Genomic DNA, 50832 nt, shown 5'->3' on the forward strand with positions numbered 1-50832 from the left:
ACTGCCGCCACCACCACCATGACCAGCACTGAAAATAGTGACAACAATAAAATCAGCCTGACTGGGTTGTGGATGAAGTTCAGGACCTGATCAGCACTGGCAAAGTTCAGCGCTCTGATCATTCATTCTGGAACCAGGCCTGGGGAATCAAAGGAAGTGTGTTGTTGCATACAGCAAGTGATTAGATGCTAGGAGAGGAGAAGATACATTTATTGTATATTGTTCTTCCTTCCTTCAGCAGAGTGCCATCCCTTTGCAGCTTAAAGGAAGACCAGACAGGCTAGTTTTAGTCTTTTAGTCTTTTAGAGCCAGCGTGGTGTAGTGGTTAAGAGCGGTAGTCTTGTAATCTGGGGAACCGGGTTCTCGTCTCCGCTCCTCCACCTGCAGCTGCTGGGTGACCTTGGGCCAGTCACACTTCTGTGAAGTCTCTCAGCCCCACTCACCTCACAGAGTGTTTGTTGTGGGGGAGGAAGGGAAAGGAGAATGTTAGCCGCTTTGAGACTCCTTAAAGGGAGTGAAAGGCGGGATATCAAATCCAAACTCTTCTTCTTCTTCTTCTTCTAGTTTAAGTAATCAAGAATGCCTTCATGCTGTGACTTCCTCAAAGCATCTGGGTGGTCACAGCTGAAAACAGGTTTCTGGACAGACCTTCTTGTCTGATCCATCAAGGCTCTTCTTATGTATGTGGTTCTTTGATGATCTGGATCAGGGATGGGAAAATTGTAGCCCTCTAGAGGTTCCTGAGTGCCATCTCCCATCAGCCCCATGCCAGCATGGCCAATAATCAGGGAGCTGGGAGTCCATCAACATCTGGAAGGGCCAGAGCCTCTCTATCCCTGATCTAGATAGTAGGACAGGAGTGGGGAACCATTTTCAGTCTGAGGTCTGCATTCCCTTCTAGACAACTTTCTGAGGGCCACCTGCCAATGGTAGGTGGAGCCAGAGCAGCAAATGTACATTTTGCCTTTACGTTGTAGAATAGTTTCTCTACACATTTCACCTCCTACCCTGATCCTGAAGCAAGAGCCATTATCAATACTCAATAATTTGTTCTGCCCTAGCAAGAACACTCCGGTTTTAATGTAGGGCTAATGAAGGGTGTGGCCTGGGAAGAGTTCTGAGGGTCAGATTAAGGGACATAGAGAGCCATATTCAGCCACAGGCACAGAGGTCCCCAGCCATGTAGTAGGAGTTAGCTCTAGATGTAAGAGATATTAACTGCTAGTATAATATCACCTTGAGCAAACCACATATCAACAGCATTTGGCACTGGGGGTGTGGGGAATGACTTCAGGGAAGCCAATATATCCCCTTATCTGTGTACAAACAGAGACATACCTCTTCCTTCTCCTGACCTTTTGCGTGCTCAATGCAAAAGAGTAAAGAAGAAAGGGAGGTGCTGTAAATGATCAGTGGCAAATACCACAATTTTCTAGTGAAGCAAGTTAAGTAGTATACATTTCCCTCTCGACATTTCATGTAAGCCATTAAGTCTAGAATTTAAAACTGCAGCCCTGGCCCTACAAGCCACAAATCCTTGGCCTAACATAATAAGCTGCCTTATTATATAAGCTCAAACTATTTGTCAGTCTATCCCAGTGTTGTCTACTCTGACTGCCAGCAGCTGTCCAGGGTCTAAGGCAAAGGAAGGTCTTTCTTATCACTTGCTGTCTCCATATATATGTGTGTGGAAATTCTGGGTATTTAAACTGGAACCTTCTGTTTGCAAAATACCACTGGATTTTCACTTCTGTCTCTGGTCTAACTCACAGGGTTGTTGTATGAATAAAACAGGTGGGAGGGAATGCCACATACAGTTCCCTGAATTCACTGGACGAAGGCAAAGGTATTAATGTAATAATAACAAAGGCAATCTGTGGTTTGCTGTTACTGCAGAGAAATGTAGTGTGATTAGCTGTGCGTAACTTACGCACATGTGTCTTTTTTGAGATGCTCCTCAACCTCAGATGGGGTTCTATGTGTTGCCCAGGAAATGTGTCTGGAAAGGGATTTCCTTCCCCATACACACTGAAATATGGCTGGTTGTGTGTGTTTAGAGCACAGGATCAAGCACACTGAGTCTTGGTTTTGTGAGCATGTAGTGGACAGTATGTCTGTGTTTGAGCAAGCGCAGGCTGGAGAGTCATCTGTGATTACCGGTATATGCCTTTGAAAAGGGAAAGGAAGGGTTGTGGCCTGTGGCCTACAGGGAACAGATGTGGTTTGGATGTTTGCAAGCACTTGTTTGATTTTCTTGGGTGTAGGTTCCATGTGGGAGAAGAAACCCATACACACAGATGTATACATAAACTTTGCATGCCTGTAAACCAACCACCCTGGTTCAAAAACTGCCAAGAAAGTGACTTACATGTTGAGGAAAGCCAGGTTTCTTGGTTAATTCAGTCTAATGTGCCTTAGCAGTGTAACAACAGGGCATTAAGTAATGTCCAGAGCAAGGAGGAGAAGAAGAAGGGTTTGGATTTGATATCCCACTTTATCACTACCCGAAGGAGTCTCAAAGCGGCTAACATTCTCCTTTCCCTTCCTCCCCCACAACAAACACTCTGTGAGGTGAGTGGAGTTGAGAGACTTCAGAGAAATGTGACTGGCCCAAGGTCACCCAGCAGCTGTATCTGGAGGAGCGGGGAAGCGAACCCGGTTCACCACATTATGAGTCTACCACTCTTAATCACTACACCACACTGACTCTCAGCAAGTTTAAATACTGAGTACTCAGAATGATTTATTTAAAATATTTGTAGCATTGTAGTACACATGCCAACATATGAGTCACTTCAACCATTTAACAATAAAATATCAGGGGACCTGGACTGATTATAAAACACTAACATGTTCAGTGAGGTCTGCTCCTCAGTAAATGTGTTTGGGATGGCAGCCTGAAATATGGCAACCCTACATAATTTGTAATCTTCATCATTATCATCATTATTTCAGTGGCCATACTATTGCAATAGGAACAAAGGAAGCGGCCTTAAAGCGAACAAAACTATTTGGTCCCTCTAGGTTAGCACTGACCGGCAGCTCTTGAGGGTTTCATATAGAGACCTCTTTTTGTTCAATACCTGGAGATGCTGGGGATCAAACCTGAGTCCTTCTGCATGCAAAGCAGATGCTCTATCCCTGAGACACAGCCCTTCTCCGTGGTATTATTACCATGTTCATCAATCTGGATTAAAGAGCCACCACCCCCAGATTCACAGACCCAGTGGAACAAGGCAATGTGGCCAATAGTTAGAATTTTGTACCCAAAAGTGGGTGGAGATGTGGCAGAAAGGATCAAATTCCACCTCTGCCACTCGCTAAGCCTTGGACACCTTCTCCAGATGTTCAGCCAGTGATTCTCTGTCTCCCTGAGACATTGGCTTAAATGAGGCAGATGACCCATGGGATTTTAACACCCAGAACCAGTTAGCTGGCTTGCCTGAAAAACCTCGTGGTGGTCTCATAGCTGACCTCATCAGCTGCAGGAGTAGCAAGGAAGCCCTATAGTACCCTATGCTCCACTGGGGGCTTTGAAGCACTTCTGCCAGTCAGAGGAGATCATGGAGGTCTGGATGGATCAATGAAATTTGTTGGTTTCATAAGCTCCTATGGTGTGGACACCCTCAGATGGAAAGAGGTACAAGGGTATGAGATGGAGGAAGACAATATTGCTCCATGAAATGAACCTCCTCCGCTGTGTTTGCCACAATCCCTCCATACATGCCTGAGCATGGGAGAAAGAAAGGGGGGGGGAGGACATCCCCTCAATCCTCCCCCAATTGCAAAGGCCTCTTTTCCGGTTTGTATGCCGCTGCTCCCCATTCTACTTGGCATATAGAATCTGTGAAAAGGTGGAGAGACAAACAGTCTACATAGCAAAGGGCTTTTAAAAAGATAAGTCTCCGGAGCTCCAGGAGTCTCCTCCTGGACCATTACAGCTCACGTAGCAAGTGGTGGAAGTAGGTGGAAGTCCTACGCATCAGCTTCGCCCACTCCCGAAACCCAGAATTCTTAGAAAGAGATACTGATTTAAGGCAGCTGAATCCGGTGCTGGAATTGGAGGGGTGCAGAAAGACTCATCCCATTGGCTTTTTCTAATGTCGCCTCAACAGATAGGGCTTTTTTAGAATACAGGGCGCAGCATGCTTTGTGTGTGTGTGTGTGGGGGGGGTGTCATTATGCACTCTTCTTCTGCTTTCCCCTCAAGAGTTTGAGCACTCCGCCTCGTTTTTGGCCTCCTCCTTCCGACCGACCTCCCCTTGCCCGTCTCCGACGATTTCCTCTAAATACAAGGAGGAGGCGCGAATTTAAAGGCACACCTTTCCTCTCCTACTTCGTCGCTCAGCCCGTTTTTCACATTCTCCAGCCGTCTCTCCTAAACATCCGCGCACACACCCTCCACACACAACCAAGAGCAACGATACCACTTAAAAGCAGCAACACGCGACACTTCTCCAATCTTGTTTGTTGAAAGAAGCACCCCCTCTTCTTTAAGAAACGCGCCCGGGCGGCGTCTGCAAAGATGCACCGAACTTTCTCGCGACTGGAGAAAAAGATGAAAGGGCCACAGAACCTTCGAGTCCGGGCAGATCGAATTCGGAACTTTAGGAAAGGGCGTGAATGGGCGAGCCGAGAGGTCCGAGCTGGCAAGCCCGACTGATCCTCCTCTCTCAAATCCCGTTTTAAATTCCAGGAAAGAGTGGCGGTGCCTCCGATGATCGCAACCTTCTTTATTTCGGACGGAGCCTTTGAACCCTGATCTATCCCAGCCGCCGCATCTCCTTCCCTCTTTTGATGCACTCCCCCCCGCAGCCCTTTCGGGTTTCCTTCAAACCCCAAACAGCAAACAGGCACGGTTAGTTTTGGGTTTGTTTTTTTGTTTTGGTGGGGGAGCTGCCTCCTTGGGGCTCGGGGGTGGGGAGCCTGTCTGCCCAGACAGAGGCCAAGTCTCCCAGTGGCTTTCCAACTGATCCCGGAGGAAGGATGGCGACTTCTCTCTAAGCCCCACATGCCTGCGGAGGGATTGTTTGCTCCGGTTGCCCCTCAGGGCTCAATCAGGCAGAAAGGGTCAATACAGTGTATGTCCCACGCAAAAGGAGGAGGACAATAAAGCCACCCTCCGGGTCACAGGTCACTTCGTCACTGATTGAGATATTCGCAAATTTCTTTCCTTCCTCTTCCCCACCTCCCCCATCTCGCTTTCATTCTCCTCCTCCTCCTCCTTTCTCCTTCTTCGAGTTAGCGCCGAAAAGAAAGACCGAGAGAAAAAGAACAAGCAAGAGTTTTGCGGCGCCTTTAAGGACCAACAGATTTGCGACGGCATCGGCTTTCGCGATCCACAGCCCACTTCGTCATAAGATGCACGGTCAGAAAAGCTTCTCTCCCATAACAAACAAACGCGTGAGCCTCCAAGGGCCCGGAAAGAGACTCTTGGCTGCTCTTGCTGCAGGAGAACTCTAACAAGGTTAACCCCCTTGGATGCAGGGATCTTTGCCATATTCACACGTGCGCGCGCGCGCACTGAACCTTAAATTGGTGTCTGTTGCAGAAACATTGAAAGCTATTCCCGACAAACACACAAACGCAGACAGCCTTCTATTAAGGAGGGTTCAGTTCCTAACTGTGGGTTGCCCTTCATGCAACTGATAAAAGTGGATTTCAAAGCACAAAAACTTATGTCACAACAACACTGGACAGCCCACCAAACCTTTAGTTCAGTGCGTGCGTGCTAATATAATTTAACGCCCCGTCGTGTAAGGATGAGCGTCGATAGGCACATACATAAGGTTGTTAGACTACGTTGCTCATGGGGAAGGCAGTAATATCGGGTACAAACATTCAGAAGGATGTTATATTACCACACAGATGGAAAGATCAGAGACAGATAAAATAGACAGACGGACAGATAGATAAATAAATAATGGGTGGGGTAACTTTGTAACAGGGGTGGGTGCGTTTTAAGATTTGTAGTGATCAGGCACCCCCGATTTATTTTCCATCGTTAATTGCGCTCAAAATAATATTGCGTGTAAAATGACAAAGAAGGGTTATTGAAAGGGAAGACGATATTTTTTGTGGGGGGCAGAGATTGACTTTCTCTAAACTGGGGAAGGCTCCGGTCTCATCCTTGGCTTCCGCTCCCCATCCCAATTCTCTCTCGCTTCCTAACTGGAGACGTGGGGAGGGAGATATCATAAGACAGGTTTTTGTTTTTAAATGGAATGGGTATGAGTAGTCTGTTGCCGTAGCAAGAAGAGTGGCTTTGAATCCCCCTCTTGATGCGGAGAACCCCAAGGCCTTGGGAAGAGAGGAGGAGGATCGCCTGTTTATATAAATCACAGGCGAAAATCAGTAGCTTGGCTGTATGTGACGGTCGTTCTATATAGGAGCGGAAGGAAATCGCCTTTCCAGAATTGCGCTCAGAATTGTTGTGAATAGAGGTTCAAATATGGCAATAAACTCTTCTTCCCATAAATTGCTTACAAATCGCAGTGTCCCAACACCAGCTGTTTGCAACACCATCAATCATAATAAAAGAATAAAATTTCATTTATGGAACATTTTATTAGCCCATTACAAAATCCAATAGCCCACATTCCCAGAGGACAGTGGAACGTTTCCCCGAATGCCTCGATGGAACCAGCATTTCTTACTCAGGGGCATTAATGCGATGCCCCCTTCCATTCTCTAAGATGCAAATGCTACATTCAGCCTTTCCCACGTGCTACTTAACCCTCCGAATACCTGGAGTTAACCGATGTAAAAAACGGAAACATCAGTCCAAAAATATAAATAATTATTTAAAGCTCTTTTATTGGAAACACTGTCAATGACGGAAGTTGAAGTGATCTTCACGCAAACACTTCCATTTGCCTTTTTCTTTCTAAGGAGGCTCGCAGCCAAAATTATGTTCACATGTTTTGACACTGGTGCCATTGGTGGAACCTCAAAGCAATGGTACGTCTGAACCCGCACCTTAGCAAGCTTGGCATCTGAATTTGTGTGGGATGATGGTGGACCAGAATTGGGAAAGAGAAAGGAAGGGAGCCGAAGAGAGGGTCTGCAAGGATTTTTCAAACAACATCTCCCCCTCTTCGGCCCCCACAAATGGACGGAGGAGACTCTATACAGATTTGGCAAATTGTGTTGTCATTTTTCGTAGTGATTCTTGTTCTAGACGTATTCGGTGCTTTAGCAAATAAGATCGGGCTTCTCAACTGAGATGATCAAAAGGACAGCATGGATGCCCAAGCCATATATGCGAAGCTTATCTGTGACATGTTTGTCTGTTTGTCTGTCCTTTAACCCTCACAGCCGTACATCCTACTCTTCTCTTAAAAGAAGAGATGGAGAGATAGAATATAAAGACAGGAACTCATATATCAAATATAGGACAAATTTCCAGCGATTGCATGATAGTTGATCCGCTGGCGTCTACATACGTATTCTAGTAAGACTCTTGTGTCCTTTAAGCAACAATAGACAGCTTGAAACTTGTATGTGATAGAAATTGGCAAATATGGGTACCTGTGATCTATCTGCCACCTATTTTATTCCCTTCTTTCATAAAATGTCTGAAAGCGTCTTACAAACCCTTGACTATATCAGTTTAATGTGGACATCAAAGCGATCGAGTTTTGATTCTTTTCCTTGAGCATTTTGCTACGTGTCACATGGGTGTGCATATGTGGAGTGCAGATAGTCTAGTTGAATCCATAAATGGGACGTGGTGTTTGTTTGTTTGTTTGTTTGTTTGTTTGTTAAATAATCGTGTTTATGATCTTGGGGTGAAGGTGCCTGGATGACTCTTAAAAGTGAAAGGCTCTCTTTATCCGGAATAGATATCTTCAAGATAAGTAAATAATTCTTCCACGCTCCCATCCAACCAATATTTAAAACGTTGCCCAGGAGTCTAAATTAACCACCAAAGACCAAAAATAAAAAACCAAACACCTTTGCAAAGTTTCTCCTGTTGATTTCATTATTTCTCTCCAAGGACCAGCTATTCATTCAGCTCTGCCTTTTCATTTTTGCCTCGCTTCTGTAGGATATTGCCCCATAGCACTGGGCCTATAGGGCGTCTGATTCCCACGGATCACCCCCACGCCCCAATTTTAGATGTGCCATTAAATTCATTGCAGTAATCTGAGGGTTGACGCTCCAGACTGACACCCCAAATGCTAACCGAGCGGTTTCTTGCCCCCTTTCTGCGCTCCCAAACTCTTTCCTCGATTCTATTAGCACTTTGATATCTCACCCCACCTCCTTCCCCATCCCACTGCACCCCCTCTATTTTTTTCTTTGTCAGAGTTCAGACTTGTTTATCCCAGCTCAGATCTCTGAAGTTCAAATGTACACGTGATTCCTTTTGCTCTGACTGAGCGCTACAATGAAAACGTCTCGTTCGCTTTGTGGTTTGCATTTAATTACGCCGGAATCGCGTACATGTTTATGGCAGGCGAATAAACTACTTCCTCGAACGTTTATTAGCCGACGCCTTTTGGCCTGCGAGCTGATTAAAAACATTGGACACATTTTGGAGAGGTTATGATTGGTGCTTTGCAGTTATTCTACCCAACTTTTGCACTGGGGGTGGGACAGGGTTGTTAGTTTATTGGGAAAGCAGCCCGGGCCTTGGAGATGACGTCCTGGGCAGATCAATAACTGGGAATTTCACCTGTAAAGTCCCCCGAAGTGAAATTGCTAGAAGAACTCGGCTAGAAAGCGAATTTGAGAAGAACGAATATTCTCCCTACTCTTTTAAAAATGTTTTAAGATGTGTTCTAAGGGGAAATTAAATCAGCAGAAAGGTTTTAAATGATGAAAAATTTTACAATATTTCTTCTTCTTTTTTCTCGGAAAGTTATTAAATTATTAACATTCTTGCCTCTTTTTGGAGAGAGGGAGAGAGAGAGAGAGACCTCTGAGACCCTAAGGAAACGGGAGAAGCGGATCTCACTATTCATGCCACCTTCTGAATGTGTAATATATCAGTTTCTGGGATTAAACGGGAGAAATGGGAGAGAGGCAGAGGTCTCTCTTAAGGGGGTGGAAAAAATGGGATATCAAGTCTACTTCAGCCAAAGAAACGAGCTAGACTCTGGTTTCTGTTGTTTAAGAGTAAATAACTCACGGGCGCGCTGTCTTCTTATTTTTCTTCTTTTATTTTTTTCCACTTCTCCCCATCTTCTCAACACATTTTTAAAAGCGTGGTGGTGGTCTCTGTGTGCATTTTAAAAATCTTTATAAGGATGTCTAGGTCGTAGCAATCGGATCGTGTAACGCACACACAGACACAATACACAATACACAAACACATACACATACAAATGTCCTCTCCTCACTCCACGATGCAGTTGCGAAGATTGCACCCCTGAATAGATGCATGAAGAGATCTGAAAAGGGTGGTAAATACGTGGCCAGGTAACCAACCAATTCACAAAATACCTTAATAATTAACCAACTAATACTAAACAAGCATCTACGTAACTAATGGCGAAACATGATCCCGCCAGGTTAAACACGTATAACTCCCTGCGATCTTTAAAATGGGAAGCACGTGCTTAATTTCCCCACTGAAATCAGGACTTAAAGACGGATTTATTTTGGTTGGAGAGAGAGAGAGAGAGAGAGAGAGAGAGAGAGAGAGAGAGAAGGGGGGGCAGACAGACAGACAGATACTGAGGAGGAAAGTAGCACATACAATCGAGCACATTTGTAAAAGCAAACCACTTTGGGTTTTAATTGGTGAGGGGTGTGCAGAGAGAGAGAAAAACGAGGACAGATTTCATTTTACAGTCAACATCCAGAGTTTTGCTTTAGAAACCTATCTTGGTGCGTGTTACATAATACGCGCTGCTCTTTAAAAGAGGTTAGGGGGCGGGGTGGTGAAAACGCACTTTCTTCCCAAGCCTAGGTAAACTACTTCCAACCGCTCTTGTCTGCTCGTATATTATTTCCCCAGTCACATAGTCGCTGCCGAGGGGTGAAATGTATATATAAAAAGATTTATAGGTTAATTTATGTTGCCTAATCTACTTGTAGTGACTCCACTATGTCAAATCTGTCTCCTCCCCCTTCCCACCCACCCCACGCCTCCCCTCTCCTCTTCTTAAGCAATAAAATAGTTCGAAAGGACCGCGGTCCCTTGTTTAAAGCTACGATTTATTTCCGCCGTCTTTTGAAACACACCCTCTCCTTTCTTCTCAGGGAAACGTTTCTCCTCCCAAAAGAAATCACGATTTCTTTGCACTTCCTCCTCGCAGAATAAATCAAGATATTCGGCGAGGTCGCCTTTCTAGCGCGCACAAAGGTGTCTTTCGCTTTCCCCTCTGCAAAAGGACTAATTCGGATTTTCCTTCTCCTCCACCCCCCACCAATACCCCACCCTTCTCGGATATATTAGGGTAACCATAACGCAATGGAGAAAATAAATTCGAAATTTTAATCTGATTTTTACATCTTCCCTTGTAACTTGGTCATAGAAAATATAGGAATGGGGTTAACCCCCCCTTTTAAAAATAAAATAAAAGGACTATGCTTTTGAAGGTTCAGGGTGTATATATCTGAAGAAATGTATCTGTTAGATTCGCGTAAAGAAAAAAAGAAAGATTTGGGGCTTCAGTGCCCAAGCGAAAGTTGCTCTCGAAGCGGCCCGAAGTCCCAACTTGTTCTACATCACCCCAGCGAGCCAAAGACAATGGGCCACCAGGCCAACACGTGAGGCCTTTTGCCCTAGCAAAGGTCATTCGCCCCAGCGTGCCCCACGACGCGGCTTCACAGACATTCCCTAACCCAAGACTCCGTTGATGATCTAATTGAATTACGCCTCTTTTTTTTGTTATAGAGACAACAGAACACGTGCTGGAGGTAATTAATTATCTGATCGAGGGCCTCGCAAGGCAGGCCCCGGGATCAGGTAGAGCGACCGCTTGGGACAGTGTCAAGCTGGTGGTGACAAGGAGGATGAAAAACTAGAGGGCAGGGGGGAAAGTGGTTTTTAGAGAAGGACCCTCCTCTTTAAATAAAATAAAAAGTACGTGGGGTGGGGGGAGGAGTGCGCGCGCGTAGATCTGTGTGTTTGGTGAGCCAACTCGATTCCTTCCATGACCTTGAGGATCCACCGAGTCATCTCTGCCGAGCCAGACCCCCTTGTGTGGCCATAAGAGGCCCCCGTTTGCTTCGTGGGAAACCCCAAATTCTCCAGGATTCTGTGCGCCTTCGTAGTGCATCCCGTGGCCCAATTTTCCTCCAGCCCTGTCCACGCCCCCCCCCGGCAGTTCCCCTTCCCATACCAGACAAGCATCACGGAGGCCCAGAGAATGAAGAGGTCATTTTAGTCGTTTTTATAATGGATGAATAATAACAACAGCAACCTCTCTCACACACATTGCCCCGTTCGAGTGAAACTTCCAATAGGAAGGAGGCGAAACCCGAAAACTTTCCCTTCCCAAACAAACATCCCCTCCCAGGAAGAGAGAAAAACAAAGCCTTTCGCCACCGCCCCTTGCATTTTCAGTCTTCAGAAGCGAAGAAAGGATTGGTAATAAGTAGTTCGGTAGGTAGATAGGTAAGTTGGTCAGTAAAGTCATAAAGCAAATCGGCAGCGATTTCTGAAAGCAACAGACTCACCTTCCTGGGCTGCTCTGGAGGGAGGGGGGCTTTGGGGATTGGTAGGATGTGAACTCCAGTGACTAAGTTTTATAGGTGGGTGGGTGTATGTGTGTGTGTGTGTGTGTAGAAAAACAATATATATGTAGAAAAACAATCCCTCCTGTCTGAGTCTGTCTTCAGGTCGATCATTCTGTCTCCTTTTAGCCAGACCCCTAAAATAAAGAATGTGAAGTCTCCCCCCCCCCTTTCTGAGGGTTGGTGTTGGGTGTGTGTGTGGGGGGGGGGGAGGACGTGAAAAGGGGACTGTATTTTATAAAAGCGCTGTTTGAAGCACTCCCCCCTTCCCTTCTTCTTCTTCTTCTCCTTCTTCTCAACGCGCTTCTGAACTTGATCAGATTGTATGTTTCCTGCGGAGAGGCGGCGGCAAATCCTGTGAGGGGCCTTCAATGGAGAGACTTCGGGGCTCGGCGAATCTCAGGATATTACAATTACTGGCATCTCTCTTTCCGAGCCCTTTTCTTTCCACACTTGCTTCCCCCCCATCGTTCTTTGCAAATGCTTTCCAGAACGAGAAAATGAGTGGATTTATTGAGACTTGAAGGACGGTGGGACGCGAGCGGGGGGTTGGGAAAATGAAAGGGGTGAAGCTGGGCTGCCACAGAGGACCGTCATTTCCCAACATTAAAACGTTGCGTTGCAAATAAATTAACAGATAAATAAATAAATACCAAGCGTGCCTTTGATCCGCTAGCTTCAGGTTTCGGGATAACATTATACGTTCTCTGCTCGAAAGAAAAGATGTGTATATATTTGCCTTGGAGATCCATAAGCAGAGAACCAGGGACCCTAAACTACAGACACGTTGCCTTGTCTTTCATATGTTTCAACTCTTTCTCATCTCCCTCCTTCTTTCTTATGCTCCCCCTCACCCCCCCCCAAGATTTTGAAGTTTCTTCTTCCACTTCGAGCGGGAAGATGGGGTGGGGGTGGGTGGGGACGACTAATAGACTCAAATGATTCGTAGTAAAAATATAAACAAAATAAAAAAATCTATCTATATATACATTCTACACATGCAAACAGATTTTACTCCGAAGGTCGCTTTGGACATGTGCAATAAGGAAAAAGATAAACAAACGAAGGATTTTTGTCGTTTTAAAAACAATTTTTTCAAGCACCGTTTTTCTTGGGAGTGTGTGTGTGTGTGACTGTGTGTCCTTCCTTACGCCATCAACATCATCATTACTTTTTAAATCTGTTTCTTGCCGTTGCTCTGATTATGATCATCATTATTAAAATCATCTCAGGTTTAAAGAGTCCCCGCTTTGAACGCGGTGCCATCGGGGATAGACCCGCGTCCTTCCTCGTCGGTCTCGCTGCCATGCCTGCCCCGAGGCACGAAAATATGGGGAGTTCTGACGTCTTTGGAAGCATCTTGCCCTGTCTTTTAAGTTTTTCATCTCTGTAAGTTCAACTCTCCCCCCACCCCCACTCCGGTTTTCCTCCCCTCCTTTTCTTTAAAGACTTTTCTTGTTTTTATTTTATTTTTCAAGAGAAGTGTGTTGCTACAGTGCTTTCGAGGAATTGTTACAGAAAACAAACGGAAATGGTGAGGACTGAAGGGAAGCAAAGGGAGTCCTATAAGGGGCAAATGCGCGTGGTGGGGGCAATGCAGGGACAGCTTCAAAGGATTTGGAATTTTCTTCCTAAATATTAACGGCGCAGCGGTTGATGGAATCGGACTATACACGCAGAGCGTCATCCTTTCTCCCCCTCCCTTTCTGCTTTGGGCTGGGTAAGAATGATGCACAAGTAATTTGCCCCTAAACCCAGGACCATCATCTCCACCCCCAAGCCCTCTTCTCTGCTCCCCCGCAAAAGCCCCCCGTTGCATCTCCAGTAAACAAAACATTTGGGGGTTGGCGGACACCCTTTAACCTTACCTGCGCCTCACTAAACCCAGCCGGGCCAATCAGAGCGCAGGGCTTAAACGCAGCTGCCATATTCAATGTTAAACGCTGTCAATCAGGCGGGTTTGGTCCAATGGGCAGGCCAGCTGGGGGTCAGGTGACGGCTAGCCAGGCGGTTCCCCATTGGCTGGCAGGGAAGCTGCCTCTCGGAGTTGGGTATTCTCCCTCTCAGCGTCCCTCGCCCTTCCTCTCCCTCTCTTTTTTCTTTCTCCCCCCCTCTCCATATGTGTTAGGAAGGGAGGAGCGCCTGACTTTAGCCAGTGCAAGGACGTCGCTCAGTTGGAGTGGAGGGCGCCCTCCTGGAAGGCAGGAGGGGAAAGAGGCAGCGGGGATCCCCCCAGGGGTTGTGTGTGCGAGTCTGTGGGGGGGAACAGAGGGGGTGCCTCCGTTCGTAGCCCTTTAGGGCTAGTGGGTGGGGTTTGGGGGGACTGTTTTTTGGGGAGCGGGTGTTGTTCAGTTGTTGTTTTCTCTACCCCCCTCTCTTCTTCTATCCAACCCCCCACCCACTTATTTGTGAAAGGTTTGGAGCGCGTGTGAATGCGGCATTCGTGGGGCTGGCGCGCGAGCCCTCCTGCCTGTCTCTCCATTGTGTGGGGCTGAGCTAGTAGTGGGGAGGGGAGAGAGAGAAGGGGGAGATCGAAAGCTTTGGAGAGCTCGTGTTGTTGTTATTTGGAAGTTGGGGAGGGGGGCAGGAAAGGGGGCGAAAAGGAGACGCGGGAGGAGATCGCCGTCGTGGGGCCGCCTCGTCCTCTTCATCTTCCCCGCGGTTCCTCTTCCTTCTGCTTCTGCTGCTTCTCTCAAGGCGGACTATGACCATGTTGTTAGACGGCGGGCCTCAGTTCCCCGCGCTGGGAGTCGGGGGCTTCGGAGCGCCGTGCCACCACCCGCACGACATGGCGAACCGCGATGCCGCTGCCGCCGCCGCCGCTGCGGCCATGGGGCTCAACCACCCCTTCGGGGACTCGTCCTTTAAAATAAGCCCAGCGCCCCACGAGCTGGCGTCGGGACAAGGCTCTGCTTTCACGCCGCAAGCGTCGGGCTACCCGCACCATCACCATCACCGCCACCCTCCGCACCCGCCTCACCCTCACCACGCCGGCCAGGTGCCTTCCTCTTACGCCGCCGCAGCCGCCGCGGCCGCTTTCAACTCCACGCGGGACTTTCTCTTCCGCAACCGCGGGGGATCCGCGCTCGGGGATTCCCCCGCCGGCGGCGGCGGTGGCGGAGGAGGGGGATCCGCGGCGGCGGCTGCGGCTGCAGCTCAGCACGGCCTCTTCGGCGGCAATGCGCCCAGCGGGCTCCACGCTCCTCCGGGCATCCCGGACAGCCCTGGCGGCTACTTGCTGTTCCCGAGTTTGCACGATCAGAACCCCAGCCACACCTCCCCGACCGGGCACGTGGAGAACGGGCAGATGCACCTGGGCTTGCGGGGGGACTTTTTCGGGAGGCCGGAGACGTACCGAGGAGTCTCCAGCCCCCGCGCGGACCCTTATGGGGGCCCGGCTCAGTTCCACAACTACAGCCCCATGAATGTGAACATGGGGGGCATGAACGTGGCGGCCGCCGCCGCCGCGGCTCACCACCGTCACCACCACCACGGCGCGGGAGCCTTTTTCCGCTACATGCGGCAGCCCATCAAACAGGAGCTCTCCTGCAAATGGATCGAGGAGCTGTCGCAGCCTGCGGCTCCTCCGCATCAGCAACAGCAGCCTCACCAGCCGCCGCTGAGCCGACCCAAAAAGAGCTGCGACCGGACTTTCAGCACCATGCACGAACTGGTCACCCACGTCACCATGGAGCACGTCGGAGGCCCCGAGCAGAACAACCACATCTGCTACTGGGAGGAATGTCCCCGCGAGGGCAAGTCCTTCAAAGCGAAATACAAACTCGTCAACCACATCCGCGTGCACACCGGCGAGAAGCCCTTCCCGTGTCCCTTTCCCGGCTGCGGGAAGATCTTCGCCAGGTCGGAGAACCTCAAGATCCACAAGAGGACGCACACAGGTAAGGCGAGGCACACCCTTGGCACACCACCCTTGGACATGTATGTATGTATGCATGCATGTATGTATGTATGTATGTGTATATGTGTGTGTTTGTGTGTGTGTATATATATATATATATCCAACAATATATACCCACCAATACAGTTGTATGCATCTATCTATCCAACAATAATCCTGAGCAGAAGAGCAACAAAACTAAAATTCCAGATTCTTATTTTTAATATTTTTGGATTTGTTCTGGGTAGAGATTTTTTTTTTAAAAAAGCAGAGCGCGCCAAAAGGTTGCTCTGTATGGCTCTGGAGGTCCGAAGGATCAGGGCTTGGGGAAGGTGGGGTAGAAATAATCTGAAACTATATAAAACCAGTGGTATGCTTTTGCCTATTTGTGTTTAGGCGTTTAAAATACTCTTTTCACCCCTACGCGGTGAAAGTCAGTTTCACGGAGGTTCCTTGCCGATTTCAAACGAGAAGAGAAATAATTCCTGACTGGTTTTTTTTAAAAAACTTTCCTTTTACTTCTGAAGATGATATTTCCGAAGCTTTCTTTTCATCTGCAACTCTTTAGCCACCCCTGTACACGCCCCCCCCCCCGCATTCGTCCCTCTCATGGAGTTCTCTCCCTCTGGATGTAATGCGAGGGAAACAAAAATCATTGGAGCTGTTGTGTGTTGCTTTTTGCGAGAAAGAGAAAGAGAAAGAGACTGAGCCTCTCCTCAGACATCCTGTTGAGGAAACCATACAAATGCTAATGCAATCTAATTTTCGGTTACTTCCGCTCTCGCCCGCTCTCTTAATGCCTTGATTGGCACATCTTCTAATTAAATCACTGATACTTTTTGTCCAAAGCATTCTTTTTTTAAAAAAAAAAAAGCATGGAAAAAAGAGAAATAAACGGTTCTGTCCTCTACAAAAAAACTAGTGTAGAATTTGACGGAAACAGCAATCCAACACACATTATTGCCTTCTTGAGTACATCTTATAAAACTGTCTGGATCTCCACAATTTATCTTCAGGGGAGTTTTCTTCTCCGCAACCTGCCTGTGTACAAAGAGCGAGAGAGTTCAGGCAGAGGAGAAGCAGGGAGCCCAAAAGCTGCAAAGAAAAAGAAGAAAGTTTTGCTGTAGGCAGAAAAGGTGTGCTTATGTGTGATAAGAGAGAAAGGAAGTGGGGAGTTAGTGGGAAAAGCCCTAAACCGTTCTGTACCCCCATCCTACTACTGTATCTCTTCTTTACGAAACAAGTGGCCCGATCTCTGGTTATTTATTATTTTTTACTTGCAGGAGAGAAGCCCTTTAAGTGTGAGTTTGAAGGCTGTGACCGGCGTTTTGCAAACAGCAGCGACCGAAAGAAGCACATGCACGTCCACACATCAGACAAGCCATACATCTGCAAAGTCTGCGACAAGTCCTACACCCACCCCAGCTCCTTAAGGAAGCACATGAAGGTAAAGGATTCCTCCTGGGGACCTTGCTTTTGCCATGGCTCCCTTTATTTGGTGAGATCTGACCACCCTCTTCCCCTGCTCTCATGTGGTGTGTGGGCATATAGAGTGAAGGTTTACAGACACATCTATATTTTTGTTTCTGTTTCTATAGATATAAATAAAAGCCACGTGTGCGTGGTTTATAGTTATATATGCTTATCAAATTATCAATTATTTATTAATTTATTAATTTGTGTGTTTGAGAGCATCTGTAATATTCCTGAATGCATACCTATTTATATTATACATGTGTACAAAATACATAATATAGTTCTGTAGTTATTTATGTTTGCCCATCTGCTTATGTAATTGGAACTATATATGCACGTGCCTTCATGTGCATTTATATTATGTATGTAATTAATTACACATGTATCAATCTATATAGTTATACATGTATGTATATTTTATGCATAATCCTATGCCCATATGCTGATTTTGCGTGTCTGGACATATACACCCATGGAGTGTTTTTCTGTGTGTATAACCTTCCAGTTTGATACATTTCCATATTGAAAAAACCCCTGGCTATTCTGCTGGTGAAAAAGTAGAAGGCTCTTCCCTGGACTTTCAAGTAATAATTTTCTCAGTGAGATGGAAATAAAAGGAATTGCGCATGCTGTTTTTAAATTTTTATTTTTTATTTTGTAATTTTCAAAAGGCTTTGGCTTGGCCAGAGAGGGGGCCGTCTTGCACAAGGAGCAGTTTGTCTCAAGTGCCTGGTTTGTTCTCCCTTGTTAAATAACATTTCATCATGTATAGTTGCTAAGCTTCCAATCCTGGTTTATGAATGAGTAAATTTGGCCGCTGAGTTTGTGAGAGTGTGGGGGGTTGGAACGGAGTGCAGAGTCATCTGATATCCATCCACACATATTTAAAATATTAAGTGCATATACATATATAATCTGCTCCTGAAATATAAAATCTTTTTAAAAAATCACTTATGGCGAACAGTAGTGCTTGAAGCCACTAGGTATAAAACAGTGCTCTGATTTCCAGTATAGTGTGCTCATCTAATAATGTGCTAATAATGTTTCTGTTTTTATAGAAGGTGTTGTTTTTGGGGATTTCTTCCAGAATTTACCCTTTCCATCCCATATTTAATTATGGGATCAGCTTGGCAGGTTGGCCATATTTTCCACTTATCCAGTAATTTTCTAAAAATAAACAAATAGGTAGATAATGAATTGTGTGTGTGTGTGTGTGTGTGTGTGTGTGTGTGTGTGTGTGTGTGTGTACACACACACACTGATTGGTGGCTCACTGTAAATCAACTCTCCTGTCCACTGGCAAAAAAGAAGAGAGTTCCTTGCTCTTGGACTTGTAGCAATTGTCTCTGCCTTCTTTTTTCAGGTCCATGAGAGCCAAGGGTCGGAATCCTCTCCGGCGGCTAGTTCTGGCTACGAGTCCTCCACCCCGCCAGCCGTTGTGGCTGCCAGCAGCAAAGACTCCAGCAAACCACCACCAGCAGCTGTTCAGACCGCCAACCCCAGCCACAACCAAGAACTGCCCCCCAACTTTAATGAGTGGTATGTCTGATGAGGACAAATTCAACTCCTCTCCTCCCCCACAAAATCAACAACAACAACAAAACCCAGACTAACCAGACTGTACCAAAAGCATTCCTGTTGACATCAAAGGACACCGGATTCATCTTTGGCCTGTCATTGGAGTTTGCAGGACAAAAAATAAAAAATAAAATAAAATAAAAATGAAGGAGGAACAACTACAGTAGCAGCAGCAGCAGCAACAACAAACAAGTGGTGGCAAGGGTGTGATTTTTTTTTTAACCCTATCCAAAAGCCTGGAGGCTGGACTTTGTCTCTATTTTTCTCAGGATTTTTCTGCATTGATGGTTATTTCTCCCCCCCCCCCTTTTTAAAATCCCTCTTCCAACTCACCTTTCAATACCACTCCCTTTATTTCCCAACATTCTTGCCTTTTGTAAATATATACTTCCAATAGATATATACCCACTCCTTTTTGGGGTGGGATGTTGAAAAACAACGAACTGACTTTTACACTTTATGATTTAACTTCCAATAGATATATACCCCCTCCTCTCTCTCTCTCTCTCTTTTTTGGAGGGGTTGGATTTTGAAAAACAGAAAACTGACTTTTCCCCTTGGCCTTAGTTGTGATTATTAAAAATAATAAGAAAAAAACAACAACCACAGTCTTAAAACTTGCCAAAGTCCTGTATTGTCTTGAAATCTTTCTTTCTCTCTCTGTCTTTCTGTCTCTTTTTCTCCTACCTTTTTCTCACTCTCTAAAACATTACACTTGTGAATGTATTTCATCTGATTTGAGAATGGGCCAGGGGTGTTCTTCAGTATGTTTTTCAGGAGGGGGAAATGTAATCTTAATTTCACTCAGCTCATGGCGGTTTAGTATAAACAGTTGCCTTTTTGTAATAACTTTTTTTTTTGTAAATACATATCCATGATGCCATATTTATCAATTGTAATTTAATTATTGAGAGAAGTGCCGGAAACGGAAACATATTTATGAGGAAAAAAACAAAACAAAAACCCCACAAAAAAAGAAGAAATTTTGTTTTCTAACAAACAAACAAAATCCAGACAAACTCTGTACAGCTTTTTGGTTATATAACTGCTTTAGCATTAAAAGTTTATTGTTTTGGAAATAACACAGTAGAATCCATTTCTTTCCAATGTTCTCCTTCTATCTTTTCCCTCCCTCAACCCTTTTTCAAAATTTCTGCCTTGGGGGGGGGGGGGACTCACAGCTGCAAAAAGCAAATCTAAAAAGAAGCAAGGGGTGTGTCTTCCATTTTGTAAAATGCTTCCCAATTTGCTAGATCTCATCACCTCACTTCCAATTTTCCTTTATTTATGTGAAATGCTGACCACCCCTGCCTCCCTTCCACCCCTGCTTGAAAGGTTTATGGTGTTTGGTGCTTTCTCACCACGGGTGGGTGGGTCGGAGGGAAGAAAGAGGGTTGTGTGTGTGTGTGTGTGTGTGTGTCTCCCCGCTCCCACCCCTGTTTAGATGATGACCTGCCTGTCCTCACTGCAAATGTCTTATAATGGTTTCTTGGAATCTCCTCCACCACACATGGGGTTCACAATTCACTTAGTGGCCTGGACATCTTCAACTTCAAACGAAGAAGGGAGGAGCTAGAGGCTCTAAATCTGCCTTGACAGACACATGTAAACACCAAAAGGTAAACGGAATTAGTTTTCTGAATTATGGGTGCCTATGGGAAATATGCTTTATGTGTGTCTTTGGTGAATGTGAACAAAAATACACTCCCAAATTAATTTCACAGTCCCATATTAATATTCTGCCTGCCTGCCTGCCTGCCTATCTAGGTAGTTTTCATGTCTTATTCTGTGTCCTAAACTAAATTAACAGGAAGCAAGGCTCTTTAATTTTTCAGTGGGACTTACTCTCAAGTTGGTAATGGTTGATGTGGTTCTCTATTAACTGAGCACAGAATGTGAATTATTGTTTCTTTTTTTTAAAAAAAAATTATGTTGCACTTTGAAGCATTCCATTATTATACAGCATTGTAAAGAATATTGATAATAAAAGCTAAAATGTCATAGAAGGGGAAGTGGGGGCTATGCATGGCGGCATCCATAGTTGGCAGCTATATTGTGAGTGTGTGCGTGTGTAGAGGGTTGAGGAAAATGTGCGCAAAAAAATTAGGGCCTCTTTGTAGTACAGTATTTCTATTGATTTATTGCTAAATACACTTGGTGGAAAGGGTCTCACTAGGTGTCTTCCATCTGTTGGTTGGTCAAATATAATCCATGTTCATCTGGGCTTTAGGTCATGTTCCTCTAGCGTTGTGATATCAGAAATATGTGTACTGAAAATGCATGGTAGCATTGATGCCTAAATAATCAGTCAAGAGGACTTGCACCTGGCTTCAACTCCCCCTCCCCCCCTTTGAATATAAGGTATCCAGGAAACAAACACATGGTATCCAGGAAACAAACACATGGATTTTGAGAAAGGGATTTTGTTGTTTTGGAGGTAGAAAATTTACAAAGAAGCTAGTACTAATTAGAAGCCTCTTGATTTTAGCCCGTTGAGGATTCTTGGGAGTCAAATGAATGAAATTGGCTTGTAGGCTAATTTTCTGGCTCAATTGATCTCAGTTGGTCATTGCAGTCTCCGGGAGGCCTCTCGCTTGCGCTGAAAGTTTTTTAAAAAACTTTTCTCCGAGTTTCAAAAGCTAGCCCCACTGGCTGCCAGAGACCAGGCCTGCAATTTTATTTTATTTTTAAACCCGCAAATCTCCCGACCACGCATTAAATCGGATTTCCTTGCCGGCAATGCTTTTTTTTTAAAAACACAAACAAACAAACCTTTCGCGCTTTTGTATAGCCGGATCCAGCCCTAGGGGGGGGGGGGAAACCGAAGCGGTTTTGCACAGAAACCTGAGGGCACGTGGGGAATCCGTGGCTACACAGAATACAACAAGGGACTCAATTCTGGACTGCTTTGGTGAACTAGAGTCTTAATGATTTTAGCGTTGGCTTTTACTCGCTGGGAACCGTCGGAACAAACCGAATCAAGGCCGCTTCGGATTAAACGACCAGGCTTTTCTTTTTTTCTTTGAAAGGAGGGGTGTGTGTGTGAATATCCTGGCGGAATATCCTGGAATATTCCGATTCCAAAGGCGTTCGTGTGTAGAGACAAGAGCCGTTGAGTCTAGGGAATACAGTAATCTGCTTCCAAGGCTGTTCTCTTGAAGGCGTGGGGGGGGGGTGGAGGAGAGAGAGGGAGGTGATCGGGAGGGCGAGAATAGACCCTCCCTCCCTCCCAGCCACTTTGGCTGTTTTCCCCCCTGCTCCAGGCAACGGTGGTGTTTGGATGCTTCTCACGGGGAGGGGTGTGTGTGTTAGTTCAGTCAAAGGAGGGGAAGATTGTTAATAAGGATGGGGAGACTAGGCTTCCCACCCTGACCCGCCACCTTCGCAGAGCCAACTCAGAAAGTTACGTCCACCCACTCCTCCCGCCCCCACAACACACACTTCACTTTGCGGACCCAGTTGGCTTGGGGGTAGGTTGCCTCGAGCGGCCCCTGTACCTCAGTCTGAACTTGGCAATGAGGAAAACCTCCTGGCCTGCTCAGCCAAAGGCCCCTTCCGCAGTTCAAGCCCTCGGCCAGGCAAGGGAGATGGGGTGAGGAATAATTATCGAGCAGCTTTTATTTTTGTTCAGTGACAGCCTAATAATCAGAATCTTTACTCAGAAGTCCGTCTGGCAGTGCAGAATGGGGTCTACTCTCTAGTCAGTTAATTGATTGGATTTATTTATTTCCATACACCCCACCTGCTTGCTGCTCTCCCCTACCTCGTTTTTCAATCCTCACAACAACCCAGCCAGGTAGGGTTCCAAATTGGGGGGGGGGATGCCCCAAGGTCACCCTGAATGCTTCATGGCTGACCCGGCACCTGAACCCTGGTCTCCACCCAGACACTACATTGGTAGTAAGGCAGGGTTTCCTTCCTATGTACTTATCTCTTGAGTAGACAGGCATGGGCTTGTGATGTGAGGCTGCAATCCAAGTCCTATGGAATACAGTAGTGCTTGTTTCCGAGTAGAAATGCCTAGCATTGCGCTGCAACACTTTTGTACTGAGCATGTTGGCTCAGAGATAAGTCCCCGTCCATCCAACTCAGTGGGGCTTGCTCCTTGGGAATGGCTTTACACTGCAACCAGTATGTTTGGAAGTGTGGCCATGCTGAGCTGAGGAGGCACCACTAAAGCCAGTGGGACTTCTGAGTAAATGTAGGTACTAGGCAGCAAGTGGCATCACTGTGACCTTTTGTAGTGAAGTCTCACAGGCTGGATATACAGAGGATACAGACAGAGAGATTGGAAGTTTGCCTCTTTGAAATGGAGAATTTTGCCCTTTTAATCTTTTCTTTGCAATTTATTTCTCTCGTTCCCCATTTGTTTAAGCACATACATAAAATATGTAATTATTTTTTTATTAGTATATAATATATTTTTTCCTGCAGCATTTCTTTGCGGGCTTGCTGTGAAAGTATTTCCTTTGCTATGTGCAAAACAGACCAGGTGGAGATCACTCTTTGTGGACCTGATCACCATGCAGGATTTTTAAAATTATTATTACCAGTTTTGCAGTTCAGGAAGTAACTCTGCATTTGGATAAGGGGAAATCTTAAAAAGGTAAGACTTTTTGTGAACATAGCCTCCCTGGAGGATTTTTTTTCCTGGGAGAGGAATTGGCTATAAAATTGCTGACTGGTTGCAGTTAATCTGAATCCCATGATATGGAACCCTTCCTCCACCTATTTATTGTTTAGGATTATCATTATGGTTTTATTTTCTGGTTTCTGACATTTCACACAAAGGAATCAGATATTTAATTCAGGGATGAGGAACCTGTGGCCCTCCAGGTATTTGTTGGACTACAACTCCAATAATCCCTAACCACTGGCCACACTGGCAGGGACTGATGGGATTTAGAGTCCAACAACATCTGGAATATTGGTTTATTTCAAAAAATCAGGGTGGTTCTGAGCATAATGATATAGAAGTTAGTCTCACTAATTTAAGTGGGACTTACTCTCATGTCAGCATTCATAGCATTTGCAACTCAATAGACTACAATTCTGTACCCAAATCCCTGGCAGTAAGAGCTTTGCAACACAGTAAGACATACTTTTGAGTAGACATGTAGAGAGGATTACACTTTAAGCACCTGTGTGCAATTCTTCAGCTAAAAATCAGTGGGATTTAGAAAGGCATCACTTGGGATAGAGGGGGCCTGATATTATAAATAAGAAAACACTGTGTATGTTTTGTCATTGATGTACAATTATTTTTGACAGTCTACTGTTACATTATTATGTCTCGTTGTTAATGCTTCCTGTTCTTAAATATGGCCATAGCAACAATGTAGATGTTTAAGGGTTACTGTCAACAACGCTCCTGGGGTTACTGGATAAAATGCTAGCCAATGTATAATCCAATGCACGTTTACTCAGAAGCACACACCCAACTTTTCAATGGGATTTACTCACAAGAGTGCAGCCTTTATTTCAATAGATCTGAACTGCACCACTTTTCTCATGAAAGCTGGTTTACTTATTAGTTTGGTGCATTCTGTGGCCTGTGGGCATGCTCTTGTATATCTCCCCATCCCTCATTTCCTTCCCCATCCCCAGGTGATTGTTGCATGGCCAGAAATCTGCATGAGGAGACTAGTACTTGAGTCTCTTCCTTTGGATTCCTTTGTGTTGCAAGTGGGGATGAGGCACTTGGATGGATGGTGCAATATGCAGAGTCCAGGAAAAGGTGCTACTGATACTTGCCTGTCTCTGTGAATGAGATTTTCCAGCTCATCCATGTTTGTGTTCCATTCTGGAGGTTGAGACCTTGCTCAGGAAGTAGAGAAATATGAAGTGATGGGAAAATTAAAGGTGGAAAGGGTCCCCCCCCCATACCACTCCTAAATTCTTTGACGGTTCCATGAAAAATTGGCTTGGTGGGGGCTATAAATTGGTGTACGGGAGCAAGAGAGTACCCTTTCATATTTGAATGTTGAAAAATATTTCTGTGTGTGTTGGAAGCTTTACAGCAAGGCTTAGGTTGCAATCCTATTCTCACTTACCTAGGAGTAAGTCCCACTGAGCTCAGTGTGATTTATTTCTAAGTAAACATGCCTAGGTTTGCATTGGACAAGATCTGCTCTTAGGTATGTCCAATGTTAACAGTACAACCTTATGGATGCCTTACTAGGTGTAATCTATGTAGCCTGCTCCCAGGTAATTATGTGTATGATATAGGACTGTAGCCTAAATTGCCAGGGCAGATATATTAAAGAATTCCAGTGCATTTTGAAAGTATGTTTCTGTGGTGTAGCTTTTTCTTAAATATCTTGTATTAGTGCAATATTCCAATCCCAGGTCAGATATCCTTTATTTCATTTAGCAAAGGGCTATGGCATTTGGCATGCACATCTGGTGCACCCTGTTCATCCTAGAGTAAGAGAAATACACACATAACTAAATTTATCTGATCCCAGTACAATACACTAGCACTCTTGTCTCTCTGTAGCCCTGAATCAGAAAAGTCAGAAGTCAGTCCCACTGAGTTAAATGGGACTTTACTCTCTGCCTGGTGAACCTGAATTGGATAGCAGCCTTAGCAGCCTGGCCTGGCCTATTTATGTTTACTCAGAGAGAAAGCTCTGCATTTCGATTCCATGCATTGAAGTAAGTGTGCCTCTGGCCACTTACTCAGAAGTATATCCCATCAAAACAAGTGGTGCTTATTTCCTAGGAAACACAGAATTGGGCATTTTTTGCAAAGAGGATTGTGATTTTAAAGTGCAATGGATCACATACTTTAATGTGGAAGTAAGCTCAGTTGAAATCCATGGGATGTAGCTCTCTCTTGTGCTGGCTCTAGTGGATGGTGGTGGTTGTCCAAAGCCTCAGGTTGGGGGAGGCTAAGATATAGGCTGCCAGCCTCACCCACCTGTCTTTGTGCATGTTTATACTTGCAAAGGTGCCTCGCTAAATTGCATGGTGCACACCTTAACTTTGGCCCAAAATGAGATTGCATCTATCTTCTTAGCAGCTGCCATGGAGGAGAAACCAGCTCAACCCAGCTATTGTGCCTTTCGCAGTACAGAAACCAGTAAGGAAGGCTTTTCACAGCATGGTGAGAGAAACAGGATGCCTTGGGAATATTGGTCCCTTGAGCTGCTTTTAAAGCAGCTGCAGGTCCTGCTGAAAAAGCTGACAACCCTATCACTACCCCTACACCTGCCCTTTGCCATTAGTGGCTGCCTGGATTGGCTTGTATTTTCATTCCACTACAAGTTGCTTTCAGGATTCTGCTAAGACAGCTTATTTATAGATAGACAAGGGCTTAAAAGCCATGGGCACCTAATATAACTCACCTCTCTCCTGCACGCAACAGGAAAATACCATAGCTGGACACACAGAGAGAGGCATCGCCAGCAACCCCTTCCTCCATAAATCTGCAGTTTCTTCCCATTTTGCCCTGCTTAAGTCACTGATGATTAGAAATATGGCAATGGTTTTGAGAGCCAACAACTTTATTTGTTTAATACAGCAAAAATTTAACCAGAGGAGACTGATTCAGAATTCCAACTTGCAGACTACATTGCCAGGAGTGTGTCTGTGTGTGGAAGAGAGAAGCCCCCCCCCCAGCTCTGTCCCCTTTAAAAGCAATTTTCAAAGGCTCAGTTTTGGTGTCCTAGGTCATCATAAGTACACGAAGCTGCTTACTGTGGAGAGAGATTGCTGGGTCTTGCAAAGTCTCAAGCCAAATGGCGGAAGATTTTTCGGGGGGGGGGGATACCCTGTGGAGTGCGGCGCAGGAGAGAGAGAGAGGGGGGAAGTTGTTGTGGTTGCTGTCTATGGCCTCCCCAAAGCAGCTGCTCTCTCTTTTTTGGCAGAGAGCCAGGAGAAAGCAGCAGGAGCCAGACCGATCAGCAACGCTGTGGGAAGCGGGTTGACCGAGGGGGGACCTTCTGGATGCATTTTGTGGAACTCTATGCCAGGCATCTTAATTTCAGCCAGAAATCAGGATTCAGCCCTAGAATCATAATCATACAAAGCGACCGTTGGTAGGAGTGAGCATTTTAAGAAAGGAACAGAGCTGAGAATGCATAAATGCCCATTGATTTCAATGCCTATTGCTGGGTTGGGGCTGCTGCCTTGGAGCATGTGCAAAGTTTCTGAACAATTTGAAGCCTCCACTTGGCTAGAATTGAAGGGCTTCTGTTAGACAAAGGCAGGGATGGACAATCCTTTTCTCAGACTGAGGTCTGCATTTCCTTGTGGGCAACTGTTCTGGGTGCTTCATGCCAGGAGTGAGCAGGGCCAGAGAGTGAGAAAGGTGGGTGGAGAACTGCATGATGGAGTTTTGTAGACCAGGATTTGTCTGTTCCAGACAATATACAACAGCTATATTTGAGAGTGCATTGCTATGCGGAACACTGAACAAATATCTGAATTGGAGAGCTGCTCTGTGTGGTTTTATGGAAATGCATGTGCCTTTCTCAAGGTTTTGTGTCTCTTGGGGCACCCAGTGGCGGAGGAAGGAGGGTGGAGCCCGCCCCAGGTGTCATCACTGAGGGAGTGTGTGTGACAAAATAAGGTGGTTTTTTTCTTTTTTAAATGGGCTCATGAAACTTTTCAGGAGTGACGTGGTGGCTTAGGAGTCAGCAGGTTCCACGCTGCCTGAAACGGCAGCATGGGACTTATGTCTGCTTACTGCCTCTCCCTCAGCCGGGCGGAGGCTCTAACTGTGGGAGAGGCTTGCCCCGCCTCCATGGGTGCAGGACACACCCCCTGCACCAGGCACCTGAGCGGCTAGCTACACCGCTGGGTGACCTACTCTTTGGGCATATAACACGCTGTGATTTGTCTTATTAATGTGTATAAGGTGCAAAATTCAATCACTGGCATTTCCAGATGGGACTGAAGAAGATTACAGCTCTGAAATCCTAGAGCTTTTGGTCAGCATAGACAATACAGAGCTGGAAGGACCTATGGTGTAACTTCTATTCTTCATCCACTATTGATTATCCACAGTGATTATTGACTCCAGGTATTAGAGGGCATTTAAGTGAGACATGGTCTGTAGTCCCCACCCCCACTCAGTGAGTCTATCGTTCTTATATTCTGATAAGGACACTCTGCTGGATCAGACCAGGGCCCATCCAGTCCAGCATTCTGTTCTGACAGTAGCCAACCAGACACGTTTTGGAAATCCCACAAACAGAACCTGTGCACAACAGCACTCTCCATATCTGCAATTCCCAGAAACTAGTATTCAGAGACATACTGCTTCCAATAGTAGAGGGGAAATCATAAACTTCATAGCTAGTAAGACACTGATTTTGCTGTATGCTAAATGAATTTGCCTGATTCTCTTTCAAAACCATCTAAGTTGGTGATTTGGTGGCCTCTTCTGCAAGAGAATTCCATGGTTTTAACTACCGTATTTTTGCTCTATAAGATTCACTTTTTCTCTCCTAAAAAGTAAGGGGAAATGTGTGTGCGTCTTATGGAGCGAATGCAGGCTGTGCAGCTATCCCAGAAGCCAGAACAGCAAGAGGGATTGCTGCTTTCACTGCACAGTGATCCCTCTTGCTGTTCTGGCTTCTGAGATTCAGAATTCCCCCCCCCCTTGTTTTCCTCCTCCAAAAACTAGGTGCGTCTTGTGGTCTGGTGCGTCTTATAGAGCGGAAAATACGGTCTTTTATCCCCCCACCCCTGTTCTAAATCTTCCAGCATTCAGCTTCATTGAATGGCCCCAAGTTCTAGTATGATGAAAGAGGGTGAGAAACATTTCTCTTTGCTGCCATTATTGCAGCTTGTCAGTCAGAGAGCCGAGGAGCAAGCAGGCAGTGGTTTCTACTGCTGCTCTTTCGCACCACCTCTGTTCTTTGTGTCAGAGTGAGAGGTGGGTGAAGAAGCAGGTTGCAGTGGTGAAAAGGATGAGCTGGTCTGGGCCTCACCTGCCTCCTGGCTATGCTGGCTCTGTGGGAGAAGGTTGCAAACTGGCTTTGTTCAAAGGAGGCCAAAGACCAAATTAAGACAAAATGGAAGACATGGCTGTTTTTATTTCAGCACCCCTGCCTGTCTTCTTAGTGAATGTTGAAGTATGTTTTAATCTGCTATTTGAGATGCAAATTTGCTTTTTAAAATATTCATCTTAGTTCTAGTACAAAGCCAGGGGTAACAGGTTAATTAATCCAGAAGAAAAGAGGACCAGCTTGAGCTAATAAACAACCTTCTTTTTGGGTATCTGTGCAATAGTCCTTCTGATAGAAAATGCTGGGATAGTAGAACAGACCATGTTAATGTTGCTGTTGGCATCTACCTGTCCTGAGATAGATACCCCTATGGGGATGACGCCAAACTGCTGTGTTTACAGCACCGAAGTGACCACCCCAGGGTGCAAGCCTGGGCAGTATGTATGGAGGTCCTGGATTGCCCAAATGACAATACCCTCCTCTTGATGTGGTCCAAAGGAAAGCAGAGCAAGATGTTTGGCACCAGCTTGGCTGCAGGAGTTACTGGAAGGAAGCGTACAAGGTGCCATCCAACCATCCTAGGGACTCCACTCTGGATTTGTGAAGGGTTTACTCCTGAGCCTTTTCTTCTCCCAAAGATGTCCCACAAGGCAAGGGAGAGTTAGGGTCAAAATTTTCCTTCTCCTAGATGGGCTCCCTTCCCATCCACAGTGGACAAACTACCCCAGAAGGAGCATAATGCGCCCCCACCAAAGGTACTAGTCCTTCCCTAATACCTTATATACCCCAATATTACAATGTTAATGTAAACTGGTATAAATGGCACATCCACAGCACAGTCCTAGTCTATACATGGCTGTAAGTCCCATTAAGTTCCGTGAGGCTTACTTCTAGGTAAAGGGTATTCAAGTATCTATCTCCATAATGTGAATGCTGGTAACTAATTTGAATGAAGAAGATTTTTACATTACTGTATTGTGATGTTTCACTCTTGGCATTGGACTGGTTTTCATCCAGTCCACTGGCATAGAAATAAACAGAGTACAAGCAATATCTAGCTTGTAAACCCAAAGTGGATCTTGCTTCCTTTTCCCCCTCCAAGGCAACCCCCCCATGACTTTTCTGAGGGGGGTGCAGCTGAAGAACCTAGTTAGTAATTCTTGCTTTGGTTATTTTGAACAAACGCATTTTAATCCGAGGCAAATTATAACTGTTGCTCTTGCAATAGAATAGCACGTGTTGCTTGGAGTAAAAGGCATTTTATAATCCTTTTGGAATTAGGATGATCAGATGACTTCATGAAATCCTAGGAAGTAATTTACATATATGTGGACATATGACTGGGTTACTATTAGGTTCAAATATAAGCTGGATGCAGCATATTAGCTCAGGATTGCTTTACCCTAAAAAGTGACATGCTATTTGTGGTGGAATCTATCCATTTCCATTAACCTTTAGGTTTAGGAAAAAACTTTCAAGTTTCTCTTCTGCCATAATGATGGCAAGAGAACTGTACTGAATACATAATTTGTCTACACTGAAATCTATTGGTTCTGAATTTTGATTTCCTTACTTCTAAAAAAAAAATCCACCACCTTCTAGAAATGCTCAGCAACTTGCCCTGAACCAGCCTTCTCCAATCACATGATTTGGACTACATCTCCCAAAACCTTCAGCCAGTACGCTTGATGGTCAGGAATGAAAGAAGTTGCAGTCCAAAGCATTTGGAAGGTAGCAGGTTGGGGGAGGCTTTGCTAAGCTAAATAATTGAGGATAAGGCCATCAATGACTACGATGGGCAGGAGGCAGCAATGCTTCTGAAAGCCTGTTGCTGGAAACTATAGGACAGCAGAGTTCTCTAGGGCTCGGGTCCTGCTTGCATGTTTCCCATAGGCATCTGGTTGGCCACTGTGAGAAAAGGATGCTGGACTAGAAGGACCATTGGCCTGATCCAGCAGGCTTTTCTTAATGTTCTAACCACTCATCTCCAGCAGAGCTGTATGATTGATTGTTTGCTCCACACTAAGGCCCCGTCTGCACCACACATTTAAAATACAATGATGCCATTTTAACAGCATCCTGGGAAATGCAGTTTAAGATCACCAAGCAGTGTTGGGAGACCTCTATTCCCCTCAAAGAGCTTCACTTCCCAGAGTGACTTAGCAGTCAATCCCTCTTCCCAGGAAATTCTGGGAACTGTAGCTCTGTGAGAGGCACGGGGCTTTCCTAACAACTCTCTCTTAAACTATAATTCCCAGGATTCTTTAAAGCAGTTTAAAGCAGTATAATGATGCTTTAAATGTGGAGCTATTTTAAACCCATTATGAGCCTTAGCATTCACCCTCTCTTTTTAGCAGGACTTATTTCTGTGTCAAGCATTTTTTTTTATTTTTTAGGGTTGAAGCCTAGCTCTCAGTGGTGCTGCGTCCTTTGCCGGCTCCCAGGGCACAGCACGGAGAGTGAGCAAAATCTGCTGCACCAGCTCAGCCCAGCCCTGGCTGCCGTTGCCACTAGGTGAGCATGGGACATGGAGAGTTCATGGGGCTGCAATGCACCACCTGCTTGCCCGCACAGTGGGGAGCCTGGCTGGCTGATGCGGCCCTTGGAGATGCACCCCCCCCAATGCTGGCTAGGTGGCCATTCAGCAAGTGGGCCAGGGATGTGGCGGCCAGGCTTGGCTATGGGGCCCAGAGGCCCCTGGCAGCAGGCAGGGTGGAAGAGGGATCCCTACATGGGGACGCCTGGTTCGTGGCCCCTCAAAATCGTGTGCCTGGGCTATGGCCCTCCTGGCCCCCTCACTACGCCCCTGCTAGGTCTACAATCTGTGCTTGTCACCTGAAGCCATTCTGTAGGTCCCCATTCCCCGAGAGGTTTGGAGGGTGGCAACACAAAAACAACCTTTTTCCATGGTGGCTCACTGTTTGTGGAATGCTGTCCCCATAGAGGCTCGCCTGGCGCCACCATTACATGCCTTTAGGCACCAGGCAAAAACACTTCTCTTAAACCAGGACTTTGGCCATTAAATAATCTATGGCCTGTTAAAGGTGTGTGTGTGTGTGTGTGTGAGAGAGAGAGAGAGAGAGAGAGAGAGAGAGAAACAGAGAGAGAGAGGAGAAGGGACTGTTATTATGATTATTTTATCATTATGTTGTCTATTATTATGCTTTGTATTTTTTTTATTGTCATGCTCCGTAAAACATGTTATTAATGTTGTACACCGTCTTGAGATCTTTGGGCGGTATATAAACTGAATAAATAAATAAACTAACTAAATAAATAAATAAATAAATAAATAAATAAATAAATAAATAAATAAGTGTGCTGTTTTTAACTTTTATGCAGTTACATCCTCCCTCTCCCACACAAAACAACCTTCAAATAATATTTTTACAATGTCTAAGCAGGAAGGTTGCCAAAAGCTGATGCTCCCATGTATGCAATAGACTAACCAGTTGGCAACTGGGTTCTCTCCAGTTGTTTTAGACTGCACTTCCCATAAGCCTGGGTGCTGGGTGGGGTTGATGGGAGTTGGAGTTTGATAATAACTATTATTATCAAAAATAATAGTTGGAGGGGACTGAATTGGAGAAAGATATAATTGATGGTTTGCTTGCTCAACTCTTGATGACTTGCAGCAGAATAGCTGATCTTACTCTGTTGAAAAGGATGATATCATGAGATATGAGAGGGTCTAGGGTGGCACCTAGACTGTGGGATGCTCTTTGGGGACAGAGTTTCCACATTCCTTTTCCCTTGAATTTAATTTATTATTATTATTATTATTATTTGAATTTGTTAGTCGCTTTATCTTGCCTAGGGCAATCCAAAGCAACAAGCAAGCAAGCAAGCAAGCAACCAACCAACCAACCAGAAAGCCCCCCCCCCCATAGATACATCAAAACGAAGAGGGGGGGGGGAAGAAACACATTAAAAACATCCCACCCTCTTCTAGAAGGCGACAGATGTTTTCTGGGAGGCTAGCACTCACTTATTTTTTAATGAAAACTTTGAATTTCACCATGCCAAATTGGTGTGTGTTTGAGAAGATTTCCCCCTTTTCAGCTTTGTGACCGTTTTCTGCTTCACTTTATCCTGATTCCAATTTGCTTGAACTTCAGGCTGTGTATGCATGCGTCATCAGGGCTGGCTCAAGACAATTTGCTGCCCAAGGCAAAGGACAAGACAGCACCCTCCCTCAAGGTATATGAAGCTGCCTCATGTTGCCTCACTGTAGGGCCAATCCTATGCACCATACATTCCTCCAAAGAATCCTGGGAATATTAGTTTACCCCTCAGTGTTCCAATTCCCAGAACTCTTAACTTACTATAGTTCCCAGGGGTTACCTTAGCAGAAATCTCCTTGCCACAGCTTCTACCCAATGAGGTTGAATCCAACCAAGTTCTACTCATAGTAGACCCATTGACTTTAGGTCTGTGTCCTTTAATTTTAGATGGTCTTGTCCTTGAATTTTAGATGGTTCTACTCCTGTCCTCTGGTGCTACGGAGAACACTTTTTTCTGTGACAATCCTTTTGATATTTGATGACCACCGTAATCTCTTTCTCTTCTTCTCTTCTCCAGGGTAAACATACCCAGCTCTTTCAACTGCTCCTCATAGGACCTGGTTTCCAGATTCCTCACTATCCTGGTCATTCTCCTCTGGACATGCTTCAGGTTGTCAATCTCCTTCCTAAATCATGGTGACTGGAAGTGAGACAGAATACTGCCAATGCACCCCAATCAAATTCAAATGCAGCAAAAATGAGTTATAAGGACATAAGAGGAGCCCATCTAACCTGGCAGCCTGATCTCACAGTGGCCAACCAGATGTCTTGATGGGAAGAACCTGCAAGTAGGACCTGAGTGCAACAGCACTGTTTCCTACTGCAGTTTCTAGCAAACAGTATTCCCTGTTCACTTTCTCCAGGCCATGTATGTACACTTCTGTCATATCTTGCCACCTGGTGAGATATAGGGAAGGCATAAACCTGAACTTCAGTATGGTGATAGGCTTAGGAATCTGCCTTCAACCAGGGCAGACTGCCTTCCTGCTCTGTCCAATACTGTTTGCTTTGAATAATGACAGCAGCTCTCCAGGGTTCCATGCAGAGAGGGAGCCATCTCCACTACCTGCTAACAGAATATTTTGGCTGGGGATGCCAGGGAATGAATCTGAGACCTTCTTCATGAAAAGCATGTGTTCCAGCCCCAAGCTACAATCTCTGTCACGAGAATGGGGTGTCTCAGGAGCTCTGCACATTTTTTTTAGGTTTTGCCTTTGTGGTCCTGATGGCAGAAAGTCTAGCCCTATGGAAGGAGAAGGGCCCGTCTCAGTAGGCAGAGAGGGGTGCAATACAAGGACTTAGGGCAGGGGTCAGCAATCTAAGGCCCCTGGGCCACAAGCGGCCCATGGGGGTCATTTAACTGGCCCATGAGCCACCTCGAACCGAGCCGCCTGCTCAGCGAGTCCCCGCGCACTGCGCTAAACCAGCACAGAGACTCGCTTTTGCAGCACCGGAATTCACATCTGCGCAGACACAGATGCCAGAAATTGCAGGTGGGCACGCTCATGTGCACACACAGAGGGATCTCCACTGGAGTTACCGGTATATCTATCTGGCCATTGCTAAATTGGGATAGGGGAGGGATGAGACAGAAGGTTTCTGTTTACCAGTGACAGAAAGGCTGTGCACCATAATCCACTCCATGCTCCTGATTTGTGGCCCCTGGATCATGTCTATTGACCCTGTGCCAAATCAGAGACCATCCCATCTTCAACATATGTTCAGGAGGGGGTGGAGAAGGAAGGGATTCTACCTCTCCCTCTCCCAGTGGGGGAGGGAAATCTTGTGGACTATTCACTTTAATGTTAAGATTGCTTTATAGATCTGCTTGCCTTCCAAGAAATGAAAATGCTTTTCTAACAGCACAATGCCTTGTTAAGTGCACTGAACATCTCTATTGATGTCCCCTACAAAGTCTGAAGTCAAAGCTATGTTGGTGAATGTTTTTATTGTGCTGAGATGGACAGGCTGTCTCCCTGCACCTGTCAACAGGTTTGATAATTTTTGGTTCTCAATCTTGACCAATCTTTTTGCATAAAAGCAAAAGCTTCAGTGTTTTGTGTAAGTTGTGCTCTACTGAATGCAAACGACGTAATGAAAAGGCGTACAAGAAATATGACATTTCATAAACACAATTGCCTGAGCATTAAGGAGAGCAAACATGTGGTTTTATGAAGAGAGTTATGAATATTTAAACATGCAAAATGAAACTGTTACTAAGTGTCTGTTTTTCATTATCTTACTGCGAACATTTTCATTTCCAGGAATGTTAATAGCTGTCGGCAGAATGCAGTTATCTTAGTAAGAGAGAGAGAGAGAGAGAGAGAAAGAGAGGGAGAGGGAGCTATGAGGAAGATGGAACAAGAGTTTAAAATGCTCACTTTGTGATGATGGCTTTCCAACTACATCCCTCCTGTTGTGTAAAAAGTAGGGTGCTTCTGCTCCCCATCACCTTATCTCTATCTGAAACCTTGCTACTGGGAAATAATGGCTTTGTCAGCAGTGACTGGGCATAATCTGCACACTGGGGGCAAATTGGACACCTGAGCTTTGTTGGTATTATTCCATAGGGTTCACAATATTTGACGTAACATTTAGAACAGTGATGAGGAGCTGCTGCCTAGGGACTGAAGGGAGCCTGCCTGAACCTCCTATATGACCATTCAGACTCTCTCCAGACCACATCCCCCCCCCACTCACCCCAACTGTCCCCAGGCCACACTCCTCACTGGCTTTTTTCGAGTGTTTTTGCCTGGATGGAAATGTGCCCTTCAACTCTGATAACAATCTCTTGTGCGTCTGCATGGAGGACAGAGATGGGTGTGTGAGTGTGCATCAAAACTTGGCTGCTGTAGAAAGGTAACATTTGCATTCGTTGCCCCACCTCCTTTTGCCTTCCCTTCTGCCACAATGTGGCCCTCAGAAGGTTGTCAAGAAGGAAATGTGGCCCTCGGGCTGACAAAGGTTCCCCATCATGGTTCAGAGTGATAGGATTAAATGGGGGAGAAACAGATTCATATCTGTACTCTGCCTTAAAAGTTTACTCTCAGCCTAACCTACCTCACAGGGTTGTTGTGAGGGTCATATATGCCATACTGAGCATTTTTGGTAGAAGAAATGGGTGATTTTAATATAATCATAGAATTGTAGAGTTGGAACTGACCCCGAGGGTCATCTAGTCCAACCCCCTGCAATGCAGGAATCTCAGCTCAAGCATCCATGACAGGTGGCCATGCAATCTCTGCTAAAAAACCTCCATGGAGGGAGAGTCCACAACCTCCCAAGGGAGACTGTTCCACAAATAATGAATGGAAGGGAACGGAATAGAATACAGTGGTACCTTGGGTGACAGATGCTTCAGGTTACAGACGCTTCAGGTTACAGACTCTGCTAACCCGGAAATAGTACCTTGGGTTAAGAACTTTGCTTCAGAATGAGAACAGAAATCACGCAGTGGCGGCGTGGCAGCAGCGGGAGGCCCCATTAGCTAAAGTGGTACCTCAGATAAGAACAGTTTCAGGTTAAGAATGGACCTCCAGTTCTTAACCTGAGGTACCACTGTAGAATAGAATAGAACCTCAGTATCACAATTTGCAGATAGTTGCAGATATAACACCACAGATGGAAGGTTGAAAAGTCTCCTCATGCACAATCCTGTTCTCACTGAAGTCACTCCTCATTTTCAACTTCCAGCCACCAATTGTCTGAGAAGCCATGCGTTGGAGATGCACATGTGAGTCCACCACCCAATCTAAAGTGTGAAATTATCACAGGATGGCTGCAGCTGTTTCTTGATAGGTAAATACAGGGGTAGCTGTAGCTCACATGGTGCCATCCAGATGTTTTAGAGTACAACTGCCATCATTCCTAGCTCTTTGCTGGACTGGCAGGGAGTTGTAGTTCAAAACATCTGGAGAGTGCCTGGTTGGGGAAGACTGGGCTATGCAGAAAGATCCTTTGAGCAGCATTGTACATGACTGTAATTCAAACTGTGTTGTCTGAAAAGAGCTCAAGGGTCCACCCCCCCATACAACAATATGTCATCTTATTAAAATTCATGGGTATAGAACACCATAGAGTTGTTCTTCCAGCCCACCAACAAGTGCAGAAACACCATATGGTATAGCTCCTGGAGCTATACCATTCCAGAATAAATCTGCTTTGTCTGCCAAATATCTAAGTGAAATGGGCCACCATATAAAATATAAATGATACCTGTGCATCGCCAGCCAGCACATCAAGGGAACAGCCTAGGCCAGAATTGTTGTCTATTGGCAAGGGGTTCTTTATAGTTGGGAGCACTGAGTTACCTAAAGCCTGACCTGTGTTCTGAAGTAGTGTGGCTTAAAAGGGCTATAATACACGTTCCTCCCCAATATTATACTGGCATTCGCAAGGGCACACGCCAGGACTGTGGCTTCCTGCTCTCTCTCAGATGGTTCCTCCAACATGCAAGGTGGGTCATGTAGGAAACCTTTCCTATTGGGCAAATGTCTGGGCTCCATGGGGGAAGCCAACCACTTTGGGCAGGGAGGGGGCACAGTCCCTGCTGCTCCCACACCCCTAAGCCCTAAGGGGAGAAATGGCAGCTCAGTCACCCCACGTGGCTGAGTTTTGGGGAAGTGGAAATGCTGATGGCAGCTCTTCCAAATTAGAGTCATCATAACATGCCATATGTTGCAATCAGGAGCTTGTTGACAACATTTCCATCTTTGCTGCACCCTAACCATTTCCCCACCCTACCTTCACTCAGCCAAATGTTTAAAATAGGTTCTAAAGATAGGCTCTGCAGCATCCTCCTCCAATCAGTCCCTCATGCAAGTTTATCACCAAGGTCTTGACGCCTTCGCTCTCGCTATCTCATTGCGAATTGCCTCGTTCAGGGCACTCTCCAAGCATTCAGGAAACAGAACACCGTGCTGGTTCTTTTCTTTAGTATTTTTTTTTAAATACTGCTCTTCATTTAAAGGCAACAGCCTATTAGCAGTTGACCTATTGACCTCTAGTATCATCTTCACCAACCTGGTGCCCTCCCAGTGTTTTGACCTACAACTCTTGTTGGCTGTAGCCACCAGAAGAGAAGGTTGTCAAATACTTGCATACTTCACCTTGCATACTCTTTGTTTCTCTGATAGCAAACTCAGATGTCTAGTATGTTTTGAAAAGGGTAACTTGATAGGCAGAATTTGCTACTTAGCCCTGAAGAAACTTGGCTCTTCCTCAGCATGGTACCCTCCAGAAGTTGAACCACAACTCCCATCATCTCTGGCCATATACCATGCTGGCTGTGGCTGATGGGAGTTGGAGGCCCAACAATAATGTATGGGGGGGGCACCAAGTTTAGTAGCTAATTATTATACTATAAACAGCAACTCCCTGTTTGCATGGGGGTTTGTGTTCCAGGTAATCATGTGTGTTGGCGGAGTGTGCAAAAGCCTGCCCCACTCTGCCTCGTTCCATTCCCTTCCAGGGCCAAAAACAGCATGCACATTCAAAATGTTTGCTGCTTGTATTAAAATGTGTGTTCTTGGGAAGCCACTGATATTTATTTGGATGTGAAATGTGAACTCCTATTAAGGATCCCATTTGATCCCATTTAACTGCCTCATTCTAGCATCTCCAGGTAGAGCTGGGAAATGATCCTGCTTAAAACCTTGGAAAACTGCCAGCCAATGGATAACACCAAACTAGATAAACTCAGTATAAAGCAGTTTCCTATGCTCCAACGGGGCAAGAAGTTCAGCTCTGCTTACCTGTGCACAGTGCTATTTTTCTAGAAAAAGAGGTGCCAGAACTTACCATGAACACCTCTGTTATTCTGTTAGAATGGCAGTGGCGCCCACCTGAGAGGTTCCGGCATTGAGTTCCAGTGAGTTCTGGCTGAAAAGAAGCCCTGCCTGTGCATACATTTTATTGTAAAATCTGGCCACTTGTGGCAAGTTTGTCATTTGGCGAACGTGGTTGCTGCTATCATGTCTAGTGTGGCTCTTGGTGAAGTCTGAATATGTGTTGATGGAAAATCCAGGAAGGAAAATCCAGAAGATCACCAATAGCTGTGGTAAAAACATATTAGGCTAAATCACTGACAGCTTGCCTTCTTCAGTGGTGCTTCTCTGAAGCAGACTGCCTCACTCGCTCCCCTGTGGCAAAACCAGCCCTGCTAGGTGGTGCTTTGAAATCTTGTTTGCTTCCATGGCCATGAAAACAGGAAGTGCCTGACTGGTGGAAGGAATCTTCTGATGGGCATTGAAAATAGGCATTATGGGAACCCCAAAGAATGATAAAGACCCTGTTACCTCAAACAACATTGCTGTTCTCTCTTTCCATGGTGCACCAGAAATTATCAGAGGGGGTGCTTGAGAATTCTGAGGCTGCCTCTCTTACCTCTAGATTAAAAATGTTCATTGAGGAGGGCTGGCTGCCCAATTCTAGGTCTGCTCCAGCCCCAGTGAACACAACCATCATTTCACATCCCTCTTTTTTAGTGCAACAGGGCTTCTTGCAAAGTAGAGGCTCCCCAGAGCACATGTGTTAGCACTCTACCTAATATCTGGTCATTGATATATTAAATGGAAGATCTGCCTGTGAGTTGCATCAGTCATCCTAATTGACTCATCAATTGCCATTACACAGAACTCCTTTGTGTCATCTTTTGCTGACAATCCAGTCTTCTACATCTGATGCCAGCCTAGACAGCCCTTCAAACAAATAGCATGTATGATGGAAAAACCTCATTTGATACATTAAACACTCTCTGTTTTCACACCTTCTGCAGCATCTGTTACAGCATCTGCTACAGCATCGTAACTTTCCTTGATCATATCTGAGCCCTCCGTCGGTGTGGGTGGGAGAGTGGGTGTTTGGTTCTGCTAACTGCACGGAATGCAAGAGAAATGAGGAATTCAAGAATCACCTGGGCATTCAGGGAAACCAAAATGCCTGGTATATGATCCATTGAAACTTACCTAATTGAATGGGCAGCATTCAAGTAATTGCATCCATCCATGGACAGAAGAAAAAAGGCAATGTGGAGGAACTGAGCACCCAGCTTGTGATGCACGGAGTCAAGTTTCCATTAATTCTACTGGAATTGGTGCATTTCCTACCTGTTCCCTACATACCTGGATTTCTGTTGTATCCACATAGAAACATAGGGAGAAACATAGGAAGCTGCTGTATACCAAGTCAGATTATCGGTCCAGCTACTTCAGTATTGTTTATATGCAGACTGTCAGCAGCTCCCTAGGATTTCACACAGGGAGTCTTTTTTTCTGCCCTACTTGGAGATCTTGGGGATTGAACCTGGGACCTTCTACATGCAAAGCAGATGCTCTACCGCCAAGAAGAAGAAAAAAAGTTTGGATTTGATATCCCACTTTATCACTACCCTAAGGAGTCTCAAAGCAGCTAACATTCTCCTTTCCCTTCCTCCCCCACAACAAACACTCTGTGAGGTGAGTAGGGCTGAGAGACTTCAAAGAAGCGTGACTAGGCCAAGGTGACCCAGCAGCTGCATGTGGAGGAGTGGAGACGCGAACCCGGCTCACCAGATTACAAGACTACCGCTCTTAATCACTACACCACACAGGCTGACCTGAAACCTAAGAAATTAATGAATGTCAGTATCTAGCTAATATTTGGGATAGGAATGTAAAATGCAAACTACAAGGAATCCCTGGGCCAGCTTCTGCAAACCAGCCTGTTCTTGAATGCAAGCCATTATGAAACAATTGCCAGGCATCCACACATCAAAGAAGGTACGTAGGTCTGGGGTTGCCAAGGTGTTGGGAAGGACCATGAGGTGACAGGAAAAAATCTCAGTTTTACAGGAGGCTTAGGGGTTTGGTGAGAGGTGCACTGGCAAGAAGAAGGAGGACAAAGGCCAGAACTACATGTGGGAACCATCCTGGCACTGGCTGGAGGAGGCTTCACAGGAGCTATGACTGGCTGCTGCTTTGGACCCAGGCTTGCTGAAAAATGTGAGGGGGAATGAAAGACACTCTCTGCCTCCAAAGTCCAAGTTTGCTATCAGTAATGAAGTAACAAGCAGAACCATTAGGAAATTTCAAATTTTACAACATTCAGAAAGGAGATTTACCCATTTTAGTACTGTAAAAAGTTATAGGATTAGACTCTATAGGGTTAAGAACACAGGAGGCTACCTTATATTTGGTCAGTTTATTGGGTCCATCTAGCTCAGAAGCTGTTTGCGGACAAACGCCGTCTCCCTTGGCCAATAAAGTGAGATGAGCGCCGCAACCCCAGATTCGGCCACGACTGGACCTAATGGTCAGGGGCCCCTTTACCTTTACCTTTACCTTTAGCTGAGTATTGTCCACACTGATGGGTAGTGGCTCTCTAGGGTTTCAGTTATGGGTCTTTCTCAGTCTTACTTGGAGACATGCCTTAAGCATCTTACTGTGGCAGTGCTCTTCTGTTTCAGTTTGGAGCTATGTCAAGCTGTCCAGTAAGAGATCCATAGTGGCACTGGACATGCACTTGTAGTGGTGAATCCAGGTAGTCAGCAGTAGATAGCAGGTAGCAAACGTAGGATCTTGGAGAGCTCCTAACAAACAGAGATATTGTTCCAAGAATCCAAACATTGCTTTGTTCACTGGGGCATCTGGTAGCTGCACACAAGAGGTTTTATTTGCTACTGAGTTAATAGCTTTCCTTGTACTCTAGGTTCTGGGAAGGAGTAGAGTAGGAGTATACAACATGATGCTCTCCATATGTTGCTGGACTCCAGCTCCCACCATCCCTGACACCATTGCCCATGCTGGCTTGGGCTGATGGAAGTCCAGAAACATTAGTAGAGCAGTGTTGGTACCGCACTAGCTACTCCTGGAGTAGTCTATGGGATATCTCAGTGAGAGGATTGAAGATCTTAGGTTGCTCTGGCTGTGTGGGTGTGTGCCTACATAGATCTAGTGGGCATATTGCCTACTGCCACACACTAGTTGCAATAGCAGAAATCTTCTACCAAATACAGTTCTTGGTCCTGATGACCTAAAAATGGGTATTTTATACCATTGCCTTTGTAGTGTGGATTGATCTCCCCTCTGATGTAAATGAAGCATCACCTACTAGGTATTTCAGACACCTTATGGATATGTGGCTTTTTGACCAGACTTTCCCTGATCCACAAGATCGGATCCTGTTATTTCTTAACTCCTGTTTCTAACTGTTCTTGTTTTTATGATACTGTTTCATTGTTTTTATGCTATTTGTGTACATTGCTTAGGGATTTTATAAATGTTAAGTGGTTTATACATGCTTTTAATTAGAACAGTAAGCTTATAGAACCTCCAGAGTCAAAGGCACTATACCACTGAATATTAGTGGCTGTGGCCTGCGCATTAGGAGCTTCCAAGCCTTGCTTGCAGGCTTCCAAAGCACCATCTGGCTGGTCACTGTGGGACGTTGGATGTTAGACCAGATGGGCCCTTTGGTCTGACCATGCTGTTTTTCTAAGGTTAAAAGCACCCGGCATATTTTCAGCCTTTGAGTAATGAAGCAATGGTTGAAAGGCATCAGTCAGTCTTGACATTTTGCCAGCCCTATTCATAGCCAAGGTGTGGTCTACTCCACCCTCTCCCCTCCATGAACCTAGAGTGAAGCTTGATCCTGTTGTAAAACCTCAGCACAGAAGCAAATATAAACCTCCAATAAAAATAAAAAAGGCTTGCAAAGGGCGCCTGATCTAGGGGGGTGGGGGTGGGATAAGTCTGTTGGACTGCATGTCTGTATTTGTTAAAGTGTTCCCGAATGAATTGCTCTTCCCTCGCCAGTCATACATGTGTCTCATTCTAGGGATCTCTCTATAACTAGGCAGCTGAGACTCGGAAGGGCAAAGGAGATGGTAAACCAGCCCTAAGTCAATAACTCTTCTTCTTCCACTCTGCGGTGCCAAGAGGAGAACTGTGCAGGGAATTCTACGGTTCAGGCACTGCTCATCTTATTGTGATGGCCCATGTCAGGAAGGCTCTCTGTCAACTGGGCACTGTTTAGCGAGTTTGTCCTCAAGTTCAAAGCAGTGCCACCTCTCCCCCCCCCATCTTCACCACGGCTTGGGATGTTTTCTACCCTTTGACCTCTCTGTTGACTCAGGCCTCTTCCCTTTTGAGGTCAACATCAAAATAGAGATGTATGTCTATCTGAGCTGACCATGGCTCTGACTCCAGAGATCAAGGATTTTAAGGCCCATTTGTCTTCCCATCTGTCAACCAGCATTTGAAGCTCTCTTAGTCTTCTATTCTTTTGGACAAGTGTGAAAATGGGGAGGGGGGATTCCTGTTTTCAGTGAAGCCCTCCGCCTTTTTAAAGCTGCTTTTTTTTTTGCCAAATTCACTCCTATTAAGAGACCTTGATGGCACCCTGAATAGATCAAAAGCCGCTGGGTCTCCTCTGAAACTTTAATGCAGACAGATAGGACATTCTGGGCTGAGGGGGGTGGGGTTTGGAGTGGATACCAGAATCTGGATTTTCTTCCACGCTCTTCCTACTGAATCAATCCAGGCAGCTTTCATAATGATGGGTGTGCTCCCCTCCCCTCCCCTCCCCTCAAAAGGCCTTGGCACTTAGTGATTCAAGGTGACCATGGAAGGCTGCCCCTTTTCTGGAGCCTAGCATATTTGCTGCATTGAGAAACGGGGGATATTTTCCCTCACAACTTCACTTTCCTGGGTTTTGGCTTCTTCGGACCAGGAAGGAGCAAAGCCAAGTCCCAAGAATTTGATCTGATCTCAGAGGCTGTTGAATCACTCACACCTGCAACCTACATGTAAAGCACTATTATATCCCTTTAACAGTCATGGAGGGTTCTAGGAACTGTAGTTTCTCAGACTGTAGTTTGTTGACCTTACAGTGTGGCATTTCCCAGCACCCTCAACAAACTACAGTTCCCCAGATTCTCCATGACTGTTGAAGAGGTTTGAGTACTTTGAATGCATCATGCAAATGTGGCATCACAAGTCCAAGAGCTTCTTTTAAAATTGTTGATAACTCTGTGGTAGTTAACTCTGCAAAACAATTTTTTGAACAAAATGTGGGGTAGCCCTTAACAAACAAAGCTTTAGGTATACTAAAAAACAGACTAGGGATGAGCGATATCTGGTTTTCAACATCATGATATAACAGCAGCTAAACATTGTGATATTCTAATATATCACTGTGTCTGAAATTGGAGATCAGGCATGGGGATGAGGGGAAGAGCAGCCACGGAGACTGGAGGGTGGGGAGGAGAGGAAGTGGAGTCACCTCCACCACATGGTTTGAGTGGGAAGGGATGGGGATGTGGGGGGGGGGATGCATCAAGCCACCATCAGCAGGGCAGCCAGCGAAGGTGCACATCCACTGTGGCTGTTGCGGCTTACCTGCTAACTGAGAAAAGCTGTTCCACCTTAGTGCCAGGGGAAGGTAGTGCCATGATGCCTTGAAGTGAGGGCAATCAGCTGCCCTGTTCTTTGTTAGTGTGAGGGGAAGGCAGCGCCTTGCAATTGGCTGCCCTGGTCTCCCTCAGCATGAGGGAATTCAGCCCAGATCAGCAGCATTATTGGCCATGATCATCCTGCGATATCAGTGGTGCCTTGAAATTGACTGCCCTGCTCTCCCTCCTGCGAGGAGCGATATATTGCTGGGTTGAAGTTGTTATCACAGTGTGATTTCAAAACCAATTTTGGCCAATATATTGAAAAATCAAACAGCACTAAAACAGACCATAAAAATTGTGATATTACCATGCAAAAATGTCAAAAAATTAGTTGAGTTGGGGGGAGGCAAAGGATGGGGCCACGGACCCCCTGTGTTCCACAGACCCCGAGGGGTCCCTGGACCCCTAACTGGGAACCAATGGGATAGAGACTACTCTTAAGCTAAAAGGTAAAGGTAAAGGGACCCCTGACCATTAGGTCCAATCGTGACCAACTCTGGGGTTGTGGCGCTCATCTCGCTTTGTTGGCCGAGGGAGCCGGCGTACAGCTTCCGGGTCATGTGGCCAGCATGACTAAGCCGCTTCTGGCAAACCAGAGCAGCGCACGGAAACACCGTTTACCTTCCCGCCAGAGCGGTACCTATTTATCTACTTGCACTTTGACATGCTTTCCAACTGCTAGGTTGGCAGGAGCAGGGACCGAACAACTGGAGCTCACCCTGTTGCGGGGATTTGAACCGCCGACCTTCTGATTGGCAAGTCCTAGGCTTTGTGGTTTAACCCACAGTGCCACCCGCATCCCCAACGTAAAGGTAAAGGGGCCCCTGACCATTAGGTCCAGTCATGACCAACTCTGGGGTTGCGGTGCTCAAAACTCAGTGAAGTTTTTTCCTGCCACTGTTTTTCAAGTTGCATTGCCACTTGCTGTACAACTCCAGAGAGGGGCAGAGAGATCTTCACCTGATGCACATGGAAAACCCGCCCCCAAGCTCCTATTAAAGGAAGCTGTTGCCTGCACATGTGCAAAGGTTGTTTGAACTGCACACACCTCAGCTTAACTGCAGCTTATGTTTTCAAATAAGGTGGAAGCTGGTTTGAGGGGGAAAACCCCACCAAACAGGCATATTTCTCAAGAAGCCCCGGGATACATATGGGCAGTGCCTGGCATCAAACAGCAGGGGTGAGAATGGAACCGGAGGAAGTGGCGATGCATGCACAGCCATAGACATTTGGAATGTTGTTATAGAAAATATGGAATAGGTTGTAATACCGGATATCACTTTACATATCAGTTTGTTTTCTGTGGGAATTGGGTGGCAAAACATCCTGGTGCTAAAAACAGGCGACGGAAAAGCACATTTTGCTTTTGTCAATTTCAGAAGTCTGTCCCTCTAAAAGAAAAGAAATAGAAGGCTGATTTCCCAATTCTTATGAGACAAAATTCTCATATGTGTTTGCAAGGAATACTCAGTGCTTCGACTTACAAAGCAATGATCCTTCACACACATGGGCACACCCCACAAAAAGAAAAAAACACACGAAATCTTAGCTGTGGACAGTTTTCATCTTTTGCCTAAAATCTTGAGTGCTCTGCCTCTGTTTTGAAAAATCCTAACTCAAACCACACGGATGTGCACCAGTCCTTGAGCTACAAATGTTTGCACATGGTTTTCATTATGACTCACATAAAACTGAAGTAAAGTACAGCAGACTTTGGTGATAAAACCATGTGGTGTGCAAATATTAAAATTTATCTTGAGGTCTGAAGAAGAAGAGCTTCACCTTGCTGAGCTATTCAGATGAATAATTTCCTTGGAGGGAACAATGATGAGGCAAGAAAAGGTGCGGTCATTAGGTGAGAAGTTGAACTGGAATCCCTCACAGTGGGAGAATTTATTTTTTATTTAAAAGTATTTCTAAAGGGCCCTTCTTCTGAGATTTCTAGGGAGGTGCACGTAATGTATATAGAGTGAATGGGGGCACTGCTTCACCAACTCAGCCTGCCATCAGTTCAACCTTGCCTGACTCCTTTCTTACAACCAATCCCTCTGGTTCCTTAGTCCACATAGAACTCAGCAAGGAGAAGGATTGGGAGAAAACTGGAATTGGGCCACACTCGTGCTATACATATAAAGCAATATGGTACCACTTTGAACATTTGTGGCTTCCACCAAAGAAATCTGGGAGCTGTAGTTTGCTAAGCATGCTGAGACTTCCTAGGAGACATGTATTCCCCTCACAGAGCTATAATTCCCAGAGTTCCAAGGGAAGAGGGCAAGACTATTAAACTAGTTTGGAGATGGCAGATCTGGGAACAGAATAGCAATGGTGTGCAGTGAAATTTTTTGTAGGGGATCAGTTAGGGCCAGAGATGCCAGCTTGCGAGGGCGATTGGGGAGTCAGAGGTTGTGCATGTGACATCCCAACATTGTGTGCTTGAGCACTGTGCCTCCCTCCCTAAGCTGCCTCCCTCCCTCCACAAGCTTCCCGGGGTTTGGGAAGGAGGTGCCAGGCTTTAATACTCTAATTTACTGGGAACATTTAGGGGACAAGCCTCGTTCCCCTAGTCCAGGGATTAGGGATCTACTGCATCCAATGGGACTTTGTCCTGACCCAGCATGGCTCTTCTTAGCTTTCTATGTTGCTGAGACTCACAAGCAGGGAGGGTGTTGTCAGATTCTGCTTGTGGACTTCCCAATGAAGCATCTGGTTGGACAATGCAAGAACAGGATGCTGAGCTAGATGGGGCCCCCTTTTGCCTGACGCAGCTGGACTCTTCTTAGATTCTTCATCCCTCCCTCTTGAGCCTCTGCTGACCAGCCCCCAGAAACCTGCTTTCCTGGACCTGTCCCCACCCAGTTTCTATCTTTGAATCATTGACGCCTTCTTGGGACATGACCTTTCATGAAGGAGTGCTTCGCATAAGTAAATTAATTACTAATAAACCATCCCTCTTTCAGAATGCTGTATACTGGCCTCACCCAGGGTCAGTGTGGTTATGTTTATCCCAGACAGCGGCTGGCCCTAAGACATCCTGGCGCCCCAAGGTGGAAAACCCAACTGGTGTCCCTCTCTAGCCCCCAAGGTCAAAATAAAATAATAAATTAAATGAGTGAGCATCTGCTGTCCTCTTTGCATGCACCCTATGCTTGCTGCCTGAGCAGGCTGCTCCTCTGTGAGGGAAAGGCTACATTTGGGGCTTCCTTTGGGGGGGGGGGAGAGGCAAGCAAAGTGGAGGGATTGTGATTGAGGTGTATACTTTCAGACATGGGGAATATTGCATCCATTATCCTGATTATAATACGAGCTCTTCTCTCCTGTTTTCTAGCATTCCTTTCAAAGTGCAGTTCCTGTTGTGCTTTGGAACTGTGGCTTTTTGACTGATACACTGGAATGTTGTGCTAGATTTCATTCATATCAGGGGGTGTGGTGTGACACAACAATGAAAGTCATTGGATGACGTCACGGCTCCCCTATGCTTTCCAAGGCTGTGTACTTCTGATCTCCCTTTTTTTAAAAAAAAACCCAAAACCAAACCAAAACCCCAAAACAAATTCCACTACTTTACTCCTGCATTTGGCTAAAATAAGGAGGCTACAAGCGGATCCCCCCCCCCAATAAAAAACACAGAAATGAGCAGTGAACTTGTGCGATATTCCACTATCTTTCTGGAAGTGGCTTTTACATCGTGTGAAAGCTCAAATATAATGCAGAAGCTATCAATTAAGGGAATACTGGGGTAATGGAATAAACTGCTGTGTGAATGCAGCCGAAGTTTATGAAGGGTGTGAACAGAGAGGAAGTTTTCTCTTTCTTTCATAACATCAGAACCCAGCAGGGTCAGCCAATGAAGCCGAACAGTGGGAGGCAGAGGTGGTGGGAGACAGCCCCTTCCATTTTGCCGCCTGAGGCAAAACAAGGGAGGTGTTGCTCTGTGTGCATGCCACTTACTGGGCACCCCAACTTGCTGCCCCCACCAAAGCCTCACCGACCAGGGTCACACAGCTGCAGCTTCTGGGTTCCAGAAAGATATCACGAGAGTCCCACAAGCTCATATGGGACTCTTTTGAGATCTTGCAGGGCTCTCACAAGATCTTGCCAGAACCCAGAGGCCACCACAGCCCCTTATCCAGCCAGCAGGGGCAACTGCATGGAGGCACCCCTTGGATTCCACTGTCTGAGGCGGCTGCCTCAGCTTACCTCATGCACAGGCCGGCCCTGGTGGGAGATTAAAGCCAGACCAAAGGAAGTGAGTCACACAGAAAATACTTTAAATAAATAACTATTTACCAAAAACCTTTTGCACAAAGGTTTTCCTGACCGGCTGATGTCTGCTTCGCCCTGGTACTGTAACTGTGTTTTACTGTTTTGTTGTTGTGTCTTATTAACATAAGAAGAGTCCAGCCAGACCAAAACCTCATATAAATCCAGCATCCTGTTCTCAAAGTGGCCAACTAGAACCCCAATATTATTTTTATTGTAGTTAAGTGCCTTGGGGTTTTCATTTATTTTTCAAAAACTTTTGAAAAGTTGCATAGAAAGCATTTTAAATAAATGAATGAATTTCTACACTGTTCTTAGTTACATTACACCTCTCCAGCCACTTTCTCCACACTTAGGATATACACACCATATTTAGGGTTCATTTCTCTTGGGGAACAGGACTGTGCTGGGTTATGGTGAAGTGACAGACCTGTTATCATGGCTTTCAAAGCAAGTTGTATGGCAAGCAGTCAGTCCCCTGCAAACGGTGAAGCAAAACAAAGATTACCTCACAATTCTAACCATGCCTCAACAGAAGTAAATCCTACTGAATTCAATGGGGGTTTCTCCCATGTAAGCAAGGTTAGGATTGCATCCTTAACTGCTACCTATTGAGAAAAGGTTAATATTCAGTGTCTCGTCAGACCTCAGATATCTGGCTTGAGATTGTGGGGAAGCATTTTTCTTTTCCTCATGTGAGAAACACACATGCTTTCGCTCACACAGACACATTTCTTTTTTAACCCTGCCAGATTACATGAAATTGCACCTTGAAATTGACACATTACAGTTCCAAGGCATAAGCAGACCTAAGGCAATTTGGAGACATTACACCTAGGTAGAGGTGGCACTTTGTGGGCAATTGCAGCAACAGAAGAGGGAACACATCTTTTGAAAGCAATTTTTTCCTGTTAAAATATGACCATTTGCAAACCAGACAGCCAATCTTGCTGAAATAAGGCCGCCTGGCCGTGTCATCTGAAGTTCTGTACTCATCTTTTGCATGGTGTAATTTTTGTTGTTGAAAGGATCCCTGAAAAGAGAAGCTTTCAGAAGGGATATGTAAACAAGAAACATCTCTACTTCCTTTTCTCATCATGACTCATCTGCATCTTAAGGACTACTGTGTTTGCATTTTATTCCATCTGATTTCATCCAAAGTGTTTATTTTTGCACAGTGATTTTGTAAATGTCACTATCAATGGGAATAAGCAAGACAAGCTTTGCAAGTTATCTGCTGCTATATTCAAACAAATCTCTGTGCAAGAACTCAGCTTCTTTGCCACTTCATAGCTGACTGTTGTTGGCATCCATCTGAGGTTGACTTCAAATGGTTGCCTAAGCAGCACAAAGATGACCTCCCTGGGGCACAAGCCTGGGCATGGTGTATGGAGATTTTGGGCTGCCAGAAAACAAGATCTCCCTCTGAGCTTTGCTGATGTGGTCCAATGGAAAGAACAGCAATACGTTTGGCACCTGCTTGGCTGCAGGACTTGCCAGAAGGAGGTGTACAAGGGACTCCACTTTGGAGTTGTGTAGCATTTACTCCTTAGTCCTTTCTTCTCCCAAAGATGTCTCACAAGACAGCAGAGGTTTAGGATCAGAGTTTTCCTTCTGCTAGATGGTCTGTCTTCCCAGGTTGATGAGTCCTATCTGCCCCTCACTTCCCTCTAAAGCTTGTACAGAAACCACCGTCTTGACCAGTGGACCCTTGTCCACTCAATCCACTGGAGCCTGTCTTCACACAGAGGGAAGTCCCTAACTCACAGAGGGTTTGAGACCCATCAACTACCTCCACCTGGTTTAGCCAATCAGATGAAGCCACTCCCAGGTTGTGGCCGCTGTTGCATGCTGACAGCTTTGAGGAGCCACAGGTGAGAGCTGAGTGCAGAGTAAGGACCAAAGGTGGATAAACTTTCCCAGAAGGAGCTTGGGGTGTCCCCACCAGAAGTACTACCCCTCCTCCCAACACTCCATACACCCCCAAAATAGGCATCACTTCACAAATTGATGTTTGGAAAAAGCAAAAAGATGCTTCCCATTGTTCTTAGACTGCACAATCCAAAGCTATTATTAAACTTAAACACCTACACACCCAACAAGAGCTTAAAATATACTGGCATGAAGTAGTGTAGCATCTTGGCAGCATGACAGAGCAACCAGCAGAGTTCCCAGCTGATATTCACGTGAAGATTAGGGATGAAAGGATTCTCTTTGTCCCATTGCTTTACTGCTTCCCTAGTTCTCTCTTCCTCTGTGTTCTACTCCTCCTGGATTCGAGTTTAAATTTTAGAAATGATCTTCATTAATTATGGAATCAATGTATAATCATAGTTTCCTCTTCCTTGGGTTCCATTGCATTCATCAGTAAAACACTGCAAAATTGGCAGTCTTAATGTGATCTGCGTCTACAATTGCTGGAATGGATCCAAGTACGGTAATCAGCTTCATCCAAGCATGCCTGAAACTGAA

General features: G+C 45.6%; 1 protein-coding gene across 3 annotated transcripts; it reads left to right on the forward strand.

Moving 5' to 3' along the window:
* The first annotated feature begins 13346 nt into the window (after positions 1–13346).
* On the forward strand, positions 13347–34882 carry ZIC3 (Zic family member 3). 3 transcript variants are annotated; one of them, XM_083486455.1, is made up of 6 exons: positions 13347–15590; positions 16873–17036; positions 18429–20262; positions 23078–23249; positions 32721–32802; positions 33184–34882. In XM_083486455.1, the coding sequence occupies exons 1-3, from the start codon at positions 14396–14398 to the stop codon at positions 18612–18614; spliced, it is 1545 nt and encodes a 514-aa protein (XP_083342581.1). In that variant the 5' UTR covers positions 13347–14395; the 3' UTR covers positions 18615–20262; positions 23078–23249; positions 32721–32802; positions 33184–34882. The 3 variants fall into 3 exon arrangements, with proteins under 3 accessions (XP_083342581.1, XP_083342582.1, XP_083342583.1); XM_083486456.1 differs by lacking the exon at positions 23078–23249; XM_083486457.1 differs by lacking the exons at positions 23078–23249; positions 32721–32802.
* The last annotated feature ends 15950 nt before the right edge of the window (positions 34883–50832 follow it).

Source organism: Podarcis liolepis (assembly GCF_965112155.1).
Source record: "Podarcis liolepis genome assembly, chromosome: Z".
Classification (NCBI taxonomy): Eukaryota; Metazoa; Chordata; class Lepidosauria; order Squamata; family Lacertidae; genus Podarcis; species Podarcis liolepis.

Excerpts from the sequence above, each read along its gene's own strand:
- ZIC3 (XM_083486455.1), top strand. The coding sequence starts at position 14,396 with ATGACCATGTTGTTAGACGGCGGGCCTCAGTTCCCCGCGCTGGGAGTC. Across the intron at positions 15,591-16,872 it reads CCACAAGAGGACGCACACAG|GAGAGAAGCCCTTTAAGTGT; the intron begins GTAAGGCGAGGC and ends TTTTACTTGCAG. Across the intron at positions 17,037-18,428 it reads CCTTAAGGAAGCACATGAAG|GTCCATGAGAGCCAAGGGTC; the intron begins GTAAAGGATTCC and ends TTCTTTTTTCAG.